Source organism: Dreissena polymorpha, chromosome 4 (genome assembly GCF_020536995.1).
Source record: "Dreissena polymorpha isolate Duluth1 chromosome 4, UMN_Dpol_1.0, whole genome shotgun sequence".
Lineage (NCBI taxonomy): Eukaryota > Metazoa > Mollusca > Bivalvia > Myida > Dreissenidae > Dreissena > Dreissena polymorpha.
This window is the reverse complement of record NC_068358.1, coordinates 17,101,122-17,162,069: the sequence shown is the minus strand read 5'-3', so window position 1 is coordinate 17,162,069 and position 60,948 is coordinate 17,101,122. Positions and strand designations below refer to the sequence as shown.

The 60,948-nt window shown below is 35.5% G+C and overlaps 1 protein-coding gene across 1 annotated transcript; it reads right to left on the bottom strand.

Annotated features, from left to right (window-relative positions):
- Positions 1–571: 571 nt before the first annotated feature.
- LOC127878251 (fibropellin-1-like) lies at positions 572–21,183 on the bottom strand. Its single transcript, XM_052424771.1, has 15 exons — positions 21,076–21,183; positions 20,834–20,960; positions 13,991–14,104; positions 11,370–11,483; positions 11,112–11,225; positions 10,058–10,171; positions 9,791–9,904; positions 7,306–7,419; positions 6,461–6,574; positions 5,975–6,088; positions 5,304–5,417; positions 2,937–3,021; positions 2,518–2,638; positions 1,515–1,674; positions 572–1,146 (listed from the first exon to the last, which is right to left on the bottom strand). Exons 1-15 carry the CDS (start codon positions 21,181–21,183, stop codon positions 1,076–1,078), a joined length of 1,698 nt encoding a protein of 565 aa, XP_052280731.1. The 3' UTR covers positions 572–1,075.
- Between the last annotated feature and the right edge of the window lie 39,765 nt (positions 21,184–60,948).

Here is a 60,948-nt window from a genome sequence, read left to right as displayed (position 1 = left end):
GCTCACAATAAAAAAAACGAAGCAGAAGGTGTAAAATAGTACACATACATGTAATTGATTTAAGAAATAATCCACGGGTAACCGTTGTTTATTGCGGTTATAACCAACGGTATGGAGTTCCGATGCGTAGGAATTAAACCACGAGGGCGTAGCCCGAGTGGTTCGATAACAAGCATCGGAACGACATACCGTTGGTTATTACCGCAATAACCAACGGTTACCCGTGGATTATTTCGATTCTAACACGATTTCATTAATAAGTTATCCGCGATTTAAAGGTTATAAATGAGAATTATATTAACCGAACGTCCTCTACTTTTCCGCGAAAACGTGACGTCAACACAACAATAACAATCAAATGACGTCGTCTTCATTCATAAAATGTGCGCGGACAATCAAAGTGACGTCACTTTAAACAACCGTTGGTATAGCGGGGTAATAACCAACAGTAGATTTTCTTCTTTGTATATAGAAAAAAGTCACGTGCCGTTGTAGAATTAAAGTTAACATAAACATAAAATAGCAATCTATCCCATTTATATAGATATTGTATAGACACGTGCACATTCTCGTTCATAAAGTAACCGATTAAAACTTAAAAATCATTGACGGTCAAACATATATTTAAGATAAAGAAGTCGTTATTCACTCTGCAATGTCACGAAATAGTTAACCTATATTAAATGTCATAAAGTCTGCACAAAATCTTCAAATTAGAGCTCACACCAATATTAAAAGTCTCAAAGCATCCAATACATGATAGTATAAAAAAAACTATTACTGGTTAAAAGTATCCAACAAATATTAATAGTCGCCAATATCAGACACAAATATAGAAACATAGCTTCTGCAATACAAATGTGAGGTCACAACGTATTCAACAAACTCACACAGTGAACAACACATATTTAAGTATAAAGTCTCCAACAAATAATCAAGCCCACAAAGTGTTCAACAATTAGTTAAGAGATACATTTAAGGTAAAAAAAAAATTCCTAACACACGATTTTAGCAAGTTACAATGCATGTAGAGCACATTTCAAGTCCACAAAGTTGTACGAAACCCAGAACACGCTTAGCTGAACAACCGCGTGCAAACAACGAGAAGTGACGTCATCAGCATCGTCACTGACGTAGCCATTTGACCTGAAATATGCATTTAATCTTGCGATTTTTAAATGTAACACAATGAAATGCAACAAATACAACCATTGTGCTAGCAATAAGTTTTGCAATCGATTTACGTCGAACAACTAATAATATTTGGTTAACCGAAGAGATTTCTTCAGTCTTTAAGGTTATTGGTTGACGAAATCTTGGATTGCACCGCCTATCCGTTGGTGTAAATATATGCGTGTCCAAGAATGGTACACTTGTCGATAGGGTTATGCATTGATGTGATATTATTTTACTCATACAGCAACAACAATCAATGGATAGCTCAATTATTGATCGCAAAGTTTAACAAAGTAGATCACACACTGCACACATAAAGGTAAAAAGTTTCTACTCACCCTGTGCGCCGCTCTTTCCTGCGCAGAAGGACTGACATCCGGCCCATTTCGGCTGCTCGTCACTCGAATCGTCACAGTCATTTGTACAATCACAGACGAATGAGTCCTCGATGCACGTGATTTTTCCACTTGCGCAAGTGAAGTAATTCTTCGGACATTTCTGTATGTCGAAAAGTAAGCACTGTCTTAAAAGTTTTAAACATTTATGGTAAAGGACTTATACTCAAATGCAATTTTCTGGAAACGTTGGAAACGTTAAAATTTATAGATGCAGCGTGTCAATTCAATAGATGATATTTGTCTGCTTTCAGAGTAATACTGTCAAATAAGTTTCTCAGTTAATTATGTGATACCCCAAAAGCAAACACATATTATTGTTATTGAATGCTTCTAGTTATTCTTTTAGCATAAGTTACTTTTATGTCGTTTGTGTTCGTAATATTTTGTAATTGACTTGAAGTAATTGTGGCTTAGTAAGAAACCATTCAGCGTCATGTTGGGTGTCACTGAATATTTTTATCACGTAATGCGCGGGGACAGTCATTGACACTACCAACATACATTACTACTATGACCGTCTACATCGAGTCATCTGTTCGCCTTTGTGGGTCCCTGCGCGTATTCGTGTGCCTTAACAGCGTTTAGTCGGATCCTAATAAGTGAAGTTTACACAAAATAGAAATGCAGATGTTTCGTAACAAAATGAATTTGTGTAACTTCCCTAGTAAGGCTTATGTGAGAATTATTTGCAAGTAATTCCCAAACATGTTCAATAATTCATCACTTATCATGAAAACAATACAAATATCTCAGTTTGAAAAAAAGCATGCGCTTAAGTAAAAGTTCGTTGGTAAGGGCAGGTAGGTAGCATGCAAGTATACTATTCAATATTTAGAACGCTTCCATGTTTGTAACACCCCTGATAGCATAATTGTCTCAGCGTGGTTTGAAATCGGTCATTTCTGAAATTTTAATAAGCTGATATAAGATGCCAATAACTCACGTTCACGTATGAACTACCAAATCCAGCAGATGGACACTTGGCGTTCTCGCATTTGACCTTCAATAAAGCCTTCCCCTCACAAGGCGCTCCACCGTTGGCCGGACTGGGATTGTTGCAGGTCCTGAAACATATTATGTTATACTTCATCTTCTTTAAATGCTAAGCCACATGTTCAAATAATCGGCGCATTTCAGTCATCTGTAGACTTGCGCAGGATATCCTGACTGTTTTAATCACGGTTTAATGCCAATTATACCGTTTTATTTTTAAGAGCATTACAAAGACCACAACGACCAAATCCCTTGAGTGGTCTTTATAGACAGGTTAGACTGTATTGTTATAATTGGTGTGGTATTCCAACATTTGATACGCGTAAACGCAAATAAGCTAGGGATTTTGAATCACATAAATAAATTTACCTTGCTCTCATGGCTATTCCTTCCCCACAGGTTACACTGCATTCATTGGGGTTAGTCCATGGTCCCCATTGGCCGTTGACCTTTTCTACAATTTAAGTTTTTTGACACGCTAAATAGAACAGTATTGTACACGGCATAAATAAGCTTACGTTATTAAAGATGGTCCGTCGAGGTACATTTAACTTTGTCGAAAATAAACATAGTAAATTTTAAGCGCGTATGATTAAGTATGTTTTGTTGTATACGAATGAAAGTATTACCGTAATTGTGTGTGTGTATATATATGTCCAAATGTGTTGTTTTGTGAATGTACGTTTACGATATGACACATATGATATTATTTTTATACCGTTTGAATTAGTCAAATGACTAAAATTATTACTTGTTTGAACTGATACCTATTCGAAGAGCTTAACATTACTTTATATAGGAATAAATATTTTTTTGCGTACACATGTACACGATTTTATCCATAACTAATTATAATGTATAATAAAAACAAAATAAAGTAAATTGATAGCACATTGCGTATTTGTAGCAATAATAAACAAGATGTGTTTGAGAAACACCTAGCCCCCAGTAGGTATCCTGGCTTACTTATGATTACTGGCATTGGAAATGTCATTGAGTGTACTAAACTGTCAAGGCAAAGGACAAAGATGACAATGACAATTTATGAAAGATTAAGGACTCCGGCCCAAAATACCAAGCATTCATAAGCAAGAGTCATTTTGTAATAATAAGTGCTATATAGCATATAATGCAATTATTTACACAATGTTTTACACAAAAAGTACATATACATTAATGAAATAATGTTAACCTACAGACTATTGCTCTAACAAAAGCAATGTAAATCCAGAATAGACATCATATAAATAATACTACATGCTCTGCATTCACATGGTTCTGACCAGAAATCTATCATAAACGGTGTAAACTCGTTCAACCCTGGTGACGACTTGGGCGACTTTTGCAAATCAAGTCCATCCTGATGTCAAATCAGGGTATACTTAATTTTTAACCCCTCCCCCACCAAACCCATTTTTATTGACTTTTCAAAACAACAAATCATAAAAGTTAAACAAATATAAAAAAAAATCGTTTAAGTCGTTAAATAGTTATAGTGTACATGTACTAGTATATTAAATGAGCGATTTTGACCAATATATTTGACCTTTGACCTTGAAAGATGACATTGACTTTGAAGGATGACCTTGACCTTTCACCACTCAAAATGTGCAGCTCTATGAGATACACATGCATGCCAAATATGAAGTTGCTATGTTCAATATTGCAAAAGTTATTGCAAATGTTTGACATGCTATGTACAATAGTTAAAAAGGTATAGGCATTTTTAAGTATATGACCTTGATTATTGACATTGACATGTCACCGATTAATACGTTCAGCTGTATGAGTAACACATGCATGTAAAATATAAAGTATCTGTATAAAGTGGTACTGAGGTTTTGGCATATTTAAAATGAAAATTGACCTTTGCAAATGACGTTTGACCTTTCATGATGACCTTGACCTTAACATTGTACAAATTAAAATGTGCAGCTCCATATGCATTTGAGAAGTCGTTACGAAGTTATAGTGTATAGTAAATGAGCGATTTTGACCCATATATTTGACCTTTGACCTTGAAGGATGACCTTGACCTTGCTCTTTCACCACTCAAAATATGCAGTTTCATGAGATACACAAGCATACCAAATATGAAGTTTCTATGTTCAATATTGCAAAAGATATGGCAAATGTTAAAGTTTAGTGATTTTGACCCATATATTTAGACCTTTGACCTTGAAGGATGACCTTGACCTTGAATTTTTCACCACTCAAAATGTGCAGCTCCTTAAGATACACATGCTTGCCAAATATACAGTTGCTATCTTCAATATTGCAAAAGGTATGGCAAATGTTAAAGTTTGACGCAAACCAACAAACCAACAAACAAACCAACAAACAGGGCAAAAACAATATGTTTCCAGTATATACTGGGGGACATAAAAAGTAAACATGTACATATTTGAACTCGAAGTATACGAGACGATTTCGTGAAACACAGTAAACTTTCAAATGCCAACCATAGGGATCCGGTATTATTTTTTTGTTTAAATCTTATTTCAATTCATTTGATACCGATAAGGATAAATAAATTACGCATGGAGTTAACACACAGCGCGTTAAGTAATTTATTGCATAAAATCACCAGATTGTATTGCTATCCTTTTTTAAAATTCCGACCGCATGAAAGTTTCCAACAATCGGTGCCAAGCAAAGACAAAATTTATCTGACACTGTGCGATCAAAACTGGGTTAGGTAAAACTAATACCTCGACTAGCTCTACACCGACTCACCTAGGTCGCAGTTCATGCCTCCCCATCCCGACGTACATAAGCACGTGAATGAACTACCCGCGGATGTGCACGTAGCTCCGTTCTTGCACGGGGACGCGCTGCAGCCCGTTCCAACTAGAAATACACATGAAACATACTGTTCACAGTGTTTAATTTTCATTGAGTCCATCGAGCCAGAAAACAGAACATTGTAAGTAAGCAAACAAAAAATATTGGTAGAGGTCGGAGGAAACAGTACAACATAAGGAAATATTGATGCAGATTGGGCAATTTTTTTTTTCTTAACTATGACGTTGAATTTAATCTACACAAAAGCACTCACATGTCTTATAAATATTTTGATCACAGGCAAAACAATGCTACACACTCAACGAAGATAACATAAAACGAAATTATCAAAACACAATTAAACATAAATTTACGACAAAATTGTGCTGTACCCGGCTGCATTGTATTGAACATAAATGTATGATATTTTATATTTTGTCTGGGGCTAAATCATTTGGTATAAACATTAATTAATATTTACAACATCATAAAGATTAAACGTCCCCGGCTGTAAAACAATACTCATAAGGATTTTTTGTATTGAAGGGTATGCATTTGATTAATAAAACAATTATAATATATACAAACAATAAAGTGCATGTACAGTACATGTAGTAACTCACCATTTTGACACGTGTTCCCATTGAAACCATCCCTGCATGTGCACGTGAAACTATTCTGTCCGTTGATACACGAGCCACCGTTTTGACACGGGCCAATAGAGCATTCATCGATATCTAAAAGACATGTGCATGCAATCATATACATATATATAGTCACTCACGTAAGGCTCACGTTTGATTTGTTACGGATATAGCACATTATAAAATATTCAATGTTTAAAGTTACTCTGTGCGTCGTATAATGAGGGTGATAATTTTAGTAAAAGACAAACTATGAGCATCCGATTCAATTGCAGTTATGGTAAGAAGGTAAAGTTTACCTGTAAACATGATAGAGTGTACATAACCAATAGAACAACGTTAAAGGCGTTAGACACAGTTATGATAAATATTTTTCTTATTTATTTGCAATTCTTTGATAATTTATGTTAGTTTACACAGATTCCTTCTGATTAACAATTTTTATATTCAATTATGTAACTGTACCTTGGTCACAGTTGGTTCCCTGCCAACCTCCAGCACACGTGCACGTGTACTTGTTCTGTCCATTAATGCACGTGGCTCCGTTCTTGCACGGGTTGTTGGCACACTCGTTGATATCTAAAAGTGCCAGTTAAAGTCATTGTATTTAATCAAAATATTTATCCTTCACACAAAATGGCAGACTTGACTATATAATAAAAATTAGCATAAATGCCCTCATATTGTACCAAAAGAAATCCTAGATTTGGTGTATGAATAGAATAAGAATTGTTACTATGCACGTACCTCGATACATTTTTTGTTGTAGAATCCATGCAAAATGTTTATTTGCATGTAGTGGGAGGATAGAAAACATTACACGCGTAGCAGAAAAAACGCTTGCATTCCTTCATGGAACTTGCTTATAACTATACATGTTGAGAACAGAACTAGCATTTTACAACTACTCGTTAACAATGCTAAAAATTCCTCAATAGAGCACATCACAATGTTCTTTGACGTGCTAATGCGTGTTTATAAATAAAAACACAGGATAGGGGCTTTATGGCAAAACCGATGAATCTCTTAATCGTTGTTTATTGACATATTTCAAACGACTAATTGTATATTTCTAATATTCATATACCAAATGCGTGGGCACTTCATAAATCTTGTAACAACGAACCTCGTTTATATGCCCACTCATCTACATACGATAGTTTTACAATACTATTTATTTTCATTGTTTTCGAAAAACACGTGTATGTTGTGTATTTAGCTAATAAACAATATATTTCTCCATCAATTGGCATGTTAAATGTTGAAATGGAAAATGTTTATTATAAAGCCGGTTTTATTAACAACTCCACCTTTCGTGCAATTGCTTCCGGTCCAACCAGCTACACACTGACACTGGTATGTCGTCTGCAATGAAGTGCACGTGGCTCCGTTCTGGCACGGGTTTCCGACACACCAGTCAACATCTGTACATTTAAAGACACTTGTATAAAATTGCATTTAGCATGACATGAAACGAAACAAAGGTAGAAAGCTAAATTAATTGTTTGCTTGCTTAATTGTTTTTTGTTTGGAGACGTTTCGCCTTTTAAAACATTATTCAGTCATTTTACGGCGTTCAATTAGGATACGTACACTTTTCCTGGTTAAGCAATACTAAGTGCACATACTAATGCCAGAAATGGACAACAGCCCTAAATCAACGACATGCCATTTAAATCAATAATCACGCCATACATATAGATGCATCTCATATAAATAGATAAAAAAAAATATGTCATGAAATGGAACTAGAATGGTAAATGAATGAAGACCTGTGAACTTAATTTTACAATTCGGCATACGTATGGAATCAAAACAATTACACTTAACAAACTGTACATATACTATTTTATAAATTAGTAACATATAAAAGTAAAATATAACTCAAAACATATTGTGAAGCAAGACTTTTGACATAAAACGATGGGTCAATAACATATCGTCTATTATAAATTAAAAATGTCTTCAACTGCTTCAATTCTTTTTTCCACTTTGAAAAGTGACAATCAAACATAGGTCAATAACATAAAAATTAAACGATTATGGGGAATAATACTCTTAAGGATAAAGTGATGTTATCTTTAATCGACTTAAATTTGTTCGATCAATTAGTGTATCATAACATTAAACAAGAGCACCGCTCATCTATTTTCTTTTTAAAGGTGAAGGGACTCTCATTTTCAATCACAAAGGAGGGAGGGGCGGAGTGAAGAGGGGTGTATAGTGTGGGGGTGTGCAATTTATTACATTATCTTCCAAAAATGCGAAAAAAAAACGAAAAAAAATAAAATCGGGGGGGGGGGAGGGGGGTGGGGGGGGATTTTTGGGTGCGATAGTTGGACGGTATTTCAAACATAAAAAATAAAATAAATATTTGTGTTTTTTAACCGTTTCAAAAAAAAATTGGGGGGGGGGTGGGGGGGGGGGTAAAGTGTGAGGGTGTGGTGGTAATTTGTGAAATGATCTTAAAAAAAAATTAGGGGGGGAGATTCGGGTGGGGGGAGTGGGGGTGGTGGGGGGAGGGGGGGGGTGGGGGGGATTCTTGGGTGCGATGGTTGGACGGTATTTCAAACATAAAATAATAAAAATAAATACTTGTGTTTTTAAACCGTTTACAAAAATAAATTGGGGTGGGGGGTGGGGGGGGGGGGGGGGTATAGTGTTAGGGTGTGGTGGTCATTTGTGAGGGGGATGGTTTGGGTGGAGTCTATTGTGGTATGTCAGGTAAGAGTAGTTTTGTCAAAGTATCAATCAAATCTAATCATAAATAAAGAAGTTATGGCAATTTTAGCAAAATTTAATAATTTGACATTGAGATTCAAGGTCATTCAAAGGTCAAGGTAACATTCAACTTGCCAGGTACAGTAACCACATGATAGCATTAAAGTATTTGAAGTTTGAAGCAATAGCCTTGATACTTAAGAAGTAAAGTGGATCGAAACACAAAATTTAATCATATATTCAAAGTTTCTAAGTCAAAAAAGGGCCATAATCCCGTAAAAATGACAACCAGAGTTATGCAACTTGTCCTTTTACTGTACCCTTATGATAGTTTGCGAGTGTTCCAAGTATGAAAGCAATATCTATGATTCTTTAGGGGTAAAGTGGACCAAAACACAAAACTTAACCAAATTTTCAATTTTCTAAGTATAAAAAGGGCACATAATTCTGTCAAAATGCCAGTCAGACTTACATTACTTTGCCTGCACAGTCCCCTTATGATAGTTAATAAGTGTTGCAAGTATGAAAGCAATAGCTTTGATACTGTAGGAATAAAGTGGACCTAAACACAAAACTTAACCAAATTTTCAATTTTCTAAGTATAAAAAGGGCACATAGTTCTGTCAAAATGCACGCCAGAGTTATCTAACTTTGCCTGCCCAGTCCCCTCATGATAGTAAGTAAGTGTACCAAGTTTGAATGCCATAGCATTGATACTTTCTGGGAAAAGTGGACCTAAACGCAAAACTTAACCAAAATTTTCAATTTTCTAAGTATAAAAAGGGCACATAATTCTGTCAAAATGCACGCCAGAGTTATCTAACTTTGCCTGCCCAGTCCCCTCATGATAGTTAGTAAGTGTACCAAGTTAGAATGCAATAGCATTGATACTTTCTGAGAAAAGTGGACCTAAACGCAAAACTTAACCGGACGCCGACGCCAACGCCGACGCCGACGCCAAGGTGATGACAATAGCTCATAATTTTTTTCAAAAAAAAGATGAGCTAAAAAGGAATAGTGCAAAACTGTATTCACAAACGTCAGTGTTACGTCGTTTAACATGTGAACACTCACTGGAGTCACAATTCTGACCCACCCACCCAGCGGTACAGTCACAGGTGTAGCCGTTGTCATGGTTACTGCAAGTAGCTCCGTTCTTGCAGGGATTCTGTATACACTCGTTGATGTCTTAAAAATGATTAAACCACCACATTAATTGTTAGAATCACATATCCGTTTTACTTGAAAGAAAAGTTTGCATTTCATTTCAATATTTGTGAATATGTATTTAAAACGTCATATTGACATTTTTAGATGTATGTATATTTGCAAAACATGAACCTTGGTCACAGTTGGTTCCTTGCCATCCCCCTTTACACGTGCACGTGTACCTGTTCTGCCCATTAATGCACGTGGCTCCGTTCTTACAAGGATTGGTGGCACACTCGTTGATGTCTACCGAAACAAACGTAATCAAGATAATGAATAATGATAATGACAATGACAATAGGTTTATTTGTTCTAAATGGCCTCCTGCCCAAAATACGAACACAAAATGAATCAAATACACGTAACACCGGTTATAATCCACATAATGAAACTGTTGAATTTTCTACACGCGAAATGAAACAATTGTGTTTTAAAACAAATAAATGACAGCTTTGATTATTTACGATTGTAACGTTATACTCAATTTCGATCAAATATTCAAACAAAATACATGTATAAAACGTGGCCAGTGACTAATAAATTTACAGATCAGATTTCTTCCGTTCCCAGACTAAAATGTCATTTCTAGTTTACACGCCTTTGCAATAAGCTGAACTCTTCCTGTTTAATTAACGCGTTTCGCCATAGACCTACTTTCGTTTGGTGTTCCGTGGTATGTAAATATATTAACATTTTGTATAAGTTTAGTTACATAACACACCAGACAGCTTGACGGATCGTACGGGTTTATTAAAGTTACAGGACTACTGACCTGTACATGAGTCATGGGTACATTTGTTTGACTGAATAAAGTATCTTGTTGTTTAGAATAGTTTGTGGACTTGAAATGCGTCGCGCTAAAATGGCAAAATAAATCGCAATGAAAAGTTCGTCGAATTGTGTGCGAATTTATTCCCTCGCATTACGCAACAAGTAAAACACGTATCCTACCAAAATATTGGGAAAATGCAAATAATTAAGTGTTTTTACTTAAAGGTGGAATTCTGTAATGTAATTGTTCATAGCATTTTGTATGTGGTGCAATATATATGTTGCCTAGTATGTAAGTATGAGTGCTATCTTATAACACATTATATTAATGTATGTATTTGAAACTATAAATACACGCTAAGAACGAATTATTTGTTTTTGTAAAATTAAAAACAGCGTTACATATGAGGCATACCTTGGTCACAGTTGGTTCCCTGCCAACCTCCAGCGCACGTGCACGTGTACTTGTTCTGCCCATTGATACACGAGGCTCCGTTCTTGCATGGATTGGTGGAACACTCGTCGATGTCTGAGAGAATAAATCGTTAAGGTAGCTAAAATGTGTTGAAACTAATTATATTTTAACTAATTACTTTCTTGTCGTTAACAATGAACAACTGAACGTGCTGCTTACGATTGCAATACGTCGCAATGTTCTATAACGAAAATTTACCTTGATCGCAGTTGGTTCCCTGCCATCCCCCTGTACACGTGCACGTGTACTTGTTAGCAAGATTGTTGCACGTGGCTCCGTTCTTACACGGATTGGTGGCACACTCGTTGGTGTCTATCCAAACAAAAGTAGTCACCATACAACGTTAATAAACAGAATGAAACAAATACACACAACAACAGTAATAACCCACATAAAGTACCTGTTTCTACGAATTATAACAGAGCATGTTTTCACGTTTATATAACAGCTATGATTAATTAAGTAAAACGTGTATCATATCAAAATATTGGGATACTAACAAATAATTACGTGTCTCAGAGGCGTATTTAGGTGGGGGGCTAGGGGGCTAAAGCCCCCCCCCCCCCCAGCTGGCTGGCTAGATATAATTTAAAAAAAAGAGCCCCTTACAGTTCCAATCCACTTGTGTATTTCCTGTCATATGCCCCTAATTAGGCCATTAAAAGCTGTCAATTCGTGTGATTAGCCCCAGGCATGTGTACAGACGATCTAACCTTCGCCAGCTAAACTGCACGCTTCTTTGACTGTAAGTGATAAACTGCGCTATTTGATTGGCTGAAGGAGATACATTCAACTTATGAAATTCATCGATACATTTAGCTATAGGTAAATGTTTACAAATGGCTGCCGCATGGGACTTGTGAAAAACAATATCCTCCAATTACCTTCAGTTGAGCGGTTAAGGAAACAACTAAAATAATTTCTGAATGAATTCAAACATTGCCGCAATAAACGATGTACCTAAAAAGATTTATTTGATTCCTGTTAAATCCATGTCAAAATTGTTTATTTAGAGCGTGTTTAACCACACAAAGCCTAAAGTTCCATACACATCCGCAAATGACATACACTTCGCGCGTTGTTTACCTTGAATCGAGAGGTAACATCCGAAAAGCGAGAGTACTCGATTGCATTAGACATGAGGTCAACAAAACTTCGAAAATTCGATTCGCTGAACAAATTTAGAGAAACCGAAAGATTCATTTTACTTTTTTATTACTTTTATTTACCATATAACAAGTTTCCGTTTTAACGGTCGATCTTCTTTTGAGCAACATTGACACGAAAAAGTGCTCAAGAACTGAAAAAAAAACTACAACGTTCGCAATTTGCTCCAATACAATTTCGGCATATATATTACTATTAAAAGATTGGATAAAATTATCATCAAATCGGGACAAGGTATATCCACTGAACGTGTGGATATCGGCATGTCTCATATTTTCGCGATGTGCGCGCACAGATTGTTCCATGCAACAATTTCTGGGAATCGTTAAAAAGTAAACGAATTTTTTTTAAAATAAATCAAATACTTGAAATTATGTGTTTACACTAGCGCAGTGGTTTGCAATTAGACGCAGGTTTAATGAAGAGTACCGAAAAAATGCACGGAAAAGGCATAAATTTGGACTATTTCAGTTGAAATAAGATTTTTAATGCAATTAAACTGTTGTTTTTTTCTTATATTAGTCGTGTCTATAATTATTTTCAAGCAAACTAATGTTATTAAAACAAAATACTGGTTTGAGAGACATTTGATTTACTCTTGTGTGTCTGTCTGTCTTTCCGAAAATTCGATTCACTGAACAAATTTTGATAAACCGAAAGATAAATTTTACTTTTTTTATAACTTTTATTTACCATTTAACAAGTTTCTGTTTTAACGGTCGATCTTCTTTTGAGCAACATTGACATGAAAAAGTGCTCAAGAACTGGAAAAAAAAATAACGTTCGCAATTTGGTCCAATACAATTTCGGCATATATATTATTATTAAAAGATTTGATAAAATTATCATCAAATCGGGACAGGGTATACCCACTGAAGATGTGAGTATCGGCATGTCTCATATTTTCGCTATGTGCGCGCGCAGATTGTTCCATGCAACAATTTCTGGGAATCGTGAAAAGTAAACGAATTTTCTTTAAAATAAATCAAATACTTGAAATTATGTGTTTACACTAGCGCAGTGGTCTGCAATTTATGCGCAAGTTTAATGAAGAGTACCGAAAAAATGCATGAAAAGGGCATACATTTGGACTATTTCTGTTGAAGTACGATTTTTAATGCAATTAAACTGTTGTTTTTTTTCTTACTTTAGTCGTGTCTATAATTATTTTAAGCGTAGTAATGTTATTAAAACAAAATACTGGTTTGAGAGACATTTGATTTACCCCTGTGTGTCTGTCTGTCTCTGTGTCTGTCACACTTGATGTCTAAACTCAAGTTCTTGTTTTACATGCACTTTAATCATGCAAAATGCTGATAAGATAGCATGAAATTGCATCATTTGAAGGTACCATTTAAAAAAAATCAACGACGGAAGGGGACACCCCTCCCGCACCCTCCCCAGTTGAGCCCCCCCTCGGAAAAAATTCTGGATACGCCTCTGTGTCTTGACTCTTGAAATGCAGGTTAAAATTCGCGAATGGAAAATTTACGTAGCGTTTGGTCGATGGTGCATCATATAATGTGCTGAGTTGTTATGTGATAACCAAATGACTGCATTTGTGCATTTGAAAATATCACAACACACTAAGAAATTTATCTGTGAATTTGTAAAATTACAGACAACATTTCCTAAATATCGAATGTGCACACCTTGGTCACAGTTGGTTCCCTGCCAACCTCCAGCACATGTGCACGTGTACTTGTTCTGCCCATTGATACACGTGGCTCCGTTCTTGCATGGATTTGTGGCACACTCGTCGATGTCTGTAAGAGACAATCGTCCTGCATGCGAACAAAATGTGAAGCCAATTATACAAATAGTAAATCGACTATCTCCGGAAAATAGATTTCTTGGCAAATAACAGTCATATTGTCTTTTCCTTCAAAAAAAAACTATCCGTCTTTTGTTATCAGGCTTCATACAACGAGCGTTTAATTAGCGCCAAACTTTTTCACCGTTCATGTGTTATGCACTTTGACCTATTAGACCCATAGTTTACTTTTCCAATATAATTTAACCATATCATTTACAACTTTTCAAAATGAATTAAAGGTATTAAAAGTTGAACGCGATCCACCGCATTAGGCGATGTATACCAGTAAATATTTGTTAAGTTTGAGAAAAAGATTCGAACAAAGAAAACGGAGTATTTTTACAAGTTGAATACATACTGGTACAGCCAATTTTAGTATTGCCTTAAAAGATCTAAGATGACAGATAATACATAAAAATTGTTTTACTAAAATTAATATCTATGTTTATCATTAATTATTTGTTTGTTTGTTATAATTTCGGTATATTTATGTTAAATACCACGGACATTTTCAATATTAAATTTATGTCATAAATTAGCATTGCGTGTATTATTATTGTTATTAATTGCGTTTAGTATAATTTATAAATAGCATTATTATTATTTTTTATACCTTGACTTCATTAATTTAAATGTGTCTCCATTTCATCATCATATAATACTATAGTGTTTCTATAAGGATGAAGATATAGTAACAGATAATTGTGCAGTTCTTTATACATAAATAAAAACAGATTTCATCTTGTATTCATCCACATATATGAGTGATTACTAATTGGCATTGATGATAAATGGCATGGCCCCTTTTGACAGTTGTACTTGATAATTTAAAGACTGATGATCAACAATTCATCTCCAAGGGTTTCGCTGAAAATCGTCATTGCCCCAACTTGCGACAAAAATTTTCGATAAAGGCGATATTTTAAGTTAAGATTTTCATAACTGACACTATTATTGTCGTCTCTGTTAATCTTTATAGCAAACAAATCGGGTCTGGTATATTATTGGAGAATTATAATTCATCAGATTTCGTACAAACATTCTCAGAGTCATTCATTTTTATTGGATCACTAACTTCCCATTTGTCCCAGACGAGAGTTACATCATGTGAAGAATATCTTTAACGTAACAGCATCTGTTTCACGTTTGGTAAGAATCAAGCACTCTTCGTTGAAATCAAAATTGTTTATTTAAATCTTCTGAATTCGTTGGTTATGCATTTGTTATAAAAAAATAATGATTTTTAATTCAAAATAACTATAGAATTTAAAAAATAAGCTTATTTTTGAATGCGGAAAGGCAGAGTACTTTTATTCCAAAACGAGGCTTACATGGTACCCTTTTGGAACCAATGGGAGATTTATTATGCCACATGTAAAGCAAATAAGAAAATATAAACCAGATACCAAAAATCCAAACAACCGCTTACTTAGGCTCTCGGAAACGATTATTCAAACGTATGTGTATGCATACATTTGAAAAATGACGAATATTAAAAACCAATTGAGAGTCCCCAGGACGCACCTTTCTGCATAACTGTTTTTTTTTCAAGGCAATCTATTAAGAAACAATACCTGTAAAGCAACCATCTATTTAAAAACAAGCCAACACAATGTAGTTCCTTACACCTGTTCAGAATTCAATTAATCAAATGCAGTATTTTTTCTAGATTGTCCGATAGTTTTTTCTCACATCCCATCCTCTATGAAACTATGCATAAATGCACCATCTGACAGTATGAGCATGCTTGCAGTAATGTTGTATTGATTAATGCCGTTTGAAATCGCCACTTGCTGATGTGTTACAAATTGACAATTTTAACTTCCTAGAAACTGGCCCCAACTCGGCATTAACATCAAAGATATTTGATGTATGCCAACACCATTCACAACTTACAGTTTTTGAGGCATAGGTTTAATTGATTGTCAAAGACTTTTGCATTTAAGTGGTTATTTTGTTGTTTCAAATGAAAATATTATGGCAAGGTAATGATAATGTTTGAAAAAATATGCATAAAAGTGGGGTGTATATGTAAATATATAAAACACTTTAATGCACACATGCCTTAAGAGAGTTGTTTATTTATTTTTTTCAACATGTTTTTTTTATTTAAGTAACAATACAGAGAAAATAATGAGTGGGCTTCCTAATTTGCATTTTGTATTTGGGTTTATAAAAATGAAACCAACAATTATAATATGTATTGTTTTACATTCAAACTTTATTTGAATATATTTTATTAGAAAATGTAAAGACATTATGCAATTTTCAAAGAGACTCCTATGTTTTCCCAGTTAGGAGTCAAAGGACTCCTGTTGTAAAATCCTAGTGAGACCAATGGCGGCGGCGGCTTAATTCTTTTGATGTACGGTAGCAAAATATGCAAATGCGAAGCGGCCTGATTACATCCGGTAGCGTCCATGCATATTGTCACATAAAAATAGTTTGCAAGTAAACAACGACCACAAGTAAACAAACAAACAAACAAACAAAAGTGAAATATCGATACTACAATTACAGTTTCTGCACTAAAATGCCTTTACAATAGATTTTACATAACACATTCGACCTGTAATTTGCACTACTACAAAAAACAATCATAAAATGAAACGGGATTTTAACGTAATATGAACATTGGAATTGATATAGTGATTAATTTTTCAACATTGTTTTATCTTCGTAGTATACGTTAAGTTGTGAGATGTTAACGGTTGTCCAGAAAAACAGCCATCCTCCACGTGCCAAGCTAAAGTGGGTGGGGAATGGCACTGACTGTGGATTTGGAGGTGCTGAAACTTGTATGAGGAAGCTGCTTTTAGGCAATATTCAGAGACGCTGCCAGCTGTGTGTGTAGGGACCTATATTAGTTTGTTAATGTCCCTGGGTGAGACGAAACAAGATGCGTTGGTTGTGCATTGTGTTTTGAAACTTGCTGGATGAAATGATGGATTAATCGCTGTTTAAAATTCGAATACCTGATAAATTAACAATTTTTGGTTTGTTTTACACAATGCTGTTGTAAATGATTATTTGTTTGTTCTTGTGACCTCTTATCTGCATAATATCAGTGCAACAGCATTCGGAATCACGCAATTTAATGTTTATCATTACTGTTTTAATCTGTGTTCGTCTGAAGTTAAGCAAATACTAGTAGCGGCTCAAATTTGTATTTGTTTTATTTTTCCATTGATTAATGCTCATTTCATTCATATTTCCCTTTTCGTACGTGGTTATTAAATAAATATTTATTTTTTAACTTCGTGTATATTGAATTTCTGAATGAAATATTAATCGCTAAATTTGTTACCATTCTAACGACATCAGCAACATTCCAAGCCTACGAACAAATAAGCAGACTAAGCAAATATTTTACGCCACAAACTTTTGAGATGGTGATCTCAAACATTAGCGGAGTTTAACAACGTTATCGGAAGGGGTGTCCCATAACAATAAAAATATCATGTCAGCGTCTCCAATGTAATTGTTACATATTAAATATTATATTTTAAATTTTTATCAATCCATGTAGGTAAAATTAATTGATCTATGCTCCGATTGAGTTACGACTATTGCAGCCAAAATTTACGATTGAAATAGATTAAATCACTATTGCAGTAGATTTCCAAACGTCAGACACCCATAATAAAGATACCATTGAATTATTCTTGTGCAAGTACTTAAGGAAATAGAGATTATTGTTTTAATAAGTCAGTCTAAATCTTTATTTTATGGGTGTAACAACGGTGATATTACATATATGTATAATTCTTCTTTTAATGCATCAAGAGAATCACGAGTAATGTGTTACTTAGAAAAGATTAAATAGCAATTATAAATTGTGCAATTATTACAGAATTGCATGAAGTTATTTGAGGTTATTTCGTGATCTTTAAATATAAGAATAATTATTAACTTTGTATTAAGTGATTAAGGATTAAGACTTAATACCTGGAATGGACATCAATGTGCTATGACAAAATCATTCACAATGGGTGCATGTTTTATCATTATGACTGTGTTTTAAACTGTGTTGATGCGCGCACGCATAAGTTTTCATTGTTTGCGGATATAAAAAATCCAATTAAATATCCAGTTTGGGTGTAATATTAATTTGTAAATGCAGTGTCTAATTTACTTATAATTTGCAGGTAAAACAGCTTATTTTACATTTTAAAAAGGGCCACTGTAATGCCTCGATTGATGTCTTCATTTACTTTACACAGTTTGATTGCCTTAAAATTATATTTAATTGTATGGGTAGCTATTTTTGTTCTCGTCTTCTTCTTACTTGTTTGCAAAAAACTTATTATTGGATTAGAAAATATTCTTACAGCATACTCAAAAACGCATTTAAACATACTTATTTTCTAGTAAAATGTTTTTTTTTAAGGAAGAATACACTTTAACAATCGTTAGTGTATTCATTCAAAAAACAGTGGCAAACAAGAATATCAGTGAAACTGATGGAGGCTCCCCGATGATGCGCTTTGTCAATCAAGGTATTAATTGTGTGGAAACTGATTATTATTCAAGGGGCCATAAGTCCTTGAAAACTCACTTAGTGGAACAATATTACATATACAGGTATGCCCACCATGAAGGATACGGCATGGTTGCATAAATTTCGTATAATAAGTTCCCGTGATCTATCACAGAAACATATAAATCTTTAGATTGTCATATTACTTATGGAAGGGCAATAACCACTAAAAAAATTAGCCTCTGTGACCTTGACCATGATCCAGTGATCTCAAACCTAATCAAAAAAGTAGAGGTTCATGCAAGGTACCTGATTGCCAAATATGTAAGAGATCGGTAAAATATTGAAGGCGGTATGAGTTAAAAATTTATTATTAGCATCTGAGAGTTTAACCTTGACCCCAGTGACCTCAAACCTCATCAAAAGGTCGAGGTCCATGCAAGGTACCTACATGCCAAATATGTAAGAGATCGTTAAAATATTGAAGGCGCTATGAGAAACTGTAACAAAAGTGTGACGGAAAATATATTGTTAGCCTCGGTGACCTTGACCTTTTCCCCAGTGACCTCAAACCTCATCAAAAGGTAGAGGTCTATGCAAGGTACCTACATGCCAAATATGTAAGAGATCGGTAAAATATTGAAGGCACTATAAGAAACTGTAACAAAAGTGTGAAAGAAAAAAAACTATAATTAGCCTCGGTGACCTTGACCTTGATCCCAGTGACCTAACACATCATCAAAAGGTAGAGGTCCATGCAAGGTACCTACATGCCAAATATGAGAGAGATCGGTCAAATATTGAAGGCGCTATAAGAAAAAAATATATTATTAGCCTCGGTGACCTTGACCTTTTCCCCAGTGACCTCAAACCTCATCAAAAGGTAGAGGTTCGTGCAAGGTACCTACATGCCAAATATGTAAGAGATCGGTAAAATATTGAAGGAACTATGAAAAACTGTAACAAATGTGTGACGGAAAAAATCTTATATTAGCCTCGGTGACCTTGACCTTGACCCCAGTGACGTCAAAACTTACCAAAAGTTAGATGACCATGCAAGGTACCTTCATGCCAAATATAAAAGAGATCGGTAATAAATTGAAGGCGCTATGAGAATCTGTAAAAATAAAAGTGTGACAGAAGGAAGTAAGGAAGGAAGAAAGGAATTTCAAACTGGCAACTATATGCTACCCGAAAAATTTCGGGGAGCATAAAAATGACTAAACAGTAACTAAGAAAATCAAATAGAATCATCAAATATTAAAGTTATTGATAATATAAGAAGATTGTGCTGGACTATTGGATAGGGCGTCCATTTAGCTGATAGATCCAGATGGGCATTAAGGGAGAGTTATCAAGATCCTGTCCAAAGACACAAAGTACCCAGAAAACTGACTCTAGAGTACCTCAATAAGCATCAGGCTTCTTGTGCAATCTAACTACATTAAATTGGTTTAAAAAAATAATTATACGATAGTGATATTTTATCATAATTGTTTAATTTAAAAAATAATTCTGCGCAATAATTCATTATACCTGTATGCATGTACACTTCCTATGTTGGTGGTTAGTGATAACAAATTAAACATCAATTCAGTGAAACACTAGTATTATGAATATAGCAGTGTTCCACGGACATGATTTTAATCATAATTCAGAATGATGATTAATTATTAGATAATGGACCGTGCTCTGTGAAAAGGGGGTTTAATGCATGTGCACAGTCTAATCTGGGACGACACTTTACGCACATGCATTAAACCCCCTTTTCACAGAGCAAGGATCATATTTATATTCCCATTTCCACTGAAAATTACACTTCCAGTTCAACGACTCAGAATAAAGAGGAAAATAACGCTAGCCCGCCGCGGTTCAATAGTTAAAACATACTATTTAATATTCTCTATTTCGCGTATCTAACATATTTGTAAATTGTATTTATCGAGCTTCCTAATAATTTAACCATTGTCCATGACGTCTGCCAATCGGACTTCAAACGCCCATTTGCCCGGCCTGGTGAAATTAGGTCGATATGGCAATAATTGTACACGAGATTGATTAATTGAACGAATCGTCTGCTGATTCCTGGTGCAAATTGAACTTGAATGATGTACTCTTTGGCTGTAAACATGTACAACTGAATATGCTTCTTATAATGAAATATTAGACATTATACAAATGTTCTAAACGAAAGCTAACCTTGGTCACAATTGGTTCCCTGCCAACCCCCAGCACACGTGCACGTGTACTTGTTCTGCCCGTTGATGCATGTGGCTCCGTTCTTGCATGGATTGGTGGCACATTCGTCGATGTCTGGAATAGTAAACTGTTATGGTTTCAAAAATATGTTGAAGCCTATTTGTGCCGTAAATATGTACAACTGAATGTGCCGATTAAAATTACAATACTTATCGTATAATTGTTCTAAAATGGACACTCACCTTGGTCACAGTTGGTTCCCTGCCATCCTCCTGTACACGTACACGTGTACTTGTTAACAAGATTGTTGCACGTTGCTCCGTTTTTACACGGGTTGGTTTAACCCACATTGAGTAGATATATGTTGTTTTTCGTCTACCGACGAAATGAATAAGAACTCAATATGTGTAAATTTGTTTTTAAGGCGTTACATTCGTTAAATAACGGATGAGTATACCTAGGTCACAGTTGGTTCCTTGCCATCCCCCAGCACACGTGCACGTGTACTTGTTCTGCCCATTGATGCACGAGGCTCCGTTTTTGCATGGATTGGTGGCACACTCGTCGATGTCTGTAAGAGGAAATCGTTCAGGTTGCGAAAGGTGCTGGAGCCAATCATACTTGAATTAATCCCTATTTTTCATAAAATGTACAACTGATTGTGCCTCTTACATTGCAACTGACCTTATATTTAATTGTCGCATTTTTATATAACGGAAAGTCACCTTGGTCACAGTTGGTTCCCTGCCATCCCCCTGTACACGTGCACGTGTACTTGTTAACAAGATTGTTGCACGTGGCTCCGTTCTTACACGGGTGGGTGGCACACTCGTTGATGTCTACCGAAACAAACGTAGTCATCATAAAAGTAGACGAACAACACAGCAAGAAACAATGACACATACCACCAAATATTTCAATTGTTCTATTATTCCGAACGAAATGAAACAATAATATGTTTTTCATATTCACATGACAGCTATGATTATTTAATTACTACGTGTATCATGTTAAAATACCTAATCCGAACGTGTTTTGAAGTATATGTGAAATCCGTCCATGAACAATTTACCCAGCTTATGATTATTTATGTTATACATATATCATACCAACGTGTTTGGAAATAATAATGCGTTTTAAAATTGAGGTGAAATTCGTTAATTTGAAATTAATCCAGCTTTTATTGGTTGGTAAATATTATATTTTACGTAAAATAAAAGTAAGTTGTCTATCTAATTACGAACTGAATGTATCGATACATTTGGTAAAATACACACAACTAAGCACTTAATTTTTGTATTTTGGTAACATTATCGTGGTAATTTTTGCTTTTGTTGACATAATGTTCGGGTTCCGGTGCGCAGAATCAGTTTGTTGCACTTTATGTTTAATTTAATCAAAATCATTTACACACTTGCACATAATAAACTACATGTTTGCTTATTAATATTAATATATAAGCATCTAAATTGTATAAAAAAAACATATTCATAACCAGTTTCTGTGAGACAATAGTTGCTTTAATTATAAAATCATCAACTCTTATAATTGAACATAGTTATGTCCCTAACCGGATCTATTTGTTGAGGTTACAAAATCATACGATAAAAACATGTCATATTCATTATTAAGAAGTATAAATTATATGCGAGGCAATAAGGGTCAGGCTAGATTCATATAAACATCGAATTCATTTCCGTATTATCATAATTAGACTGGAATATTTTATAGACTTGAAGCTAGACCTATATTATCTTACTAGAATATTGTATGACCTTGAAAGTTACCGTAGTTGTCTTGTTGATATGTATACTTTATAGACTTAAACATCGTCGTGTCAAATAGCAGAATAAACTGTAGTAAACAGTTGATCGAATTGTGTGCGTCCTTATATGCAACACATCTGTGTATGGTGACCGTGACCTAGTTCCTGATCGAAGAACATCCAAACAGACGATCATGTGTCGAAAAGCCGAAAAACAAAAAAAAATAAACAGAAATGATTGAGTGAAGTACAGCAGCCACTTACCACGATAACAGGTCAGGGCAGACGACAACTTTGAGGAATATGAGGTCAGTTTATGTATAATTGATGGCATTATACATTTTCGAGAAAGGAATAGCCAAACAAAACACATTAGAAATACAAAGCAGAAAGGCGTCATGATAACGAATTTTTGGAACATCTGTTTAAAGAATATTGAATTTAATGCATAATACGATTATTGGTTTACTAACGGAACAATTTTCGTAACAATTAAAAACATATTCAAAGAATTGTACTTGGTTTGGGCAAATTAAACTATAGGGCAATAATAAACGTACATATATATAAGCATATTTGAAGAATTGGGCATGCATTATAAGGGTAAAGAAAAGAGAAATGAACACGTAAAACGAAAATAGGTTTAATCGAGTAAACGCGTGAGACAGACAATAACAAAAAAATTATATGCAGATACCCATTCATCGTGTAAATTGACGTCAGGTCTAGTGTAAATTGGCGTCAGAACCTTATTTGTTCTGTCGCGTTATCGTCCAGTTAAAATATACAGATATATGCAAATTGAATGTCTGTTATAGATGTACCTTTCATTAATAGAAAAGCAACGATACCCGTAACAAAAAAAACGTTAAATAAAAAGTCCACGCGATTTAAAATGTTACGCTTAAAAGAATATATCCTTCCATTCCCATTAATCGTGTTACAACTTGAAGAATAATGCAACATTGTTTTTGATTTATGTGAATAGTTAATTGAGACAAGACCTTCAGCGAACACATGTATAGGCGTTATTATATTATTAACGTATATAAAAAATGTATGTCTTACCACAAAATAAATGACGTTGTTTGCAGTTGATGAATGTATATGTAATTATAAAATTATTGCATATGTTATGGCACATAAAATACCAAAGATGTTCAACTTTCTGAAGAAAGCAATACATTTGTATAAAGTTTATTTAATATACCCTTAATAAAATAAGACGTGAGGACACGCTCTATCCGTCCTGTAACCTAATTTTAAACAAAATTTCAAAAAGGGAGGTAAAAAAACGTCTTTCCTGAGAAAGAGATTTTCCTGAAATTGCTTTATGTCACAATTATTGTGTTTAAATGATTTAAATGTAAAACTAATGCAATATTATGAATGAGAGGTGCATGAACTGTTGCAGTTGTTTGGATATTCATCGATGCATCGCATGATATTCCTCCAAATTCGTACTTGAAAGGGGAGATTATAAGTACATTACCTTTAGTACATATACAAACTTGTACAACATTAGAAGTAAATAGATTTAATACCCGTATCATACAGTATTTACCCTCATTTCAAATCTATAGGTACATAATTATATTAAACCTGAATTTGTCAATAGTTGATATTGCACTTGTTAGTATCCAAAACCTCATTTGTAAACATGTGTCACTGCAAACTTCACTGACTGTTTTCCACTGATTAAAAGATGATCAGGTTATAATATTTGTTTCTATTGTTTTGTTTAGTGAAGGATTAAATTAAATTAATTCTAACACTAAAATAATTAACAACACTGATATTAAAATAGTATTTACAACGATCTAAGTCACAAAAGCTAGGGATTCGATGATTAAGTAAATTTGATGCAAGTACTTGCCATGTATTCATTGCGAGAATACTCTAGTTAAAGGGATGCAATTACTGAAGATGATGATGATGATGTAATAAATAAAATTGTCTAAAATGAATAGCAATTTTATTTGTTATTTTGGTACCTATATGCAAATGTGAAAATAGTTTAAAACGAAGGCTAAGCTTTATCATTGGGTTCTAGAAATTATGTACAGTCTAGGTATAAATCTAAAGAAATGGCATATCTCCATACGTCATAATTTTTTGTTTTGCTTGCAGAACATCTAACCTGGCATTCTGGCTGTGGGGCTTACTAACAATATGGCTGTAGTCCATCTGATATTACTAACAATTATACAAACCATGGCTAAAACAGTAACACTTGCAAGTTTGTCTGGACCTTTAGAGGTTCCCGAAGAAAAGGCGCATACTGGCTGGAAGGTTTGTTTATTTTGACAGTTAAAAACAAACGAACCTCTCCCCGACCCAACAAATAACTATAAGAAATCATATGATACTTACAGGACTTATCAAGAGTTAGCAAGAAGAATCCAGGCATTATCTGATCTTAATTCCCTTCCGTCTTATATAGATGCAACCAGAATAGATAACGGTGATGGCATTGAGAAAACTTCAGTAATAAATAAAGCCTGAATCTAATGTATATAATCATTAAGGTATATTTGTACTAACACATACGATTTGCAGACTGCGGTGGTTAATTTGGGACAACACGTTACGCGCATGCATTAAGCCTGGTGTTCCTAGCGCGCGGCTCGTTAATAAACTTACAGTAAAATAATAATACGTGCATAAAAGGTTTCCATTTTTTTAAATTAGCATTATTTTACGTTTTATGAACGGTTCAATTAATGTATTTTACACGAATAAAGGTACAGACATATTGTCAAAACGAAACCAGCAAGTAGTAAACACTTACCAATAGTCGTCGTAGGTGTTGGTTGCGTTGACTGTGCAGGTGTAGTCAACGATCCATCTAAAATCAATATAAATACATATAGATATTAGCTTTCATATGCTTTTATGTTTAACCCGACCGTTAGTACTAAAATGTGCCGTGAATTGCTTTGGAGGTCACGAATGTTATGTAGTTGTGATAACATATGCCAATGCAATGTTACCTTCACACACAAAAGCGCCAACATGGTTGCAAACTCCAATTGACGAATCAAACGCGGTGCCTGGCCCACAGTTCTGTCTCGCCCAGTAGTAGGTCACCGTTCCGTCAGCAAGGGTTGCCAAGGGAGCGCATTGACAGAACGAGGTGCAGTTCGTGCCGTGCATGAGTCTCAAGCGGATCACATCATGCTCGTATTTAGAGCATATGGCTGAATTGTAATACATAAATGTCGTAAATTGTCTACGAACAGTGCCCTGTATGAACGAGAGTTCTTGACTTAAATGTTTTCACTATTTATCTTAAGAAAATAACAGAGTTGTAGAGGACAAACCATAATGTCTTAAATATTTACTTACCCTGCTCTATACAGCCAGAACTTTTGGCTGAAAGAAAAGAGATATATAACCATTATCAAATATTTTGTGGAAACTGTGTACAAGACAAAAATACAAGATCACCGCATAACGGGTGTCAACGCTCGGCTGCGGGTGCAGTTTTGAATAAATGACAGTTGGTCCAAATTCGTACTTGAAAGGGGAGATTATAAGTACATTACCTTTAGTACATATACAAACTTGTACAACATTAGAAGTAAATAGATTTAATACCCGTATCATACAGTATTTACCCTCATTTCAAATCTATAGGTACATAATTATATTAAACCTTAATTTTTCAATAGTTGATATTGCACTTGTTAGTATCCAAAACCTCATTTGTAAACATGTGTCACTGCAAACTTCACTGACTGTTTTCCTCTGATTAAAAGATGATCAGGTTATAATATTTCTTTCTATTGTTTTGTTTAGTGAAGGATTAAATAAAATTAATTCTAACACTAAAATAATTAACAACACTGATATAAAAAATAGTATTTACAACGATCTAAGTGACAAAAGCTAGGGATACGATGATTTAGTAAATTTGATGCAAGTACTTGCCATGTATTCATTGCGAGAGTACTCTAGTTAGAGGGATGCAATTACTGAAGATGATGATGATGATGTAATAAATAAAATTATTTAAAATGAATAGCAATTTTATTTGTTATTTTGGTACCTATATGCAAATGTGAAAATAGTTTAAAACGAAGGCTAAGCTTTATCATTGAGTTCTAGAAATTATGTACAGTTTAGGTATAAATCTAAAGAAATGGCATATCTCTATACGTCATAAATTTTTGTTTTGCTTGCAGAATATCTAACCTGGCATTCTGGCTGTGGGGCTTACTAACAATATGGCTCTAGTCCATCTGATATTACTAACAATTATACAAACCATGGCTAAAACAGTAACACTTGCAAGTTTGTCTGGACCTTTAGAGGTTCCCGAAGAAAAGGCGCATACTGACTGGAAGGTTTGTTTATTTTGACAGTTAAAAACAAACGAACCTCTCCCCGACCCAACAAATAACTATAAGAAATCATATGATACTTACAGGACTTATCAAGAGTTAGCAAGAAGAATCCAGGCATTATCTGATCTTAATTCCCCTCCGTCTTATATAGATGCAACCAGAATAGATAACGGTGATGGCATTGAGAAAACTTCAGTAATAAATAAAGCCTGAATCTAATGTTTATAATCATTAAGGTATATTTGTACTAACACATACGATTTGCAGACTGCGGTGGTTAATTTGGGACAACACGTTACGCGCATGCATTAAGCCTGGTGTTCCTAGCGCGCGGCTCGTTAATAAACTTACAGTAAAATAATAATTCGTGCATACAATGTTTCCATTTTTTTAAATTAGCATTATTTTACGTTTTATGAACGGTTCAATTAATGTATTTTACACGAATAAAGGTACAGACATATTGTCAAAACGAAACCAGCAAGTAGTAAACACTTACCAATAGTCGTCGTAGGTGTTGGTTGCGTTGACTGTGCAGGTGTAGTCAACGATCCATCTAAAATCAATATAAATACATATAGATATTAGCTTTCATATGATTTTATGTTTAACCCGACCGTTAGTACTAAAATGTGCCGTGAATTGCTTTGGAGGTCACGAATGTTATGTAGTTGTGATAACATATGCCAATGCAATGTTACCTTCACACACAAAAGCGCCAACATGGTTGCAAACTCCTATTGACGAATCAAACGCGGTGCCTGGCCCACAGTTCTGTCTCGCCCAGTAGTAGGTCACCGTTCCGTCAGCAAGGGTTGCCAAGGGAGCGCATTGACAGAACGAGGTGCAGTTCGTGCCGTGCATGAGTCTCAAGCGGATCACATCATGCTCGTATTTAGAGCATATGGCTGAATTGTAATACATAAATGTCGTAAATTGTCTACGAACAGTGCCCTGTATGAACGAGAGTTCTTGACTTAAATGTTTTCACTATTTATCTTAAGAAAATAACAGAGTTGTAGAGGACAAACCATAATGTCTTAAATATTTACTTACCCTGCTCTATACAGCCAGAACTTTTGGCTGAAAGAAAAGAGATATATAACCATTATCAAATAGTTTGTGGAAACTGTGTACAAGACAAAAATACAAGATCACCGCATAACGGGTGTCAACGCTCGGCTGCGGGTGCAGTTTTGAATAAATGACAGTTGGTCCAAATTCGTACTTGAAAGGGGAGATTATAAGTACATTACCTTTAGTACATATACAAACTTGTACAACATTAGAAGTAAATAGATTTAATACCCGTATCATACAGTATTTACCCTCATTTCAAATCTATAGGTACATAATTATATTAAACCTTAATTTTTCAATAGTTGATATTGCACTTGTTAGTATCCAAAACCTCATTTGTAAACATGTGTCACTGCAAACTTCACTGACTGTTTTCCTCTGATTAAAAGATGATCAGGTTATAATATTTCTTTCTATTGTTTTGTTTAGTGAAGGATTAAATAAAATTAATTCTAACACTAAAATAATTAACAACACTGATATAAAAAATAGTATTTACAACGATCTAAGTGACAAAAGCTAGGGATTCGATGATTTAGTAAATTTGATGCAAGTACTTGCCATGTATTCATTGCGAGAGTACTCTAGTTAGAGGAATGCAATTACTGAAGATGATGATGATGCAATAAATAAAATTATTTAAAATGAATAGCAATTTTATTTGTTATTTTGGTACCTATATGCAAATGTGAAAATAGTTTAAAACGAAGGCTAAGCTTTATCATTGAGTTCTAGAAATTATGTACAGTTTAGGTAATAATCTAAAGAAATGGCATATCTCTATACGTCATAAATTTTTGTTTTGCTTGCAGAATATCTAACCTGGCATTCTGGCTGTGGGGCTTACTAACAATATGGCTGTAATCCATCTGATATTACTAACAATTATACAAACCATGGCTAAAACAGTAACACTTGCAAGTTTGTCTGGACCTTTAGAGGTACCCGAAGAAAAGGCGCATACTGACTGGAAGGTTTGTTTATTTTGACAGTTAAAAACAAACGAACCTCTCCCCGACCCAACAAATAACTATAAGAAATCATATGATACTTACAGGACTTATCAAGAGTTAGCAAGAAGAATCCAGGCATTATCTGATCTTAATTCCCTTCCGTCTTATATAGATGCAACCAGAATAGATAACGGTGATGGCATTGAGAAAACTTCAGTAATAAATAAAGCCTGAATCTAATGTATATAATCATTAAGGTATATTTGTACTAACACATACGATTTGCAGACTGCGGTGGTTAATTTGGGACAACACGTTACGCGCATGCATTAAGCCTGGTGTTCCTAGCGCGCGGCTCGTTAATAAACTTACAGTAAAATAATAATACGTGCATAAAAGGTTTCCATTTTTTTAAATTAGCATTATTTTACGTTTTATGAACGGTTCAATTAATGTATTTTACACGAATAAAGGTACAGACATATTGTCAAAACGAAACCAGCAAGTAGTAAACACTTACCAATAGTCGTCGTAGGTGTTGGTTGCGTTGACTGTGCAGGTGTAGTCAACGATCCATCTAAAATCAATATAAATACATATAGATATTAGCTTTCATATGCTTTTATGTTTAACCCGACCGTTAGTACTAAAATGTGCCGTGAATTGCTTTGGAGGTCACGAATGTTATGTAGTTGTGATAACATATGCCAATGCAATGTTACCTTCACACACAAAAGCGCCAACATGGTTGCAAACTCCTATTGACGAATCAAACGCGGTGCCTGGCCCACAGTTCTGTCTCGCCCAGTAGTAGGTCACCGTTCCGTCAGCAAGGGTTGCCAAGGGAGCGCATTGACAGAACGAGGTGCAGTTCGTGCCGTGCATGAGTCTCAAGCGGATCACATCATGCTCGTATTTAGAGCATATGGCTGAATTGTAATACATAAATGTCGTAAATTGTCTACGAACAGTGCCCTGTATGAACGAGAGTTCTTGACTTAAATGTTTTCACTATTTATCTTAAGAAAATAACAGAGTTGTAGAGGACAAACCATAATGTCTTAAATATTTACTTACCCTGCTCTATACAGCCAGAACTTTTGGCTGAAAGAAAAGAGATATATAACCATTATCAAATATTTTGTGGAAACTGTGTACAAGACAAAAATACAAGAGCACCGCATAACGGGTGTCAACGCTCGGCTGCGGGTGCAGTTTTGAATAAATGACAGTTGGTCCAAATTCGTACTTGAAAGGGGAGATTATAAGTACATTACCTTTATTACATATACAAACTTGTACAACATTAGAAGTAAACAGATTTAATACCCGTATCATACAGTATTTACCCTCATTTCAAATCTATAGGTACATAATTATATTAAACCTTAATTTTTCAATAGTTGATATTGCACTTGTTAGTATCCAAAACCTCATTTGTAAACATGTGTCACTGCAAACTTCACTGACTGTTTTCCTCTGATTAAAAGATGATCAGGTTATAATATTTCTTTCTATTGTTTTGTTTAGTGAAGGATTAAATAAAATTAATTCTAACACTAAAATAATTAACAACACTGATATAAAAAATAGTATTTACAACGATCTAAGTGACAAAAGCTAGGGATTCGATGATTTAGTAAATTTGATGCAAGTACTTGCCATGTATTCATTGCGAGAGCACTCTAGTTAGAGGAATGCAATTACTGAAGATGATGATGATGCAATAAATAAAATTATTTAAAATGTATAGCAATTTTATTTGTTATTTTGGTACCTATATGCAAATGTGAAAATAGTTTAAAACGAAGGCTAAGCTTTATCATTGAGTTCTAGAAATTATGTACAGTTTAGGTATAAATCTAAAGAAATGGCATATCTCTATACGTCATAAATTTTTGTTTTGCTTGCAGAATATCTAACCTGGCATTCTGGCTGTGGGGCTTACAAACAATATGGCTGTAATCCATCTGATATTACTAACAATAATACTAACCATGGCTAAAACAGTAACACTTGCAAGTTTGTCTGGACCTTTAGAGGTTCCCGAAGAAAAGGCGCATACTGGCTGGAAGTTTTGTTTATTTTGACAGTTAAAAACAAACGAACCTCTCCCCGACCCACCAAATAACTATAAGAAATCATATGATACTTACAGGACTTATCAAGAGTTAGCAAGAAGAATCCAGGCATTATCTGATCTTAATTCCCTTCCGTCTTATATAGATGCAACCAGAATAGATAACGGTGATGGCATTGAGAAAACTTCAGTAATAAATAAAGCCTGAATCTAATGTATATAATCATTAAGGTATATTTGTACTAACACATACGATTTGCAGACTGCGGTGGTTAATTTGGGACAACACGTTACGCGCATGCATTAAGCCTGGTGTTCCTAGCGCGCGGCTCGTTAATAAACTTACAGTAAAATAATAATACGTGCATAAAAGGTTTCCATTTTTTTAAATTAGCATTATTTTACGTTTTATGAACGGTTCAATTAATGTATTTTACACGAATAAAGGTACAGACATATTGTCAAAACGAAACCAGCAAGTAGTAAACACTTACCAATAGTCGTCGTAGGTGTTGGTTGCGTTGACTGTGCAGGTGTAGTCAACGATCCATCTAAAATCAATATAAATACATATAGATATTAGCTTTCATATGCTTTCATGTTTAACCCGACCGTTAGTACTAAAATGTGCCGTGAATTGCTTTGGAGGTCACGAATGTTATGTAGTTGTGATAACATATGCCAATGCAATGTTACCTTCACACACAAAAGCGCCAACATGGTTGCAAACTCCTATTGACGAATCAAACGCGGTGCCTGGCCCACAGTTCTGTCTCGCCCAGTAGTAGGTCACCGTTCCGTCAGCAAGGGTTGCAAAGGGAGCGCATTGACAGAACGAGGTGCAGTTCGTGCCGTGCATGAGTCTCAAGCGGATCACATCATGCTCGTATTTAGAGCATATGGCTGAATTGTAATACATAAATGTCGTAAATTGTCTACGAACAGTGCCCTGTATGAACGAGAGTTCTTGACTTAAATGTTTTCAATATTTATCTTAAGAAAATAACAGAGTTGTAGAGGACAAACTGTAATGTCTTAAATATTTACTTACCCTGCTCTATACAGCCAGAACTTTTGGCTGAAAGAAAAGAGATATATAACCATTATCAAATATTTTGTGGAAACTGTGTACAGACAAAAATACAAGAGCACCGCATAACGGGTGTCAACGCTCGGCTGCGGGTGCAGTTTTGAATAAATGAAAGTTGGTAAGGATTTAGGGCACAGTGACCTTCATCTTTGAACTAGTGACCCAAAAATGGGCGTGGCGTGTCGAATTTATCAAGTTGCATCTACATATGAAGTTTTAAAGTTGTAGGTGGAAGCACTTTGATTTCATATCCCAAGTTGAGGTTTATGATTATGAAGCATTGATGACATTGACCAATGACCTAGTCACCCAAATATGGGTGTTGCGTGTGACACTCATCAAGGTGCAGCTGCATATGAAGTTTCAAAGTTGTAGGTGGAAGCACTTTGATTTCAGAGCCAATGCTAAGGTTTATGATTAAGTGTTATATTAGAGGTAACAGTGACCTTGACATTTAACCTAGTGACCCCAAAATGGGTGTGGCGTGTGGAATTCATCAAGGTGCACCTACATATGAAATTTGTAGTTGGAAATACACGTTGATTGTAGAGCCTATGTTAAAGTTTATATTTATATACCTTTGACCTAGTGACCCAAATATGGGTGTCTTGTGTACAAATCATCGAGGTGCATCTACATATGAAGTTTCAAAGTTGTAGGTGGAAGCACTTTGATTTGAGAGCCAAAATTCAAACGGTTAACAAAATATTAAGGTTTGAGACAAGACACGAAGATAACGAGCTGGCTATGACAATACCTCGGGTTTTCTCCGAAAACAGCCGAGCTAATAAACTTTTCTTTCGAATGGTGTGTGTGCAATTGAACGATACAGAAATTCTTTTTCCGATTTCATGATTTATCAATTTCCAAAACGTTCTTCCTGTAACTTTATATTAAAGTTTGCCGTCTACTTTATTGAATAGGTTATATAAAATATCAAAGATGTTACACTTCCTGAAGACAGAACCAAAATCTGTATGAATGATATATACTCTTTATCAAATAAGACGTGAGGACACGCTCTATCTGTCCTGGAACCTACTTTTAAACCAATTTCTAAACGGGAGGTAAAAAAACGCCTTTTCTGAGATAGAGATTTTCCTGACCTTGCTATATGTCACAATAATTGTGTTAAAATGATTTAAATGTTAAAATATTGTATTACTTTTTATATCTAAGCAGCTTTCGTCAGTGGACAGGATTGATGTAGTATGGGATACATACAGAGCCGACAGCCTCAAATCACATACTAGACAGAGTCGGGAGACAGGCAATAAAATCAGAGTAAACGGATAGACTCGAATTTTGCTTACTGGAAATCATTCTTAAGGATTGATGAAAACAATACAACATTTTACGAGTTTCTTGCTACACAAATTAGTCTTTTGAAAACACCACAAGGGAAGGTGGTTCTGACCACTTATAGAGAGAATGTTTTAGTTTTAGTTTCTAACAACAGCACTGAGCAAGTGGAACCAGATAATAGCAATATGAAATATTTTACTTTATGCAAATGTTCTAAACGAAAGCTAACCTTGGTCACAATTGGTTCCCTGCCAACCTTCAGCACACGTGCATGTGTACTTGTTCTGCCCATTGATGCACGTGGCACCGTTCTTGCATGGATTTGTGGCACACTCGTCGATGTCTGGAAGAGTAATTGTTATGGCTTAAAAAATATATTGAAGCCTATTTGTTTCGTGAATATTTACACGTGTACTTGTTGACAAGATTGTTGCACGTGGCTCCGTTTTTACACGGGTTGGTGAAACACTCGTAAATGTCTACCGAAACAAAAGTAGTCACCATACAACGTTGATAAACACAAAAGGAAACAAAAACACAAAACATCAGATTAAACCCATATTGAGCATATGTTGTTTTTTGCCTACCGACAAATAAAATAGTTGGCGTTTTTCCCATTTATATGACAGCTATGATTATTTTAGCAATACGGGTATCATACAAAAACAAGAAACATACCAATACATTACATATCTTTAAATATAAGTGCAATTCGTAAATGGGATATTCACACAACATTTTGTCTTAATTGCATCAAATATTTTTCCCAGTCAATAAATCTGTGTTCTATCTTATTACGATTTGAATGAATATGTGCATTTGAACATATAAATACCCACTAAAAACTCAATATGTGTAAATGTTTATTAAGAAGGCGTTACTTTCGTTAAATAACGGGTGAGCATACCTAGGTCACAGTTGGTTCCTTGCCATCCCCCAGCACACGTGCACGTGTACTTGTTCTGCCCATTGATGCACGAGGCCCCGTTCTTGCATGGATTGGTGGCACATTCGTCGATGTCTGTAAGAGGATATCGTTCAGGTTGCGAAAGGTGTTGAAGCCATTCATACTTGGATTTATCACTATTTGTCATAAAATAAACAACTGAATGTGCCTCTTATACTTGCAATTGAAAGTATATCAAATTGTCGCATTGATCTAAAACGGATACTCACCTTGGTCACAGTTGGTTCCCTGCCATCCCCCTGTACACGTGCAAGTGTAATTGTTAACAAGATTGTTGCACGTGGCTCCGTTCTTACACGGGTTGGTGGCACACTCGTTAATGTCTACCGAAACAAAAGTAGTCACCATACAACGTTTATGAACACGAAATCAAACAAATACGCACACTAACAGTTATAACCCACATAATGAAACTGTGGTATGTTTTTTTTTCACATGTGAAAAAAAACAACCCTGTGATTATAAAAGTAATAAGTGGATCATAGAACATATTTGCAACATACCGAATAATTACCTGTTTTGAAATATAGGTGATATCCGTTTTCGGACAATTTTCACAGCTTTTGATAATATAAATTATACGTGTATAATACCAAAATATGTTGAAAACAACAAACAATAACGTGTCTTGAAATATACGCGGAATTCGTTCATGGAAAAATAACATAGCATTTGGTGGGTGGTGCATAACATATTTTACCAAGGATAAACGTATGTTTGCTGTATAATTGCGAACTGATTGTAGCGGTACATTTCAAAATATAAACCCATACTAAAAACTAATTCTTGGTATTTGTCAAATATAATACAGCGTTATATTAGCTAAATAACGGATGTACTTACCTTGGTCACAGTTGGTTCCCTGCCAACCTCCAGCACACGTGCACGTGTACTTGTTCTGTCCATTGATGCACGTGGCCCCGTTCTTGCATGGATTGGTGGCACACTCGTCGATATCTGTAAGAGAAAGTCGTTCTGCCTTCGTAAATTTGTTGAAGCAAATCATACTAGAACTAATTTCGTAAAGTTGAACAACTGCATGTACCACTAACAGTTTAAATACCAATTTGTCTGAATAGTTTATTACAGAAACTCACCTTGGTCACAGTTGGCTCCTTGCCATCCGACTGTACAAGTGCACGTGTGGTTGTTCTGCCCATTGATGCACGTGGCTCCATTCTTGCATGGGTTGGTGGCACATTCATTTATATCTATAGAAGTTAGCAAATACATATTGCAAGCATTGCGATGTAATGATAATGGTTAATTTACTACACGCTAAATATTCGAAACTATTAGTCAACCTTTGTCTATAATAATCTCAGTCACACTTAAATAATATATTGTTCTTTCTATTTATATCAAAACATCAATATCAATAGAAATAGTAATGGTGTTGTAAAAAATTAAACTTAACATATTTCTTTACAATTTACTTGTTTCATATAACTGGAAGGAAAATGATAATATAGAATTGTCGTATTACCTTGATCACAATTGGTTCCTTGCCATCCGCCCGCACACGTGCATGTGTACTTGTTGAGAAGATTATTGCACGTGGCTCCGTTTAGACAGGAACTGTTGGCGCATTCGTCAATATCTTGAAAATGTCAACCTAATTTTCAGTCTAAGAACATAATCAAACACTGAAAAAAACAGTATCTTGAAAGTTTGGTGTGTGTTTGGGGTTGGTTTAATCAATCTAATGTATGTGTTAATGTTCCAGGTGCAGTGTTTATTCATGTACGATTTGTGTTTGTGTAAGAAAAATATTATTTTGTTTTTATGATGACTTATATTATGACTTATACTGAAAAAACGAACCTTTGTCACAGCTGGCTCCCTGCCACCCAGCCGCACATGTGCACGTGTAATTATTGAAAAGGTTGTTGCACGTGGCTCCATTCTTACAGGGGCTGGTGGCACACTCGTTGATGTCTACACGCATAGCAGCAATTAAAATGAACATTGTGAAACTGGTGTATTGTCTACACAAGTTAACACGATATATAAGTAACACGTGTTTCATACCACAATATTGGGAACATTTAAATAAAATTATGAGTTTTGAAATATAGGTACTATGCGATAATGGAAAATGTACCTAGCGTTTTGTCTGTTGTGCAAACAATATTTTGCCTAGAATATAATTATGTTTGCTGTCCGATTTCAAACTAGCTGCATTTGTGCATTTAAAAATATAAACACACATTACGAACACAATATATGTAACTGTAAAATTAAAGACATCGTTACATAAGTGAAATAACGAAATAACGGATGTGCACACCTTGGTCACAGTTGGTTCCCTGCCAACCTCCAGCACACGTGCACGTGTACTTGTTCTGCCCATTGGTGCACGTGGCTCCGTTCTTGCATGGATTACCCACACATTCGTCGATGTCTGTAAACGTAAATCGTTCTGTTTGCAAATATATGTTAAAGCCAATCCTACTTGAACTAAGTACTATCTTATGGTAAAAAATTTCTTACACAAATCCCTTTAAGCAAACAGCGCAGACCCTGATGAGACGCCGCATCATGCGGCGTCTAATCTGTGTTTGCGCTGTTTGCAAAGGCCCTTTTTCTAGACACAAGGCATAAATGGGTTAAAACTAATGTTCTGACCTAGTTTCATGAGGATTGGGATATAACTTTTAATGTGACTTTTAGAGAGTTGACAAACTTTTTCGTTTAGTTAATATCTTATAAAATTATGTTAATTGTTTTTCTCAGTATACCGAGAAACGGTTGAATATAATGTTGCCTGTGCAGCAGTTTTATTGTTGTCCGCTGATAAATCAGATCACATTGGGTCAATAAGAAGCAGAAGAATACCCCAGATTTGTAAGAATTATAAGTACAGCCCATCAAACTTGGCATAAAAAATTATCGCCCGAAAAACGTCTATATCAAGCGTTTCAAACACATCTATAAGTTGGTTTCATAAGTTTAAGGATGTATAAAATAACTCTGACCTTCTTCGCAGTTGGTTCCGGTCCATCCATCGGGACAGTCGCACACGTGACGGGCCGGCGTGTTTGTACACAAGCCACCGTTCTTGCACGGAGAAGTGGAACAGTCTGGATGCGAAAACAATAATACAAAAAGAACGCATGGTGGTAAAATAACAAAGGTGTACATATTTATGAAAAGGTATGCTTTATAGTTTTCGTTTATGAAATGGTAAAATTAAGAACAAATACTTTAATCGAGGAGGCGTTTAATCCGAGAAAGAAAAATCATAATCACACTTTTTTACTTTAAAGGGGCATTTTCACAGATTTTGGCATGTTTTAAAGTTTGTCATTTCATGCTTTATATTAATAAATGAAAACATTAAATTTAAAAAGCTCCAGTAAAAAATCAAAAAGAACATTTTAAAAAGGAAAAAAAGTAGCCCGCATCAGGGCTAGAACCAGTGACCCCCGTAATCCTGAAGTAAAAACGCATTAGCCAACTGAGCTATCCTGCCAAGCATACATAAGATGCGTATTTTATAGGTTATTTTAGCAATCTTCGTAGTTTCACAAATTTAAACGACAACAACAGAACTCTCCAAATTATTCAATCGCTTCGCGTTGCAAAGCTTTGTAATTTTTAGGTTTTTAAAACGTCAAAAGATGCTTATAATGGCTATATTAGACCATGGCAAATGTTCAGTAATACTGTTTCCTCACAAGTATCGTAACTAAACCGAAAATTTGCGAATCTGAAACAACTTTTTTCAATTTTGTAAATTCACCAAACCGTGAAAAGATCCCTTTGAGTGTCTTGTTCAAATACATTATACCAGATCTTCTTATTATGATTTATTTATGCTGGATATTCCATCACAGAGACGTAATATTGAGCCTCGCTCAGTGAATACGTGTGCGTACACAATCCTCCCAGATTAGCCTGTACAGTCTGCAGAGGCTTATCTGGGAAGACACTTTCCACCTTAACTGGATTTTTGCCAAGAACTGTTTTATTTCAAACTTAAAATACAATTAAGGCGGCAAGTGTCAGTCGTAATTAGCCAGTGCGGACTGCATTTACTTACATGCTGGATATCCCATCACCGAGACTTCATATATCTGCAGGGGCACCTTAGCGGGGTTCATGAGCAGCTTCAGCCAGCGGGTGTTTTCAACGCCGCTCACGGTGAAAGTGTGCTGACCGGAAATGGTTCCCGAGCGAAATCCCGACTTTGAGTATGAATCTTTGGTGGCGCCAAGATGCATTTCGAGGTTTTCCAAGGAGATGCCTTCAGTTTTGAGAATTAAATTGTACAAACATTAGGGCCTGTACTAAAACGCTGTAATACGTGTTCTTATTATATATTTATAAGGAGATATGTTTCGAATTTAATTAAATATATTATATCAATATATTAAAGCTGCATGTATCATAAATAATATTAATAATAACAGTAGTAGTAGTAGTAGTAGTAGTAGTAGTAGTAGTAGTAGTAGTAGTAGTAGTAGTAGTAGTAGTAGTAGTAGTAGTAGTAGTAGTAGTAGTAGTACTAGTCGTAGTTGTAGTAGTACAAGTAGTAGTAGTAGCAGTAGTAGAGTAGTACTAGTGGTAGAAGTAGTACAAGTAGTAGTAGTAGTAGTAGTAGTAATAGCAGTAGTAGTAGTAGTAGTAGTAGTAGTAGTAGTAGTAGTAGTAGTAGTAGTAGTAGTAGAAGTAGTTGTAGTAGTAGTAGTAGTGTAGTAGTAGTAGTAGTAGTAGTAGTAGTAGTAGTAGTAGTAGTAGTAGTAGTAGTAGTAGTAGTAGTAGTAGAAGTAGTAGTAGTTGTAGTAGTAGTAATAGTAGTAGAAGTAGTAGTAGTAGTAGTAGTAGTAGTAGTAGTGGTAGTAGTAGTAGTAGTAGTAGTAGTAGTAGTAGTAGTAGTAGTAGTAGTAGTAGTAGTAGTAGTAATAGTAGTAGTAGTAGTAGTAGTAGTAGTAGTAGTAGTAGTAGTAGTAGTAGTAGTAGTAGTAGTAGTAGTAGTAGTAGTAGTAGTAGTAGTAGTAGTAGTTGTAGTAGTAGTAGTAGTAGTAGTAGTAGTAGTAGTAGTAGTAGTAGTAGTAGTAGTAGTAGTAGTAGTAGTAGTAGTAGTAGTAGTACTAGTAGTAGTAGTAGTAGTAGTAGTAGTAGTAGTAGTAGAAGAAAAAGTAAGAAATGTAAACACTAAAAATAAAACACAAAATATGCAACGATACGGATTCTTTATAATCGCAACCAAAAGAAGTATTGACAATTGAGTATTTGATTGACTTTTTAAACAATGAAGCTATGCATTCGATATAAAAATGCTGACGATTTCGGTTTAGAAAGTTGGGATGATCAATGTGGTGGGTGAAACCAGCCTTGAACATTTGCGATGTTAGTTTACGTCAATTTTAGTGGACAAACACGAATTTGAATTAAATCAAATTTCTTTATAGACAGAGAGGTAATCACCTGATAGTCAAGATGGCGACGTCGATGCCGAGACAGTTGTTTTTCGCCGTTTTATACTCTTAATTTCTTTTCTTTAATTTTTAAATGACGCTCGTTTTCCAGCCATATCAGTAACAAGTTGTTAAGCGTTCTTTTCGTAATAAAATTCCTGTATATTTCGACTTAACTCCTCGCATTTTTTTCTTAATGGTTGTGTTAATAGGTCATCCCGCGTGTTATGAGTTTGCCAAAAATCGAAAAATCTTATTGACGTTTTATACCAAAGGCAATGAAATGATGGTCTATGCGTGACTACCTTTTGAAGATTGCATGAAATATGTTTTTTTTTCGTTGATAAAAATTTTGATTATTATACTTATTCAATGATGCCCCAAGTATTCGTTACGTTACACTCGTCAGAAATTTATAAGGAGCCGTGTTCAACGTTTATTTACTTTTCAGATATTGATTAAAAGTAATTATACAATATATCCAACAACCAACAACACAAATAAAACACGGCGGCGATATAACTATGATATCAGTCCATAATGGAACACCTGACAAGTAATTGGCCGCGGAGTAAACCCCTCAAGCCATTAATAATCAGGTGTACCATTATGAACACCTGCAACACTGGCGCCGTGCATTAATCTCTAAGTAATTGATAGATTAAAAATGAACATTCAATTAAAGCGATGTTCAGAGCGTTTTAACTGGTGAATGGCACGTTTACATTTCACAGTGGATCTTAGATTACTGTTGTATGATTAAGTTAATTTATATACATTATTAACCTTTTAAGAATCTTATCACAATCTTCATTACTGTGCCTTACAGTAACAATCTCAAGGGATCGTAAAATAATTGTCTGAAAACGAAACTAAATGAGGATTAATTTATTACGATACAATGGGAGAATAATCGACGTTATACCATAAACTGTATTGCAAAAAAGGCATTCTAACCATTTCCAAGATTGCAATTCTCGTATCCCGTATCTCGATTCTGCTTTGTACACTTTTCCATCGAAATTATTGGCCTAATTGCAAGCACATTCTGTTTTAGACTAGAACGATCGTAACTTGCACGGCGTAAATCATAACTATAGGCGTGTACATGTCTCATCTAATATGAATATATTTATATATACTAATCGCCCGAAACAGTACCAATGGTAACATATTTACCGTTTATTGTTACGTTTTTGATGACGTATTCGCCACCAAGGTCCAGTTCCCATGATGCATTTGCTGACATCGTCGATGAATACGACGTCATTGACCCATCAACAGCCAAAGTGGCGTCTCCGCCCTTAGTCGTGTCTGACTGCATGGCAAATTTCCCGTATGCGAGGTTGGCCACTGCAAACAAGTTAAAAAATATCTCAGTAGCGTTGGTTTAACTTTGTTTCAAGTTCATGCACTTATAATGTTCACATTAATGAATTGTATTTTAGCGTGCTAGCATTGAAAGCCTATGGATTGTACAGAATATATAGGATCTTGCATGTGTAGTCGGCAAGCCTCGTTTTTATCTGTATTTAGATGACTTGTTTAATAAATCAATACAAAATAACCACGAATCTAAGATTCTATTTTTAACATGACCAACAGATTTTGTTCTTATTTTATGCTCTTGTCACAGTTTATTCACATTGTGAAAGATTTTTACTGAAGAAATTCGCTGGAATAATGACGTCATTTTGTCAATAAATGACATGGACGTACACATATAAGAATAACAAATATTTATTATCATGAAAATAATAAATCAATAAGTAAGAAAAACATGCTTATTGTCATGTCTTTAGTCGTGTTTCAAGTAATACATGATGAAAATTAAACGGCGAAAAAACAAACACGCGTATGATTGACGACAATTTGTGATCTCGAGTTTTCAAACGCTTTCTGTTTTATTACAATTATTTTTAGAACATATCGGTTAGACGTTGTTGTCATGTACTTACTAGCGTCCACAGTGCAATTTGTTCCCGCCCATTCTCCAACGCATGCGCAAAGATACCCATTTATCTTGTCCTCACACACACCTCCGTTTTTGCAAGGGTTGATAGCGCATTCGTTGACATCTTAAAAATACAGATTTAAATATTTATAATAATGACTATATTAATTATTATTATTTAAATTATTATTATTTAAAAATGTAGTAGAAGTAGAAGTAGAAGAAGTAATAGTAGTAGCAGTAGTAGTAGTAGTAGTAGTAGTAGTAGTAGTAGTAGTAGTAGTAGTAGTAGTAGTAGTAGTAGTAGTAGTAGTAGTAGTCGTAGCAGTAGTAGTAGTAGTAGTAGTAGTAGAGTAGTAGTTGTAGTAGTAGTAGTAGTAGTAGTAGTAGTAGTAGTAGTAGTAGTAGTAGTAGTAGTAGTAGTAGTAGTAGTAGTAGTAGTAGTAGTAGGAGTAGTAGTATTAGTAGTAGTAGTAGTAGTAGTAGTAGAAGTAGTAGTAGTAGTAGTAGTAGTAGTAGTAGTAGTAGTAGTAGTAGTAGTAGTAGTAGTAGTAGTAGTAGTTGATGTTGTTGTATTTGTTGTTGGTGTTGTAGTATCATTAATATTATGCCAAAAAATCGAGGACGACGTCATTTGCGACGACGATAACGATGATTATGATTTTAATAATTATTACATCATATCGATTATAATGTTTGCAATGATGATTAGCATAATAGTGTTGACGATGCGCTGTAAAATATAACATAATATACTACCACATGTTTTGCTGTTGCAGACCAGCATATAAAAGATACCTTCCTTACCAATATGATATGCGCATTGTTCTTGGAAACTGGGCTTAATGCAGGGATGACACATTCCGCCTAAATTGGATTTTAGCGAGACGTGACTTCCTTTAAACGAATAATACCACACAAGCAGATAGTGTCGTCCCTGATTAGCCTGTGCGATATGCACAGGCTAATTTGGGACGATACTTTACGAACATGCCTTAAGTCCAGGTTTCCTAGAACGAGGTTCACATAGTTCATCCCACCTTGATCACATTTCGGACCGGTCCAGCCCTGCGTACACGCGCACGTGTAACCGTTCTGCTGGTTTGAACACGTGCCACCGTTCTGACAGGGCGCCGCCGCACAATCTGAAGGGTATATTATCATCAATTTACTGATCTGGGCTTTGCAAAGATACATTTTAACACATACTCAGCTTTATTCGCCGAAAATAATAAAAAGTACGTTATTTTGTTTGGAAGGAAAATCGCATGAAAGGCACTACTAGTGCACCGATAAAACGGTTCAAAGGATAGATTTTTATATCGTGTTTTTTCTTTGAATAATTGCGTAGGTTTTCTTCTTCAAACAGTAGTTCCTACAGCGACAGCGACATCCTGATCATTATCATCCTCACCTCATTATCATCAGCCGCAGAACATTACCATTATCATCACCATCATCATCATCAACGACAAAACATCACCATTCTACCATCATCGCCATTATCTCTGTATTTTTCATCATCAATATTTGTATCGTCACAATTATCTTATTCATCAGGATATAATAATGTTATAAACATTATCAACATATAAAATCGATGTATACCTCAAAATTATGTGTTTATTAATCCCATGTGTGAAGGCTTTAATTTAGTAACCATACATTAGTATTCCTGATATTTCCATATCCAAACGAATGGGTATTGGGTTACTAGTAATATTGTTATTCTGGTGATGAGAAAACTATGCTGCTGATTATGTTGATGTTAATAATGAAGGTGATGATAATAACGCTGAAGATATGATATGACGAAGGTGAAGTTGGTGATGATAATTATAACGATGATGGGGATTTCGATGATGACAACGACGACGATGATAATGGTGACTATGACAACTGTCTTAATGTGAGTGTACAAGACGCGTTTTGATTCACTATGTTTATGTACGTCTTACACGAATTGTGGGCTTGACCAAAATAAGGACGCATTTTGATTTTGAAAACCGAAGTCAGGTTTAAACCAAACAGCGTTATTACTGTTTCCTCGGTTTTACGCAAAAGCGAACTGGTGCAATGCCGTCAGAGTACTATTTTTCATAAATACGAATGCGGAAAATAGTACTATACTTACAGTGCTGAAATCCAAGGGCCAACACATCGCATAGTTGGAGCGGGTTCTGTGAAGGGTTCATTTTCACCTTCAAGTATCGGACAGCGTTGAAGCCAGACACCTGGATTTCAGCGTCGCCGGCAAGAATGCCTTCGCGGAAGCCTGCCAGAGAATACAGGTCGGGGGACGGGCCTAGCCATACCTGCACGTTCTTCAGAGGGCTGTCTGAAAGAGGAAATGGTGATCATATTACAATTGGGTCTCTCTATGAGAAAATAGTGCATAATGCATGTGCGTTAAGTGTCGTCCCAGACCAGGCTGTGCAGCGCGCACAAGCTAAACAGGAACGACACTTTCCACCAGGAATAGAATTTTGATTTGAAGAGACAGTCTTAAAATGCAGAATATAAAAGCGTAAAGTGTCGTTCATGATTAGCCTGTGTTTACTGCACATGCTTATCTGGGACGACACTTTACACACATGCATTAAGCCCTGTTTTCCCAGAGCGAGGCTCCCATAACTCTTACATGCGAAATCACAGCTATATCTTGTTTCTTTTCCTACGGTGGTACAGGAGTTGAGGTTGTTATGGATTAGTTGCATTTTTAAGCACTTAATCTGAAGAATTGACTTGAAAGACTATGATACAATTTCGCTTTGACTGAGCATGTTTTCATATTCTAGAAACGCAAATGGTAAAGAACGTAAACGTATGACGAAGTACCAAATATCATACTCTACATTCTTAAGTTTGATAAAAAATCAACAAGTTTTTGTAAAAATTATGCATGTCGGCTGTGTATTGCGTTTTGTGTGTTTTACGTTGTTGCTTGCTGGGGTAATAGCTATCCGATGTGTCAGAGGTAAATTTTGAATTCTTAGATGAACCGATTGACATAGTTTCAGTACAGAACGCAATAAAACCATTTCACTCGTATGATGCTGTTTATCTGAAAGTACAAAGCAATCATATATGTCATTAAAATACATCATTACATAGAGCGTGTACTAAATCATATACATTTCAGTTATTTGTTAACATGACAATTCTCGCACTCACCCTGGGAGCCGTGCAGCCTCACAGCGTCTATCTCCACCCAGGAATTTGCCATGGTGCAGTCGATATCCAGTCGAATGTGGTTCGAGAAACAAGAAATTGTAGACTGAAAATGAAACCACGTTCAATATGTATACCGGTGGAGAAGGAACTTTCTGTTTATTTACTTCAAAGCGTTTTTAGAAAGCACTGCAACAATTATTTTGAGAAAATCAGATATACTACACGCATATTTGTATGAGTCGACATGAATTCATAAAATAGTGCGGTGATACTTCTTTCACGTCAGAGCTGTGTGTTTTTACTACATCCGCCACGTCCACAAAGGACGCGGCTATGACTTGCAAAAACGTGTTGCGTCCCGGCAGATAGGAAGAACGGTAATCCTGGAAGGTTTCACAGCGTGCGGAACGCACTGACGTAATCGATGACAAAGAAAAAGCGAAGCGAGATAGATATTCTTGCGCATGGCGACTGAATTCATCGCTCTTACTGTATAGTCGCCTTATGTTATGCGTACAAGTAACATTACACTAAATATTTGTCCCCATATAATTCAATGTAAAAGCAACACATTCAAGCGGAAAAAAATGCAACAATTTGTACATAGAGATCCCAATAACCATATCTTTACTTAAAGGGCATTTTAAGCTGAATCGATTAAAGAAAAATAAAAAGACATGTCATGTACACAAAGAACACAAACGAAGAAAGAACTTTACACAAATCAAATTCAACTGTTTTTGCACCTTCTTTTTTCCGGCCGTTTTGTTGTGGAGAGTAACTTTTTTCAGTGCAATGTCGTTCTATAGTCTCTTACTTTATAATATCTCAGGGATTAAGAAGTGCAGACCTATCAATATCTATAAAAGATAAAACAAGAACAACAGTCTAAGTGTTTAACATGCCTTTAAGTTTAATATGATGATTTGTTTAGAGAGTACAGCCTTCATGACTCGATTATGTAGTATATTGAAACTAGCGTCCGTTACACGCGAATGTCCTCCACGTGGCGTCCTCACAATGACGTCACGTAATATTGAGGTTGTGTTAGTTGAGATATACTTTAATGTGTTCCTTCCGATACTTCAATTATAAGTAATGAAGTCTCCAAATTATCTACACGTCTATAACGAAATATAACAGAACAATGAAACTCACATTCCACTACTAGAAGAGAAATTAGTGAAAGCTAGTATTTTATTATATGCAAATTACTAATTACCCGTATGTTAGATACAAGACAATACAAACAGTACGACAGAGCACATTAGTATGATTATGTCTAGGTTCACGGGCCATGCAAATAATTGCGGGTTTAAACCGGTTAAGAAGTTTGAAGTTACTAAACCTAAATAATCTGTTCGTTCTTTTACCGTAAACGATGGACTAAATATCCTCGCAGACTTAATAGCGGATACTTGAGACGTCGACCATAGCGTTATCCACGTGCCTGAGACATCGAGGCACTTAATGGCCTTGACACCGCCAGCATTGAAAGTCTCGTAGACGTCAACTTTTGTAACGTGGACGGGAGTGGCGAACTGGAACTGAACACCAAAACTACACGATCGGACGTGTATTACGAGTATCAAAGCACTGAATTATACATTTCTTTAAAAATTAAAGATAGACACACTAATATTTTCAAATAGCCAGTTTGCGTTAATGGACAAGTACAATGCAGACGAAGCGTTGCTTTTATGCGACGATTTATTAAAATAGCTCACATTTCCAAGCTATTATGGTATTATTCTATGACCTTAACACTTAAAAAATGATCTTTGAATCTGAAGAAGAGGAGGACATCATTGTTGCTCAATAACAGTGTAAGTTCGTAACCTCTAAGAACTGGTTGGCGTCGATGACATAGGGGGCCCAGGGAGGACATGATAGTTGCTCAATAACAGTGTAAGTTCGCAACCTCTAAGAACTGGTTGGCGTCGATGACATAGGGGGCCCAGGCCCACCTCTAAGAACTGGTTGGCGTCGATGACTTAGGGGGCCCAGGGAGGACATGATAGTTGGTCAATAACAGTGTAAGTTCGTAACCTCTAAGAACTGGTTGGCGTCGATGACATAAGGGGGCCCAGGGAGGACATGATAGTTGCTCAATAACAGTGTAAGTTCGCAACCTTTAAGAACTGGTTGACGTCGATGACATAGGGGGCCCAGGGAGGACATGAAAGTTGCTCAATAACAGTGTAAGTTCCCAACCTCTAAGAACTGGTTGGCGTCGATGACATAGGGGGCCCAGGGAGGACATGATAGTTGCTCAATAACAGTGTAAGTTCCCAACCTCTAAGAACTGGTTGGCGTCGATGACATAGAGGGCCCAGGGAGGACATGATAGTTTCTCAATAACAGTGTAAGTTCGCAACCTCTAAGAACTGGTTGGCGTCGATGACATAGGGGGCCCAGGCCCACCTCTAAGAACTGGTTGGCGTCGATGACTTAGGGGGCCCAGGCCCACCTCTAAGAACTGGTTGGCGTCGATGACATAGGGGGCCCAGGGAGGACATGATAGTTGCTCAATACCAGTGTAAGTTTGCAACCTCTAAGAACTGGTTGGCGTCGATGACATAGGAGGCCCAGGCTCACCTCTAAGAACTGGTTGGCGTCTATGACATAGGGGGCCCAGGCTCTCTCAGCGTCATAGTAGTCGGGGTATACATTTGGATCACCCAGGATTTCCTTCGCACTATACCTGAAATACGAATAACACTAGATGAGCCGAAGTCTGGGAAAATTGAGTTTCATGCAGTTGCGTGAACGTTTCGTCCAATATTAGCCTGTGCATCGCTCACTGGCTAATCAGGGACGACACTTTCCGCAAGGACCTCATTTCGTTTAGAAGAGACTTCCTTTTAACGCAAATTCCATTAAAGCGGACAGTGTCGTCCCTTTTAAGCCTTGCGAACTGCAGGTTAATCTGTGAGGATCATTTACGCACATGCATTAAGCCCGTTTTTTCCAGAGCGATGCCCGTATAATAAAAATGATTCGGGAGGTGTGATTATTAAAACAGATGAACGGTTCCTCTCTACCGAGGATGATCAGCAATCCATGTTAAATGTGTCAACTAGTTTTTTCGTTTTTCGTAAATGTTACAACGTAAAGTCGAACATGACAGTCCCACATTTTGCAGCGAATACTATGCTGAAATATTGCTCCAGCATACATGGTATGCATACAAAATCACAAGCACACGAACATGATAATTTAAATAGCATGCACTTGAATATTCATAAGTGCGTAAACTTCTAATTTTGTCACCGGTAATATTATGTAGAAATAACACATTAAAGTGCATATTGTTATTGTATGTTTTTACAATATGTTCAGGTGTAGTGCACAATTGGTTCCAATGATAGTGCCATTTAATGCCCTGTCGCCATAGAAGCCATACAAATAACTTCTTCGGCTCGCACACAATTGCTCGAGTTAATGAATATTCAAACTGCCGATACTTACGTGTAGGTCCCATACTGCGACGAATACGATATCACCTTAGAGACCCACTGCCCTTCCTCTGTAATAATAGCACAACTGCTACATAGAATAATGCAGCAAAGTAATGCTGTTAAATAAAACAATTCTAAAGAAAAACACATTTCATGGCGTTCTTTGCATATGTCTGGTAGATTTTTGTTAATAATGTTTATTTATGTCGTGTTAAGTCTTTTTATCGAATATGCGATTAAAATCCATCACGCTGTTTTCAGTCCAACTGGAAATAATCAACTGTTGCCAAGCATAATAAATCTTAGACACCTATCGATAATTTTACTCATGGAATGCCGCATCCAATATCACGTTTAGTTTAGGTCTAATCGTTTTAACCATTGTACAGTTGATACCCGAGCACAGTGATTTAATCAAGTGTTGATTCATCCGCGACAATGCGGAAATTTCTATGACGTCTCAAATGTTTTAATGTAATGAACTGTTGAAATAAAATACCAAAAATACCAAAAATGCACACTATGAAGCGTTTTACTTTTGAAAACACAAATGCTAAATTCTCCAGCATCGCGTACCCATTCCACGCACGATAACGCTCTCTATTTGGAATAGTCCACCAAGATCCACCTCCCATGATGCATCCGATGACGTTGTTTTCGTGCACGTGGTCTTGTTGCCATCGTTACCGAACGCCGCCAGGCGACCATAAGCCGTGTCCGTTTGCGATGAGAGCTTCCCGACGGCAACGTTAGAGCCTGAACAAATATATATATATAATTAAATATAATATAGAGGATATTTTTCTATGATCACGAGTGAAATAACAAACGATGTTACACTGACATGAACAAATGTTCTTTTTTTATGCCCCTTTTTCAAGAAAATAATTAACAGCTGTTTCCCTTTCGCTGAAAAGTTACCCTTTCTCCCGTGGCGTGCCTCAATACATTTCAAAACACAAAATGACGTCATTAGTGTGACGAAATTACGTCATTATACCAGCGAAATTCTCCAGTTAAACTCTTTTTCTATGTAATCAAACGGTGAAAAATCATAAAATAAAAAGAAAATTTGTTGGATTCGGTAGAATGTCGATTTTAATTCACTCGTGATCATAGAAAATATGTATAAAATTATTTATGATAATCTAAAACTAGAAAAAGTAGTTCCGAAAATTTGTTATTTTCACCGGTGCAAATAACAATTTGTTTATTTTCACTGCTGTTATTTCACTGCAGAAATGTCATATTTTATTATTAGGTATAAAAGAAATATGAATTATTGTGTGGACGTTAACGTTTTGACGACACTATTTTTAAATAAACAAAATAACTTTTATCAAAGCGTCATGAAAATGCAAAATCAGGTATTCAGGGACCTGCTTAATTTGACCTTATTTCACTTTTTATTAACAAAAAATATGTACTGATTCTGCGCATAAAGGAATTTGGTAATATGAATTAAGATCATTTTGTGAATATGTCTCAATGTATTGTTGTCTAATTTGATTCGAGTTCTTTGGGGTTCGCTAGAGTCATTTTCAATCGGAAAACGTGTTACCGGGATAATCGGGATACTGGATAATCATCTCTCTGAGGCGTTCCTTGGATTATAATTTTGGTTGTGAAATTTTTCATGCGTAGAAGATTTGTATAGAGTGCAACGGTAATTTCCAATGAGGCCTTCCGAAGACGTTGCTTCACGGGAGAAAGCAGATAATTTTATATAAAGGTATTTTACTTACTAGCGTCTACGTCACAGTGTCGCCCCACCCACGTGCCCGTGCATGCGCACTTGTAGCCACCGAACAAGTTCTCACAGGTCCCGCCGTTTGTGCAAGGTTTCGCAAGGCACTCGTTGACATCTGTTGGATAATCATAATTATTTATAATCAATATTGTTTAACTAAGTGAATATGCATACAGACTTTTGATTATACGTGTAATTCAAATAATGTTTTTTTTCTTAAATATTATCCAATTATCGCGCTTTGCAATCATGTATATAACAGTTTACCTATTTCAACAATAGAAAAATTGCGTAATATTGTATTATCCTTTAGAGCAGGTGTTGATGCGATTCTTTTATATGTGATTTATGGCCAACATCATTTTTTATTGGCGTCGCTCTGGAGAGCGGCGACTAGTATGATTTTTTTCGCTTATTGGAGGAGAAGTTATTTTACGGATCAATGTATATATTTTTGTTTTAAGAATATCTTGCATAGTGGTGATTTTTTTGTGTAAATTAGTGTAAATTATTACTGCATTTGTGCATTTACATTTATTACAACATTTATTGCCAATAATGCAAAGCTAATTGTTTTAATAAATAACTGATCCACAACTGATCACAGGGTAAAGATCACAGGGACTGGGTAAATACGCGAAACTTTCTGGTTTTGTATAAAAATAAAACATAATCAAAATATATCTATTTTGTGGTTTTTCTAATTTGCTTATTTAGTGGAGAATCAGTGTAGTACGATATTTGACGATCTATCGCGCAAGCAAGTTTTTTGGAAGGCGTAGTGGTACGAAAACGTACAATGTATTAGTCAATTAATAGACATATAATAACGATCGCTTTGCAAAACTTCACCAAATATCAGTACATAAATTATGTCAGCCGGAATAGCTCAGTTGGAAGAGCGTTAGACTGAAGTTGTTTACGCAACAATCATCTAAATGTCCCCGGTTCAATACCGGGTTCCGGCACGAACGGAACAGTTCGGCGGCCGACATCTTTTTTCAATCAGGTTAATAGATATAATAAAGCTTCATTTTATGTAGACATCTTAAAACCCATTTACTTCAATTGGACATTTATATTAAAATTAATGGATGCCGCGTGGTGAAAACGTTAATTAAAATTTCTTACATCACTTAAATATCTTATAAAAAATACACGTGTATTTAATTAACAAATAAATGCAAACAACACATCTATTATCCATGTATTATTATGGTTGTCTATCATAGGCCCTAAGTACTATCCCTACCACATATACAGCGCGAAGCGCGACACGTATTATACATTGTAACAATGAGTTGCGATTAACGAAGCAGCCGCTTATCAAGGAGGAGCTGTGTCCCAGCAAACCGTTTCCCTAGAGTCAAGCACTCCTCGGAGTTTTTTTTAAGAACCACATATAGAGCGCGAAGCGCGACACGTATTACTACTATCCAGGTGGTATGGGCCCTTTAGCTGTCGTACGTCCATAGTTATCTTCGGAATCCTTAGAATTTGAGAAGTTTTGAAATCGTTGTTCGAAGTCCAAAATTGTCATCCGATTGTTCCCAAACTTGCACAGGTTTTTTTTTAATCAATGAGGACCCAACCCAAACTCTCTCAGCAATATCGGACCATAAGTCCAGAATTATGTCTCTTTGAATTAAAAACTAAAAGTGAAAAACTGCTTGGTTATAGATTATGGCAACATTTTTCATTAGAATCTTTCCAAACTTACAGTGTCTTCATATCAATGAGCATTTTTACCTCAGTAAAAATGAGCAACATCGGAACAATAAGTCCAGAACTCTTTTCTATTAAATTTGACAAAATAAACAATGTCCACTTGTTTAAAAGATTTCATAACTTTCGTCTGAATCTTTCCAAGCTTGTTAAGTGTTTTTATATCCGAATTACTCGAACCCTATCGAAAATGATGAATATCGGAGCAATAAATCTATTATGATCTTTTACTGAATTTCAAAGTATTGTTAAATGCAGCTTCTTTATGCAATTTACAGTTTTCATTCAATTTCTTTCCAAACTTTTACAGTGTTTTCATATCAATGAATACTCAACCCCTATCGTAAATGAGCAACGTAAGAATAAGTTCAGAATCATCTCCCCTTGAAGTTGAGAAAAATATGAAATAACGCTTACAAGATAAAGCAGATTTTTTAAAACCTACACAGTTCTGTTCCATTAATGAAAACTGCACACGGATGCCAGTAAAAAGGGGAAACCAATTTTAATAAAATAATCTATGAAATATTTGGGGGTTACAACACAAAATCAAAGATAATGGTTATTTTGGGGTTATAACACAACATCATAAATAATGGTTATTTGGGGGTTATAATACAAAATGATAGATAATGGTTATACCAGTATCTTTTTCTATTTTGTTTAAAATAATCGGCCAATATATTAATATTTACAGTAGAAAAAAAATCGTTCCATGTAACTTCATTGAGTGCCTTTTACACTGAAATTCCCGACGTCCTTTGATGCTTTGCATCAATACTTATCTTGTTGATATATGAAATGGGTTTGAACTATCTGCATTATATTCTTACCAAAGGTTAGATAAGAAGGCAATGCGGAGTAATGTTCAAATAGGCTCTATCTCACTCACCTTGGTCGCAGTTGGTCCCAGTCCATAACGATGTACATTTGCACGTGTATGTCCCCTTTAGCCTAGAGCAAGAGGCGTTATTCTTGCACGGGTTTGCGGTGCAACCTAGAAGGGAAGTAAACACTGATGACCGAGAAGGCCTCGTATTCGAATATGAGTAAAGCTATAAAGTCTCGACATATTATTTCAGACTAGTTCGTTGTACAATGCCGTCCTTCGGTTTGTTAAAATATTTAAGCGCTTACATATTAATGATATTATGGTTGAATAAATAACTCTATAAACTTTACCTGACATTTCAAATACTTTTAATGAATAATAATAATACAAGTAATAATAATTATTATTTTTATTATTTATTATTATTTATTATTTTAGTTTATTATTATTTTATTTTATTATTATTACTATTATTATTTTATTTATTTTGTATTATCATTATTATTGTAATTGCTATTATTGTCATTTATTATGTTGGTCTGTTAAATTGGGTATGTAAGGATCGTGAATACCAAATGTTGATTCCATTCGAATGCAAGTCTGAGATTGTTTTGCGCCTGTCACACCGAAAGAAGAAAGGGAATTAAGTTACACGAACTATTTATTACAGCGTCTATACTGTTTATGCTTCACACAAGTTCAAATTCTTGTGATTTTTCTTTTGTTTCGGGTCAGCATTTATTTTCTTACAATTTGCGTAGATGGGTGTAAATGTCTGCCGTTTATTCTTACCATCTCCATACCCAATAGCTTTCACCTCGCACAGTTTGAGAGCACCCTCCGACGGGTTCATTTTCACCTTCAGGAATCTTATATTGTCGAAACCAGTCATCGTATAATTCGTTTCGCCAATCAAAGTTCCCTTGTGGTAACCGCGAGGTTATAAAGGTCCTGACTCTGTCCCAGGTACACTTCCACATTCTGAAGCGGATTATCTGACAAAAAAGTTACCTTTTGAGCCTAGTCGTTGGAAAAATGGGCTTAATGCGTGTGCGCAAATAGTCACCTCCAGATTAGAATGTGCAGTCCGCACAAGTTAATCATGGACGACAAGTTAACGTCCTTCAATGGATATTTGTTTAGCAGAGACATCATTTACATGAAAAATGCCATAAAAGCAGAATGAAAAGAGCGTTCCCTGATTAGCCTGTGCGTACCGCATATGTGATGATATAGTAAAGTAGCTAGTATTAGTAGTAGTAATAGTAGTAGACTATAGTAGTAGTAGGAATAGTAGTATAGTAGTAGTACTTATAGTAGTAGTCGTGTAGTATAGTAGTAATAGTATAGTAGTAGTAAGTAGTAGTAGTAGTAGTAGAAGTATTTAGTAGTAGTAGTAGTAGTAGTAGTAGTAGTAGTAGTAGTAGTAGTAGTAGTAGTAGTAGTAGTAGTAGTAGTAGTAGTAGTAGTAGTAGTAGTAGTAGTAGTAGTAGTAGTAGTAGTAGTAGTAGTAGTAGTAGTAGTAGTAGTAGTAGTAGTAGTAGTAGTAGTAGTAGTAGTAGTAGTAGTAGTAGTAGTAGTAGTAGTAGTAGTAGTAGTAGTAGTAGTAGTAGTAGTAGTAGTAGTAGTAGTAGTAGTAGTAGTAGTAGTAGTAGTAGTAGTAGTAGTAGTAGTAGCAGTAGTAGTAGTAGTAGTAGTAGTAGTAGTAGTAGTAGTAGTAGTAGTAGTAGTAGTAGTAGTAGTAGTAGTAGTAGTAGTAGTAGTAGTAGTAGTAGTAGTAGTAGTAGTAGTAGTAGTAGTAGTAGTAGTAGTAGTAGTAGTAGTAGTAGTAGTAGTAGTAGTAGTAGTAGTAGTAGTAGTAGTAGTAGTAGTAGTAGTAGTAGTAGTAGTAGTAGTAGTAGTAGTAGTAGTAGTAGTAGTAGTAGTAGTAGTAGTAGTAGTAGTAGTAGTAGTAGTAGTAGTAGTAGTAGTAGTAGTAGTAGTAGTAGTAGTAGTAGTAGTAGTAGTAGTAGTAGTAGTAGTAGTAGTAGTAGTAGTAGTAGTAGTAGTAGTAGTAGTCGTAGTAGTAGTAGTAGTAGTAGTAGTAGTAGTAGTAGTAGTAGTAGTAGTAGTAGTAGTAGTAGTAGTAGTAGTAGTAGTAGTAGTAGTAGTAGTAGTAGTAGTAGTAGTAGTAGTAGTAGTAGTAGTAGTAGTAGTAGTAGTAGTAGTAGTAGTAGTAGTAGTAGTAGTAGTAGTAGTAGTAGTAGTAGTAGTAGTAGTAGTAGTAGTAGTAGTAGTAGTAGTAGTAGTAGTAGTAGTAGTAGTAGTAGTAGTAGTAGTAGTAGTAGTAGTAGTAGTAGTAGTAGTAGTAGTAGTAGTAGTAGTAGTAGTAGTAGTAGTAGTAGCAGTAGTAGTAGTAGCAGTAGCAGTAGCAGTAGCAGTAGCAGTAGCAGTAGTAGTAGTAGTAGTAGTAATAGTAGTAGTAGTAGTAGTAGAAGTAGTTCTCACCCTGGGAGCCGTGCAGCCTCACCGCGTCTATCTCCACCCAGGTGCGAGCCAGTGAGCAGTCGATATCCAGCCGTATACGGTTCGAGAAACACGGGGGTGGTAGACTGAAAGACAAAATACTAGTTCGGAAAATGTCAATATTTAATAAGAAGACGGCTATTTTTGTTGTTTAAAATCTTTAAAGATAGGTATCTGAGTTATCAACTAAGGGATGAGGTTAATTAATGAAAACCTAGATACACTTTCTATATTCTAATCCTCTTACTTCGGAACCCAGCTGGACAAGAATGTTTACTTCGCTTATAGCTACGAATATACCATCTTAACCACATCAGCAAGAACTCAGCAAGCATTTTTATAGAGAATACTATGTGAGAGTCATTTGTGTTTGTTAATGTATCCGATAAGTTGAAGAAATGTTTACCAGGCAATGCTTACCGAGACGTGTAAACCTTTCTAAGACTAGTCGGATTAATATTATTAACACTAGCTAACGTCTTTTATTTTTATACGGTGTGTCGATTGATATAAATTCATTCTAGGCATGTATTTATTGAAATATAAAAATAAATAAATGAGGCTGTTGATACATTTGAACGCGTTTACTCGAATACAAGTATTAACTGCAAGCTAATCTAAGTGAAAGGCCACAACAAGTAGTTCGCTATGTAAATGAAGTAGAAGTATGAAGGCTAGTCGACATGTAAAGCACAAGTTTACATGACACACAGAGTTTCCTACCATTAAACAATTGAGCTGCACGTAACATTTGAATAGCCGATTACTAGATCGCGCATATATTTGCTCTCACATTAAAGGCTGGGCTAAAGATTCTGGACTTGGCCAAGTCGGAGATTTGAGTGGTCGACCAGAGCGTCATCCATTTTCCAGAGCCGTCGAAACACTTAATGGCCTTCACCCCGCCCGCATGGAAAGTCTCGTAAATGTCGACCCTTGTAACATAGACGGGAGTTGGGAACTCGAACTAAAATAACAGAAGGATATGTTTCAAATATACCGGTAAACATACATGTAATTATAACGCAAGACTAATGCACTGGAAATGTACCTGTAAACAAAATCTACCAGTTGCAAAAGCAAAGATCAAAAACGCCTTTCTCTAAGATTGCTTGTTAAAGATCTCGAGTGATGACATTAGAATGCTCAACGATGCTATTATTTACCACTGAAAATTGAACCAATACATTGTCATTTATATCCTTCATTGACAAGAAGCATCTTGTTTTGATTCGTATCAGAGCCTGGATGCATGAATTGAAACATCTATTTTGTCTCATACTTTGGAAAAGAGCTGTCGTAGGAAAAGTTTGTTAACGTCATATTTGTTAAATCAATAAGTATGTTGCTTACATCTAGGAACTGGTTGGCGTCGATTATTTTCGAAGCCCATGCCTTGGATAGATCTCCGTAATTCGGGTAAACATTCGGTGCTCCGAGGATCTCCTGAGCGCTCCAACTGTAACAAAAATCCAGATTATGAAAACTTTTGTCCAAATTATGCAAAACGCTTTTGAGTTTCAAAATATGTTTAGAGATTGAAAAGTGGCTTTGGCTAACATAATACGACTACATTATATTATATCAAACAATATAGTGTTAAAAATATCTACATACAAATTAGACAAAATATATGAAGTGATTCTAATTATCGATGGTTAGAAAACAAATCCGTATGATACATTGAATTCTACTCGTGTGCTGTGATCGAATATTTAGTATCAAAATACCAAGATCAATCTTACGTAAAATATTGACACCTAAAACACTAAGCTGTCTCACATAAAAAAGTATAAAACTAGAGTATGCTCCGGACCAAAAAGTATGAAAGTACACAAAGAGTGATAAAAAATTATGAGATCTGAATACACGTCTGAGGGGCACTTCTGTATGCATATATACGTTCTACATAACTATGGAGTTTCAAGATTATAGCTTTCTTTTTATGTTGCAAATTAAAATTAAGTAAAAAAATTAACAAAAGACAACGACAATATTAGATGAAAGCTATCATAGTCTAAAAAGTATGAGGTTCGTTGTATCGGTTTGTGTGCGCTTACAATCCCCAGAATAAAGAAAGGGTCTTTCTACCAAAGGAGTTTCATATTGCGAGCTACTGTTCAAAAGTGTACGAGTAATGCTGTGGGCAAGCAAATGGGGACACCGAGGCCGTCGATCAAATTCACAACTTAGACAAACACACTGATCTGCCAGTTAAATAGGAACTGAAAAGTATACTTGAAGGTTCACAAAGGTATTACAGTTAAAACCCCGAATATAAAATGTCATATTGCTGGTCGAAGAACTTTCTGATAAAAAAAAATAACACATACACATTTACGAATTTGGTTTCTTTTTAAAATTCTAACAACAGAGTGATTATAATAAATGTGACGTGTAATAAGTTCCAATAAGACATAATCTTTATCACTCAATCTTTATTTGATCAAAGTATAAACTAATTTGCGAAAAAAAGAATAAATATGTCTCCTATATACTTTTACCCGGGTAAGCTTGCTTTTTGGGGCTACATGCATCGTCAAATTTATGCTCGGTCATTTACATTTTTGACACAACTCAAGCAAGTATAGCTATTCTTGGACTTCATTAAAACATCCTTGCACACATAAATTCCCCGTAACATTTTCGCAAAATTGAAAGTGGCCGAAACTATAAGTACACATGGAAATGTTATCCAAACGGGGAAAGCGTTGATTCAAAGTTTTTTTACAAATATAAAGATGAAGACATCAAACGAAACAAACTAATAAAGTGCGTGTAAACCAAAAGGGGAGAATACTAGTATAGACGCTGACTTTTCCGTCCGTTGAAACTTTAAGATTCGTGTTCGAGTTTGCATGTTCCAGATAATATTAAGCCATACTCGTCATTCCGTCCACCGTTATGTATGTCCGGAACTTTGTCCCATATCTCAGCACCTCCCTGTAGCGCTATTGGGTAAAATACAACATTAACAAGATGAAAGCGGGTTACATGATTTGGCATAGAGAAAAACCTCTGCTCAGCTTCATGGCTTAGGCCAAATGCAATGACCAACAGACGTACACGAGAGATGGCTCTCTTTTAGAAAACCCCGCGAATCTACTGGTATATAACACGTCGACCCATTTATATCCATTTCAAATCAAGTACTATATCGACCGTTATTATTTGAATGAAACTACCGTTGGCAGATAGAGTAGACCATTGTTCTTTGTAAAATGGAAATAGATTAATCCCGGAATTCGCTCGAGTTTAGAAAAACCCACTGATCTCTCGGTACAAGCAACGCTGGTCCATTACATCAACCAATGATAGCTTGATTTAAATAATAACGGTTGATATGGTGTGTGATTGTGAACGGATTATAAATGGGGCAGCTTGATTGGTACCAGCAGATTAGTGGTTTTTTCCAAAAGGTTTTCCGGGATACATACGGTACATAAGTTGGGTTTTCCAAAGTATTTGGCACACTGGTATAACCCCAATTGGGGTAATAACGTGACAGTCAAGATGGCGACGTCCATGCCGAAACAAGTACTTTTCGCCGTTTTATACCCTTTATTACTTTTATTGATTGTGTATATGCCGCTAACATTGCAACCATATCAGCACTAAGATTAAAAGTGATTACCGGTATTTCGTATTAATATTCGTTCTATATCTTGACTTCTCTCGCTTCGAAATTTCTTAGCGGTATCACAAAATTACAGCTCCCGCTAAAAAATGTAGCGAGTAAGGTTGAGATAAAGAGCGAATATAGCTGGAACGTAAGCAGCCACATTGAAACCATTTATAAGTAATAACGGATATAAAACGGCGACTAATACCTAACTTGGCACGGACGTCGCCATCTTGACTGTCCAGGTATTATCCCCTATGAGGCCTGTTGTTATTGAATAGCGTATTTGTCTATGAAAAACTCACGTGTATGTTCCCCACTCCGAGGAAAACGCGATAACTCTGGATACCCATTGACCGTTATCTGACGGAACAAGTATAGATTAGTAACATGCTCTTGATTGTATATGCTCATGATTGTGAATCATAAAATAGCAATTTACCGTTTGACAAATTAGAATCTATATATCTTTAAGAAATAAGCTACTACTGTCTATTGCTTTCGGGTTCCAGATATGGAATGCTTTGATGTTTCGAAATATACAGTAGAGAATAAAAAGTCGCATCGACTGATTAAACAAATCGACGTAAGGACATCGAGAAATAGAAAGATAATCGATAGAAAAATAAACGATTGGGAATTTGTTTCCATTTTGACTCATGCGGTGTATCGATTCAACCTGGGTTTCGACTTAGCCAGTCATTCAACTTAACAGGTCATTCAACTGAAGAGTGTTTTGGATATATAGCGAAGTTAAGCTGTACATATATTTGCATTGTAATACAAATGTTCAATATCTTAATCAGTGATAAAAACTGTGTTGACTTCAATATATTTTCATGGTACATAGAGAACAATTTTATCACTTTTAAACACAACGGCAAAGTTAATATTTTAATTTTTGACAGGGTACGAAAACCCTTTCGATGATGTTGTAAAAAAGCAAGATAGTTTTAACTTATCGAGACAAATTCAGGTCCACTTTCGAGCTTAAATGTAAAGTATGTCATTTTTTATCTATATTTCCGCATTAAACCCCACTGAAAACAAAACTACAAATCTATGTGCACGTACCCATTCCGTGCACGATGACGCTCTCTATTTGGAATACTCCGCCAAGGTCCACCTCCCATGATGCATCTGATGACGTAGTTTCCGTGCAGGTGTTCGTGTTGTTATCGTTACCGAGTGCCGCCCCCAGACCGTAAGCAGTGTCCGTTTGTTTGGACGGCTTCCCGATGGCTACGTTGGTAGCTATGAAAGTCAATAGGGTTGTTAAATTTATTATTTGTATTGATATTCCATCCTCTCATCAGTGAAAATATCGATAATTGTAGTTTTAAATGATCTTGATCTCGTCAATATTTATGTCGGATTCAAAAACATATTTACGCACGTTTTCTTACATTATTGTTCGAACTTTCATTGAAGACTACAAAGACTTACCGGTCGTCCAGTGGGCAACCGTTAACAGAATCAGAAGCGCACACAAGCCTTTCGTCTGAAAAACATGATTTTCACATACGCGTACAAGATATGTGAATTTCCTTACGGAGTTTTTTCGTGAGATGTTTACTCATAAAATATCAACTTTCATGTGTTACATGTACTGATATTTTAAAGGAATAGTTTTTCATATCTTTTGGCGATTGTAGTCCATAAATAATCTTTTTTTTTAATGTACAGAGCTTCATTCAGTTCATGTAAATATGAGTATAGCATGTATATTATTAAATATCATTAAATGATAGACTTATGTATTGAGGGAAAAAACGTATGTGAAATTCTTGATTTCGAAATCTATTTTTACATGTCAATAGAACACGAGTTATTGCATATTATATGATTTTATTAAACTTTCTATCTGCTGTAAAAATAAATACCATTTTATCTGAAGGTAAAAAACGCTCCAATACGAACACAATTCAGTTCATCAGTGTGCAATAATGGGCAGAAAAAATACTTCCAATGTGCTTGTCCACTGTTAAATAATAACGCCGTGAGAACTTTTGAACTTTAAAGAATTCATATTTGGTAATTCCGATTAATCCTTTAAGATTAATCTGTTCTTATAACATAA

Excerpts from the sequence above, each read along its gene's own strand:
- LOC127878251 (XM_052424771.1), bottom strand. The coding sequence starts at position 21,183 with ATGTGGGTTAAACCAACCCGTGTAAAAACGGAGCAACGTGCAACAATC. Across the intron at positions 2,639-2,936 it reads GGAATAGCCATGAGAGCAAG|GACCTGCAACAATCCCAGTC; the intron begins GTAAATTTATTT and ends AATATGTTTCAG. Across the intron at positions 1,675-2,517 it reads TTGGTAGTTCATACGTGAAC|AAATGTCCGAAGAATTACTT; the intron begins GTGAGTTATTGG and ends TTCGACATACAG.